The 72089-nt window shown below is 40.3% G+C and overlaps 3 protein-coding genes and 1 long non-coding RNA gene across 19 annotated transcripts; 2 read left to right on the forward strand and 2 right to left on the reverse strand.

Annotated features, from left to right (window-relative positions):
• Positions 1-6385: 6385 nt before the first annotated feature.
• On the reverse strand, positions 6386-29159 carry LOC111266710 (uncharacterized). Of its 9 annotated transcripts, XM_086971027.1 has the most exons (8): positions 28904-29154; positions 28420-28666; positions 27980-28111; positions 25452-25578; positions 13261-13521; positions 11147-11300; positions 10298-10449; positions 6386-6871 (listed from the first exon to the last, which is right to left on the reverse strand). In XM_086971027.1, exons 5-7 carry the CDS (start codon positions 13473-13475, stop codon positions 10318-10320), a joined length of 501 nt encoding a protein of 166 aa, XP_086827153.1. In that variant the 5' UTR covers positions 13476-13521; positions 25452-25578; positions 27980-28111; positions 28420-28666; positions 28904-29154; the 3' UTR covers positions 6386-6871; positions 10298-10317. The 9 variants fall into 9 exon arrangements, 8 of the variants coding, with proteins under 8 accessions (XP_086827153.1, XP_086827157.1, XP_086827152.1 ...); XR_015313538.1 differs by lacking the exon at positions 27980-28111 and having other exon boundaries at positions 10988-11300; positions 28904-29152; XM_086971031.1 differs by lacking the exon at positions 27980-28111 and having other exon boundaries at positions 28420-28578.
• Positions 21234-31586, forward strand: LOC111266712 (uncharacterized). 7 transcript variants are annotated; one of them, XR_002684230.2, is made up of 6 exons: positions 21234-21353; positions 24050-24291; positions 25077-25331; positions 27712-27780; positions 30623-30902; positions 31223-31586. It is a non-coding gene; the product is annotated as an uncharacterized LOC111266712 (long non-coding RNA). The 7 variants fall into 7 exon arrangements; XR_002684227.2 differs by having other exon boundaries at positions 24050-25331; XR_002684231.2 differs by lacking the exon at positions 24050-24291.
• Positions 31587-49351: 17765 nt separating this feature from the next.
• LOC111266718 (uncharacterized) lies at positions 49352-51007 on the reverse strand. 2 transcript variants are annotated; one of them, XR_015313541.1, is made up of 4 exons: positions 50993-51007; positions 50400-50548; positions 49779-50055; positions 49352-49632 (listed from the first exon to the last, which is right to left on the reverse strand). XR_015313541.1 is itself a non-coding variant. In XM_022844443.2 (2 exons), the coding sequence occupies exons 1-2, from the start codon at positions 49788-49790 to the stop codon at positions 49411-49413; spliced, it is 234 nt and encodes a 77-aa protein (XP_022700178.1). In that variant the 5' UTR covers positions 49791-49931; the 3' UTR covers positions 49352-49410. The 2 variants fall into 2 exon arrangements, 1 of the variants encoding a protein (XP_022700178.1); XM_022844443.2 differs by lacking the exons at positions 50400-50548; positions 50993-51007 and having other exon boundaries at positions 49779-49931.
• A 164-nt stretch (positions 51008-51171) lies between these two features.
• On the forward strand, positions 51172-53749 carry LOC111266717 (uncharacterized). The gene is made up of 4 exons (XM_022844441.1): positions 51172-51228; positions 52273-52332; positions 53185-53292; positions 53428-53749. Exons 1-4 carry the CDS (start codon positions 51187-51189, stop codon positions 53662-53664), a joined length of 447 nt encoding a protein of 148 aa, XP_022700176.1. The 5' UTR covers positions 51172-51186; the 3' UTR covers positions 53665-53749.
• The last annotated feature ends 18340 nt before the right edge of the window (positions 53750-72089 follow it).

Raw genomic sequence — 72089 nt, forward strand, 5'->3', positions numbered from 1 at the left:
TTTACCTCGTATTCAAAATGTATAAAACACTATCGCAAGCGGTTCAAAGCCATGAAGTAGCGTAGTAATTACAATGGCAACGTTTGTATTTCTGCCCAATGAATCATTGGTTATCAGCTCTGCACGCCTGCCAAGTGCACAACGATTGCTCCTGAACGGCCACAGACTACACGTAATGATCCGCAGCAACAAATGGCTAGTTTTGCAAAAGGCCTTTACGTCTAGTATATTTAGTTTTATGATATATGTAGCTATATTTCTAAATCGGAGTCGTCACAGGCCAGTGAATAGACTAAACCTGCTGGACAAACCTAATGTACGTGTTTAAGGTTCTAGGACTTTGCTCTCCTTCTCTCGGGATCCTTAGTTTATGAGTGTTTGGCACAGCGCTAACGTGTGATACAGGGACGGCAGATTTATGTTAGGTGTAGCTCTTTGAAGAGGTGTCCTATTTAGAACAAGACAGCCCGGATTACGGAGCAATGACCTCCTGCGTGCATCTCATTCAATTCAGTGGTCGTTTGCGTTCGCTGATCTTTTCGGCATAACTATTAGCCCGCTCGAAAAATCAACTGTTGCCTATCGTTTATCGCACGAAATGTAGGCCTGTGGGCTGGCAGGCAACAAAATGGTTTCTGCTCTTAATGGTCGATATATGAACATTATGAGCTGAGCAAGTCGTTTTCAAGCAGGAAGTTTTGTTTGTTTTCTATAGAACGATTAATGAAAAGTCTCCGATATACGAGAAAAGACTTAATATTGTATGTTCGATAACAAAGGAGAATATTGATCAATGCTATAGATACGCTGCCAGTTTACCAGTTTATTTAGCTCAGTTCTATTGAGCTACAAAAAAAAGTTCGTCTCAAATTAGAAGTTCTCAAATCTAGTCCGGCAACCTAGATAGGGAATACGGTTATTAATTATGTTGATGCTTACAATAATATGGACTATTATCATTTATCGTTCGGTTTGTATATCACAGTGAGCCGGTGTATTCAAGAAAAATAGATGCCTTACGTGATTCCACGGGAAATGTTTGGTCTTTTTTAACGGAAGAAAAAGACTCTTGGATAGTCTTCATAGCGTCTTCAAGTCATTATTATCATTATACAATGCTCATATTTATACGAGCATGTTACAGTGAGATTGATACAACATCAGTATTATCATAAGCGTAAAGTTTAATCTGATTATATATTACGTATTACTTACACAGTACACTGATGAGAACTAGCATATATCGCGAAAGATGGCGATTCAGCGAACAGAAAGCTCGAGAATGCGTACGTCGAATAACAAAGTTTGCTACCCGAATTATAATTCTCAGTTGACGGAAAGTCCTCCTGCCCTGCGTAAGGTGAACACTGATACCTACAAGCTGGCCTTATTGAACTTATAAAACACATACACGTGTGCATGTATTTACTTGTATATACAGCCATGTGAAGTAGCAGCTTTAGATTTGTGTTTAGATCGCTTTTTCAATCCATTCAATGATCCATCATTCCAATGATTGACTATATCTTACCAGTCTCGACTATAGACCGCACTGATGGTGTTCCCACCGTGTGCGGCTCAGCACACTCCCGGCGAGAGCAACGACGGTGTGTCGGCGATCAGAGAGAGACGCTGTTGTATCGAAAGGACAAGGGTGACAGAAAACAATAGTGGAACATTAGCAGAGCCGGCCTTTAGCAACATAGTCGGTCAGGGGCTCCGCCATCACAGCCGTAGCTGTGAAACAACGCGTGACTTCGGGATGTTTGCGCCTTATTGATGCTGCGTTGTACTGTAGGGTGCGATACTGTTCGTTGCTCCTACGGCGTAGCCACTGCTGGGGTTCTCCTTGTTTTTTGTAAGACGTTCTATTGGGCCCGGTTGAGCGGGCACGCCTTGTCTTGCAGGACATCCAGCAGGCCAAATGTGGTGACAACTATGCTTCTACTGAAAATGGCCGAACGGCAAAGTGTGTTATCGTCTGCCATGATAAAGTTAACTGTATGTCGTAGCTTAATGTTGTACTCCCGTCGTCTCTTCATCGCCGCAAACTCCATTAGTTGGGGAGAGGAAAATAAGGTTTAGACTTTTTTTCATCGCTGCAGAGAACGCAAAAAGAGGCGAATCCGTTCGAAAAAACAGTTAGGACGGATGAAGCGCGCGCCTGTTGCTGGAGCTGACTGTAGCTATCTCGATAGAAATACAACAAAACTGTTATAGCATAAGTACACGAAAAATCTACTTTGTATGACCTACCTAGGAAAAAACTATTTTCAGTCGGACAGTATGAATCTCATACCGGATGCAGAAAATCGTAGAGGTCCAAATTCGAGGGAATTTGCGAATGGAAGAAGTTACTCGCCGGTCGCATACGGGTCTTCTACTCTGTCGTTGGTTCGTTTTAGGGAGGTCATTGCTAAATGATTATCTCAATGCTTAGTACAAATAGAGGCAGTCCAGTTTTGTTTCTGACCAAATACTATTAAGTATTATTTTTTTCCCTTAGCCATGTCCTTCGCAGCGCATAGCCTTACGGCCACTACTCCGCGCGATATAGCAAGTATGCTCTTCCTATATTATGTATATAACGCGAATTTGGAAGCAAATTTACCAATTATTAAGACATACTGATAGATGCCCTGTAGTTTCTTGCAGCCTTATAGTGACTTCGAAGTATGTGGCCAGAACCTATCACTAATCTTCGTACTAGCTCAATATCTAAAACCACTATTATGTCTGATGTTCTATTGTTGTTTAGGGACAGATCTGCTTCGAACTGCTGGGTGTAAGTCGGCAGGTTTGTTGTGAAAAGATATGTAGTATTGTAAAATGTCTCCCTAGATTCAATATGTATATTAGGATGTATGTGCCGCTAGTAAACGAAATTTCACTGTCGAATCACCTCATTAATGTTACTATTTTTAATAAATTAGTATATTTTAATATATGACGCATCTTTACATTATTATGATATCATTAAGCATTGTTCTAAGCATCTAAGCATCTTCTAGGAACATGTGAGTGAAAACTGGTTGAGTCTACTCTATGAGTAATTAATTAATACGAAAAAACAGTTTCAAAAATCAAGGCCCAATAGCCATGTTCCTGTTACTCAAAAGTTATGCCGCTGTGAAAATTTATCAAAGATTGGAGTAGTGGAGACCAGCGAAAAGGTAACCAGATGTCGGTACCTGAAGGACAATGATGAATTGCCATCATCAAACAGTAGAGGCTAGGGCGTAAAAGCTTTGTAGTCTAGAACTGGGATTTCTCATGTGACATGTTACAGAGTTATCACCCGAATATTGAAAATGCGGAAAGTGGGTAAAAAATGGGAATTGACGTGGGAATTATAGCTTAATGTCAGAAAAAGTTTTGGAAATACCTTGGTGGTATATTGCACATGCAACCTGTGGGATTTTAATCAGCAAAACAACCGTCTAGAGGAAACGATCGTTGTAGACGAAGCATAATTTAATCTCTGCGGCTAACCGGAAAGGAACCAGGCAAGGAAGTGTCGTTGCCTTGAAGATAAACCGAGTTCGCTAATAGTGTCGTAGGTTCGGACGCAACGCGATGATAGTAATGAAATCAGAGGCACCTGGCAGTATGAGGTACTCGTCGAAAACGTAGCACCGGATTCGTTTGTAACAGCTCAAAATAACATAAACGTATATGAATGAAACAAAGCTTAGCAAGCTATGCGGAAGGGTACAGGTACATTCACACATAAAAACGTTCTCGCTGTGAACGCGGTAGCTGAACTAAACGTACGTACCATAGTTTCTACTCGATGATAGTAATCAATAGAGAACCGTTTTTAGATTTGCTGTATATGCAAAAGTTAGCCTCGGCTAGTGGGGAGCTAATGGATCACAACGACCCTCAGCTTCACGAACGGCAAAAAGCTGACGCACCGTAGTGCATTGCTTGGAAAGGGACATTAAACTAATATCGCTTCATTAGCACGTAGGAAGAACGGTGATGGCGTAGTGGGTGGCGTGTTTGTCAGCCAAGCTAAGACACACGTGAGGGGATCGAATCCAAGCTGTTGGGAAACAGCTGTCTAATGGAATATCGGCGATGTTGGACGTAAAACCCAAAACATTTACCTTAGGAAGAACAGCAAAGAATATGATTGAAGACGTCAGCACTAAGCAACGAATGAGCAAGACAATGAAAACACATTAACAGGAATAACGTCATTATTGACTATTCAGTTTGAAAAGCTTCTTTCGACACATTTCAGTACTTAATAGACCTTTGTTTTCTCTTAGGATAAGGATATATAAAATTGACAGAGATATAGTGCCAACTCCTGGCGTTCAGTGATAGTTATTAAGCCACTGTGTGAAGCTCGTATACCGATCAGTCTAGTAAATGTACAGGGCGTGTCAACACGAGCAACAACCTTATTAATGCTCACTGTAGATATAAAGTGAACTTTTCTTCGTCGTTAAAATATTACAGTGTCTCCACCCACGATTCTATCGAGAGTTCTGATACGGCTTTATCACTGTCATCTTTATCAATAATACATTTTGCCCCAAAGGTAACCTGTTGAATTCGAGCTATTGCAACATTGTTTATGTCGAAGAATGAACAAGCCGAATCATTTTAGATCAATTGTAATAACACTAAAGGTGCCGCGGGGTTCCACGACTGTTATGTGCACGGTAGGGGCTGTGATATAGCAAACAACGATAAGCTTCGACGTAATAGTTGGAAGGGTCAACGTAAAGGACGTCTACTCATCACTATTATCAGAATACTAAATAGCAATGAAATTATTCGTTTAACTAGTCCGTTACTGGTTTAACTAGTTAAAGGGATTTTTCGAACAAAATAAGAGATATCAAGTGAACTGAGTTTAGACGAAGCCTGTTAACCTTTCTGGCCTCGACGCTAAAAGCCTACTTTAAGCTCAAGGGCGCGACGGTCACCTGTCGTTCACACATAATCAGGACAACAAGCGTGTTCAAGCAAAATCCGGCGCCAATAAACTTTCGACACCTCGTTGGGTATATGCTGCTTACACGCAGGGAGAGTGGGACTACGGTTTTCTTTAAGACCACGTCTACAAATCGGCTGCAGCCGCAAATTGGACCAGCCTCAGGACGGCAGGCCACAAGCAATCAAGATGAAGTCATCAACGGCTAACGAGTACAAAAAAGGCAAATGAGCAGTGGCAGGTGTGCAAAGGCCAAACAGCAGACTGCAAAATCTATCGAAAAGGTTCGGATCTTGGAAGTGGTGAGGCAGCAGGGCTCATTAATTCTTTGATACCTGCACTCGGTAATGCTGGCAAGTATAATGTTGAACAAATAAAGGTACACAATACGGAAACGCTCTCTTCCAGTACAATTAAAGCGAACTGCAATTGTGACGCTTTTACGCCGTGCCGTTATACAGGCAACGATGTTATTTAACTAGCCATCATTTTTGTCTTCGATATTTACGATCATGCTCTAGTCATTATTAGTAGACGGTTAACGGAAACAAGGTTAGCGATGGAGAACAAGAACATCCGTCAAGAGCGACCGGCCTTAGCGCGCCTTTAACGCCAACCAAAGGGAAATGTATATATAAGAGGACATTCAAGCTGAAAGCGCTCAATGGTAAACTGCAACATACGACGCGACCAGGAACAAAGCAATGTTATTTATATTAGTTTCTGTATATATCTATGTAGATCTCGTTTTTGATAACCTCATCGTGGGGCGTCAATCTTCAGGGGTACTCTCGCAAGTACGCGGGACATTACCGTAAAAGCGGCCGCATCCCCTTACATGTCCTTCTTCGTTCCCCATATTTATAGATTCTTCTCTATCCATTAACTCGTAGACCCGTGCCACTGATTCGTCTGGCGGCTCTACCGTTCCACGAATATTTTATTAATCTAGTATAAGCAAGAGTATTCTCAGCCTAGTGATATCTACTGCCCCGTAAAGAGCGTGATCAAAAACTCCTAAAAAACATTAGATTTTAGGCCCTACCTGTCATTGTGTCAAAGTGCATCCTCGAAAATTCGCTTATTAGTCGTATCATGACACTCATTTTCCCAAGTTTTTTCCGTCACGCATTGGAAGAAACTCCATGGGACTTCGTGGTCAGTCATCACTGAATAATGACACTACGATGAGGCAAATGATTATTTTGAAGATCGTGTAGCTCAGAATGACCGATATCAACTTTTTGCTGATGTATCGACTCCTGCTTTAAATCTATCCATAGCCTTTAAAGCAAAATAGGCTAAATGTGCAAATATATAATACAATTAGGCTACCAGATCCGCGCGACTGTTAAAGTAGTTTAGGCAAATGTTAAAGCAGTTTCAGCGGCAATTCAGAAACTTACCAAACATGCAAAAACATACACTTCCCGATTATCTGCGAAGAAGTTCCAGAGAAACTCCTCTGATCACATTTATTTGGCAATAAAAGTTACGTCTTAGCGTTCCGACACCGAACGTATATCATCTAATATTACTATTATGGCCACGTTCACTTTGGCGTCGCGTGACTTCTAGCGTCTATTGTCTGGCCACGATTTCGGACACTAATTAATTCTAACTCACTTTGTAACCGTTTGTATGTTCGCTTATTTTTATATGAAGGTCCATAATGGTATTAAATCTTCCTCGAAATCCGGTTCAAGTGTGTTACGTCGCATTTGTCCAGCTTTTGGCTAAGTCGATGCTTCTGGGTCCGATAGAAGGGTTCACTATGAATTCTGTTGGAGCAATTAGCGTCAGGTCAGACGCCCTCACTGCACGTACACACAGTAGAGAGAAGTGTGCCTTGTACGTCAGAAAATAATTGATGTAACCGGGATCATCTTAATCTTCACCGCCGTCCACGCTCGTCGCCTCCTGTTCACATAACCGAACAGAATATAACGACCGCAATCACGACATGTAGTTTTTTCCCGAAGTTAATAGGATCAATATAATTAAATAAAATTAAACTTGTTAGCTGCAAACGTTCGCGTGGGATATGTGCCCACTTCTGTATAAGAGTCCTTTCGCTCGACGGAGTACGTATTAGATACGTTCAAGCTCATTTATAATGGAAGGATGGTTTGTGTTGAGGGTCAACATTTGAGCAAAGAGCGCTATTTTTCTGAAACATATACGAAGTTACGTCACACTCTTCTGTCAAGCTCCTTAGAGCTACCTAACGATGCGTGAACTAATAACGCGCATAACACTCCAATAGTGGATGGTACTGTGTGTGATTAACGACGTCCTGTAGCTAAGGTTTAGGAATAATTTGGTTTAAAAAAAAAAATAATAGGAACTATATGAATGGCGATCACAAAAAATATTGATTGCAGTACTGCCTTCACGACATGGGCCAATTCGAATGAGATACCTGAGTTCGATTTTCGTCTAAGGGCGTTGCTTTTCTGCTTATTGAAAAACGTGGACAGAGACGAAATACGGTGTCCGCAAGGTCGCCAAATTTTAGGAGGATCGAGTTCGTGGGAAACTGTGGTCCCTAATATTACGTTTTGCCGTTCTGCCTAACATGCGTCTGTGGATGCCCTACTTTTAAGGCTAGAGCCTGCAAAAAATCATATTGTAAATTTGCAAGCATAAATATATACCGTTTACATGGGTACTTATTCAATAAAAAATGGTAATATAATAGTAGAAATACACGAAATCAACATGTTTGCTTTTGACTGATAATATACGCTGTCAGATTATACAGATCATTTCGAATTGTACAAATTTGTATCCACGTGGAAAAGTTAATAACAAGATCAAAACTAGAATTTTCACAACATAATACATCATTATACAAGAAGACCACATGCGAATCGCTCCGTCGATAAGCCGTAGCTTTTACGGCTTAATAGAAATATAAAAAAAAAAAAGCAAAAATAGGAAAGTTAACTCCACAGTGAACCATAAGGGTTAACTCTTTCCGTTTAGTTTGTGACACTCCTTTGAATTGTTCGAAAATCGCGTCTTTCTTAAAAAAAGCTTCTCTGCCTCACGTGAATCCCTAACGGAAAAGAACGAAGTCAGAAACGCTTTTCATGACAGATGTGTATAGGTCTGGGATTTGACCTGCAGCTGTTGGTGTTGTGCAATAGGTTACTGCTTACGCATTTACAGCCGTTCCTGTGGTAGCGTAGCGAGTAACGTATGTGCCAGCTAAACTTAGGGGTAGGTTGTGGTCTAGGTTGGAACCCGAGTGCAGACAGACTAGCGGAGGGCTAGCCGTCTGACTAAACGTTATACCGGGCGTAAATTCCAAACACAGACGGCATTAGGAGCTATTGTGTCGGTATATACAGTCACAGGAAGTCATAGTGAACAAATAAAGCATTCTATTGATAACCGAGTTATCTATCGCCGTTTTGATAAAAGGCTACTTTAATGGGCTTGCCCCACAGAATAAGGTGATGTACTGTAGAAATCTGTGAATAAAATGTGTAGGACACTATGAATAGAAAATTTCAACGCATTCCTAAACTTTTCTATAGAGCCAACTTGATTAAGAGCTCTTTGTTGAACCGCAGAGTTCCTTTTAGAAACCGTCATCGGGTCGTCTTTACTTCAGTGCAGGCGCAATGAGTGCACTGTGTAGAGGGTCTATGTGTAGATGTCTGAATGAAATTGCAAACGTCGATCAGGCGTGTCGATCATGCGCGTCGTTCGGAATTTTACTATAATTTCGAGCATAGTTCAGCCAGAAGTGGTAATTGAAGCGCTGTTCGGCGCTTCAATTACCACTTCTTCACGCAAGTGAGCCCTCTTGAGGCCTTACTACTCACGGAAATAGCAAGTACGTTTCGCTCAGCGCTGGTACGATTCGGCACATGGGGATACAGTATCCATTTTCGAAATTGTCAATTACAAGGCAACACCAATTTGTATTCATATTGTTTTTGTCATGATTTATATTATTGTTATTATCGAATAAGTATATGAATGCCACTTGACAAACAACTACTCCGACTACCAAGTTGCTCTCAATTCCAGCGGTTGTTAGAAGGAACATGGCCATATTGCGGCGGTGGAGAATCATAGCATATTATTCCCATTGAGACTAGCTGTTGTGAAAGGCGGCCAGTATGGCAGGGTCAACCAGCTCCGTTCGGTAAGACCAGTTCTACGAGAACCGGAGTTGTTAGTCCAAACTACCCCTGAAACAGATACAAGGCCAAACTTCGTTCAGCAGCCGTAGCGATCAAAACGACATGAACTGTCATTCGGCAGCGCGTAACGGTATGATCCAGCTGGTGCCTTGCTAGACCGATCCGTGGGGAGTTGTCTGGCGACAGAGCAAAACTATTTAAACATTAGAAAAATCACCGGGGGTTATAGGGAATGCGGTTGGGAGACCGTGTGTAACAACCACCAGGCAACACGCCGGAGGCGATAGTAAAAATCGCTCCTCTTTTCACTAGAATAATGCACACAGACAGAAGCGTGTGCGATACACCGAGACGTCAAATAACATTTTTCTAACTGTACAGCCACGTGTTCCCCACCGATAGCCTACTATTAGCTTAGTCTGTACATATGTATATGGAAACTTTGGCTTTGCCGATGTAGGCTGGGTAAAAAGATATCAGCAAGTACAAAATACATTTGACAGTACTTTTTTTTTTAGCTTTTATAAGTACGAGAGAACCTCTACGCATATCATAATGCTGAGCGTTAGCTAGCACGAGCTTTGCTTGGCCTGTGTTAAATGAATTGCAAAAAAGTCTACGCACGTCTTGGCCCTGCCGGGCCAGGACTAGAGCACTTCTTCTAGAGCACAATGTTAAACTGAAGGTGAGCTTAGGTTTTAGCTGTGTTCATATAGCAAACATAACGTCGTCGTCTGGCCTGCAACATTATGTAATAATAATTACAAATAGTAATTTTACTAAAATAAAAAAAAAAGGATACATAGTCTGTACTATATACTGCTAAATTTGATTTACCCGTAACGACGGATTGCATGTAAACAGGCCTCCTTTTTTATTATAATATTTATATTGTTGTGTCTTCAAATTATTATCACATTTTTCGAAAGTATGATATGATAGATGTGTCCGAAGGAAATCATTTCTTGATATCGCGCTTAGAATCCTCAACAATCGTATCTGGACGTCGCTGCAATATATTCGAATTTTTCCGTGTAGATTTGCTGATTACTAAACTGTTACACAAGAGTCATTGCTTGCACTCCTATCAATAATATGTACTCGTCTGCTTTTTGATACCTATCCTCAGCCTTGTACGTGCTGGTCCTTCTATTATTGGCGCTAGGGGGCGCCATCTGCAGCGTACCTTTGCTCGATGTGTCGAACTTAATGTGGTCGACCTTTTCGTGCATTGTGCTCACTTTGAGCTCCATCTACTGCAGTCAAGCAGGGCCCCACAGCTGTTGCAGCAGGTGCTTTTGTATGGCGGAACTCACGTCCGAACAGGGCGACAGGTCGCTGCCAGTTGTGGATAGGACGGCGGTAGGTAAATGCAATAGAGATACGAGAACAGTTAATAAGGAACGCATTCGGCACTTCGTGCATGATCATAACATACACATGCGGTAGAGACAGATGTATTTTAAGCGGCCATAATTAACAAATCCAACAATAATAGTTGTTACATAGGTTGGCGCAGTCAATGACTCCCTGGTCTGTCCATTATTATGATCACAGAACCGCAACTGCGCCAAAAAAGTTATGGGAAAAAAGCAAATGATTGGTACTCGAATAGCTACTGTTTGTGATGACAACTCGTCATTACTAGATACGGATCTTCAATAATGAGCGCTTTTTCGATGCGTTTTTGCTAGGAACATTCGATTTGCACGCGTTGCCGGGATTAATGCCATGTCTTCTAATTATATATATATATATATACGTAATCAATCCATTACGTTAGCAACGGTAAATGTATCAAAGTATTATAACGGACAATAAAAGGTGGTAGCGCAATATATCTGAGGTGATCACGATTACATTACAGGATACAAACCATTGTTGCTTCACTGTTGGATGCACGGATAAGTGGCTGTATGGCGTAGAGGATTGAGTGTGCCGCTCCGTTAGTGGTGACACTCGCTGGTGATCCCGACGATCGAGGTAATTAAAAATCTGAACATACACAACTTCTATCGACGATGCTGCCACTTACCGTGCTTTTCGAACAACCGCCACCGCCTGACCCTTGTTCTTGGAGGGCGCTGTGTAAAGTTCCTGACATTAATGAGCGGCTGGCGCTTGGAGTCGCCAGGGGGGGCAAAGCTGCCGTGAGATCCGCGAGGCTTCCCCCACTACATGTGGATCCACTGAAATGGTAATCCAACGGGTATCAGCGAGCAACGACTATACCAAGAACTATGATATTGATAAAGAACCTACGCAGCTTGTCAGTACTATATCGAAACTAGCTTGTCTGTTACGCTATTGCGAAGACGTCAAACGAGATCGAGATGTTGATAATATGTCGAATGCGAGGTCAGTAAAAAAAGTTGATGAAATTTCTTGTTGTTAAACATAAGTAAACTTGAAGTGAATAGAAAATCACTTCAAGCTTAACGTACCTTGTCACTGATATTTCCTTTGGCTGTTTTCACTATAAATATCCCTACACTTTTTACTCGTCAGTGGTAAGTGGACACTTCAAAATTACACCAGACCAAGCGGCTAGATTCCTCGAGTCAGACGAGAGAACCTCGTGTGCTTATATATTGTATGCCACAGTGCTAGATACATTTCCCGAGGCTCTGAGGGCGCCAAACGGCTCTCTGCCAGTTTCAGCGACTAATCGCTTGTTTTGAATAGTTCGTGAATGGTTTTTCGCTTATACTGATTTTCACAGTTTCGGGACCGCGGAGGGGAAATGGGCGCAGGCTCCCATAGTCGATGACCAGTTCGAATAGTTGCACTACACCCCTAATAAAACGTTACCGACATTTGACATAAATGTTGAATCATCATAAGTAGACTTTGTATATATGTGTGTGTTTTAAAATGATGTAGCCTTTTTTGTAGAGCGCACTAGCTCTTTTACAATACTGCGATATTGCTACGTTTATCTGATGTCCACCTATATACTTATTTATTAAAGAAGAAGAATGATAGTTCGATTTCAACACGAAGTGTTCGTTGGTGAGCATAATGTCACACTGATCCGGGCACTGTTTTGGAGGCTCAGTTCTTCAAGGGACGATTTTGTACTTGGGTGCCAGCCTAACTTACTACTAGAAGTTCAGTTTGGACCATCTTGATGGATCGTGTACCCTTATGTGACATCTGCCATACACTAGTATTCAACCGCAGTAGTATTTTTCGTGACCTTTGAATGATTTTCTCATTCGAGAATTTCACATATAAGCATGTTGGGCCTGCCATTCATAGGTCCGTTCTATAGCGTATTCTATGAGTCAAAGTTTTCTGGTTGTGCCATAAGTGCTAATTTTGGTAACTTTCTTTGCCTACACCTTAGAACAATGTCTTAAACACTCGTTGTCCGACTATTCGTAAGAAAATACAGACGACGACAAAATATCGACATGTACATTGCGTTGACATATCGTTCATCTCGAACTGTAGTGGCACCGTGGCGGCGAAGGGCCCCTCTATCTAATATTGAGCTGCTAGTAAAATTAGAGTCTTTTTTTGCATGAAAATTCATTTTTAGATGTGAGGCATATACAATTAATACCCTGGTGAGTTTTGGCTGCTATTAGATAATGATGTGACAGAACAAGGTAAAAATTAAGTAAGTTAATTCATTCATACGCCACTGTATGCTTTGAAGCGAAATGAAGGAAAATTTCCTGGCCATGTTTTTTCCCGCTCCAGATTATGGTAATTCGCTAAAATGGCTGGTAAGTTGCTGAGTTAGACGGGAGAATGAAAACCGAACATATTAGAGTTTACGTCGGCACCAGCTTGAAAAAGTTGATAATGTATGTATACACGAACGTGCCATATGTTTCCAGCTTGCCTTAACGTACCCTTATCAAATCGGTTGCCTAGCTGTGTGTATTACAAATTCAAGCTTTTTTTCGTTCATCGTATTCATCGTCTTCAAATTTATATACACTGCTCCAGGAGACTCTCATCCATGACACCAGCGTTGTACTTTACCCAACTGGATGCTCTTGCTGTTAGTAGCCTGTACATTATCTTGTACCAACAGCTGGATAGCTGTTTTCCTTGCTATCATTAGGCTTCAAGGTGGTACTAGCTATAAGTAGCTCGTCCTGTTTTGTGGCTGTATGTCTATATGTGGTTGAATACCTGTGATATCGTTGACGATTACACAACTTAACAACGGTAGCTTCCTCACAGGCCAGGGAGTCGAGTCGATTCCTTTCGAACCAATTGAGGCGAAACCTCCGTGAATGAGCAACGTACATGAGTGTGGCCCCCAGAAACAGACAGGCCATCGAGACGCATATCAGAAGGACTGGGTAATTCCCGCTCAAGTCCCAGAAGCCCCACGCACTTTCCATCGTCTTTGGGAAACACACTCTTTCGATCAGATCGTCAATAGATTATCTGGAAATCATCAGAAAGCATACGGTATTGTTAGTAAAGAGATGTTAACGAAAACTTAGCAAAACGAATAAGGAACTGTATTTGTTTATTTGATCATATCAGAGATATACTATTGAGTGATAGCCATCGTCACGACTAGATACAAAACCCTTTTTTAAGAAATATTTTTACAGAGAGAATGCTAATAACTTATAATCATGAGGCAGTGGTGCGGCTTTTCGAACTGGCAAAATGGCCCGGCCATTTTGTGTCGCACTGAACAAACCCGGGCCACTGATAATTTGCCCAGTTGAACTTAGCAGCCCAAGGTTGGTAAATTCCAGATAGAACTCCTAGAGGTTTAGTTGAAGCGTGAAAATTCACAACCTACCGAAGCGGCTCCCATTAGTAAACATAAATGACTTTTACACTGGACCTTGTTGGCGGTGCTTATAGATCTGCATGACTTAAGCTTCTTATTTTTGGGTGTAGCCACCAAGTTTCAAGGTCCGCGAGCCATTGGGCCAAACCATCCCGAGAAAAGGACAGAATATGGTTGTTGTATAAGGGTATCACTGCTTTTGTGATGTAGACACTAAAGTCATATGGTTTTAGAACTACTTGATGCTACTTCAAATTAAAGTTAATGATACAACGGTATGAAAACACTGACGAAGATAAGTTCGTTGAATGGTACACAACGGTATGAGATATTTTCATAATTGAAGTAACAGTCCGTGACAATATCAAGGTTTTCAAGTTTCTACGTTACACGTACACGAAGCTACGTACTACATCTCGCCATAGTCTAGGCTGTTCCGTTTGGCTAATTCGTTCAAGCCAAAGAGGTTGAAAAACGATCGAAGCCCAAAATCTAGCAATTGCGCACAATAGGTAATTTAACCTATAGCAATGAACTTATTAATACCAATAGAAATACATTAGTATGTAAAGCTGGCAACGAAAGGCTCGTAAAGAAACTTCGAGCATGATGCAGTTACTTGTAGAAACATAACTATCTATTTCCATTATGTTTGACATAGTTCATGGGTTAACGGGTGCGTCGCGTTATAATCGACTAAGTTAGTAATTGATTAACACGATTTATCAGACCAGGTGACGCCAACAATATATCTGTCTAAATGTTGCCCAGTTGAAGATCTGGCACAGCGCCACTATTACAGTATGTTTAAAAATATCTTCTTTTTTATATCATTACCTATATTGGAGTGCTTACTTCACGAGGGAACGCTAGATCACCAGCTCTATACGACTGTGCCGAATTGCAGAGATTAAATCATCGTTAAAATTATATTGTTCTCAGTGAGGACTCATCGTCTCAGAAGACGGCTGTGACGTATACTCTGTAGCCTGTGATTATTTGGGAGCGACAGGCAAATGAGTCATTCAAGTAACGTTAAGTTTCACTCTGTTTTATGTTGAATTGATCTTACTGGGCTAAGTTATATCTGCTTGCTCAACATCGGGCGTATTTAACCGTACACATTTATAAATGGGTCTGTAAATATCCCACTTGTTATTGATTAACCAAAGCTATCACTGCTCCGTGTAGTTAATCAATGCTACGAACATCGCTTATCCGGTGGGGTTCGTTAGCTCTTGGCTCGGGCCTTGGAGTAATTCTCAACCAGTATTGTATTGTTTTTTCTAAAAATTTCTTAACCGTATATCTGTATAAATATGCTACTACACAAAAAGGGCATACATTCTCTTCTGAATAATGGGAAATGAAGCGTTCGGTGTCCTCATATGTTCACAGTGATATTGGCTTCGCTTGAGAACTTGCGTAAAGGTAAGTCAACTTCTTTCAAACCCTTCCATAAATTAGCTCTATATATATAGATATATATACATATAATAAACATTGGTTAAAACAGACGTCGGACTCTCAACAACGAACACGTAATTGTGCTGCCAATAAGTTGTTGTCGTTTTATGCTACCTTTAAGGAAGTTCTTAAATAGTTCAAGCGGTATTTAAAAAAATTGAGAATCATTCGGAGTAACACGTAGATGTGCCGAGCTTTAATTCTCTCGTTACCTAACAGATCCCCCAATTGCTATTGCTCTACTTCGTTAATTAGCTGAGATTAACTTCCATAGTTTTATAAGGGTGCACGTGAGAGCTTAGTGCAGATAGTATCTCGGAAAGAATCTTATCGGAATACTATACGGATAGTACTTCGGAAAGATTATATATCTGACTTCTCATGGTAGATGCAGTTCGTTACGCAGGAGGCACTCGGAGCTAGAAATTGTGCCCGCTGAAAACTTAGTCCTTCAAGGAACAGTACGAGGATCTGAGAAACCGTTACAGAGGCTTGAAAATACAATGATAATGCTGATAGAAGGGGACTACGTGTTCTTCGGTTAACAGGTGCGAATTCGCTGATCGAACAGCTCGGATATTTTTAGCCTTGCTATGCGAATCACGAGGCGTGGAGACATAAAACTGAAAATTTATGCGATAGTAACTGTTCAGTTTTACTCAGGTCAACAATTTTACTACACAGACAAAGCCATTTGGTTGGTGCCTACCTCAAAATGATGCTGCATGACCCTCTATTGTAAATTGTATGCATTAAAAATTTTACTTAGATACAACAGCAACAAGACAGGCTCGTTCGACTTTTTCATAAGAGTCATCCGGTTCACCTAGTCTTTGGCTGTTTTTACGCACACATACGGCCCTATCGCTATACGTACGCTGGCGGTACGGATGTTTCCTGAAAGTTATTCGACCGTCTCGTGGGTCATTGTAGATCGAGAATCCTTCGGCTGTCGACGAAAGGGATTTACGTCCTAAAGCAACCGCTGCCTACTGCAACATGTAGGACAGAGGCATCCTTTCTTCTTTGAATGAAACTGTAAACTCGTCCTGCTGCCAAGAGATGATTCCAGAGTATTCTGCACTTCAACAAGAAAGCTGCGAAATACGTGCTTTCAGAATGATAATAATAACAACGCCATCTCGTTATTACGGAATCATTTCGGTGTGAGGCTGATTTCGAAGCTGTGTAATGTCGAATAATCCATGGACGATAGGCAAACTTCCTGAAAGATCCCCACCGCCACTTTAGAGATGCCGCCAGATATATTTGCGAAGGAATGACCTAAAACTGGGTAAAGTGATTAACTGCTGTAAAGGTAGTCTAATGAGGCCACCTTATTGGTGTTGTGCGTAAGTAAAACATTATACGTAAAAAGTTTGTATTATGTAAAGTATGTAAATACATTCAGTCGTTTTTGTTAATGTCACTTTAAAGTAGCACCCGATTAGATAGCCTTCCCTTTAAATAGATGTTTGTAGCGAATCTTGCATGTAGATCATCACCATTAGTACTCGTACAAGATGAAGCTCAACAGGCAACCAACAACAAAGCTGGTAAATAATCAGGGTCGAAGTATCATCGACACTTGTGCACTTGGCTCCGCTTTCAGCACCAGAGAATTGAAGACAGCCGTTTATCTGAGAACAGTCTTTTCAAAAAAGGAAGAAATTTAACTAAGGTAAGAGCAAATAACAATGAAACCAGCTCAATCTATTGACCTTCTTCACTTCTATTTCTAGAGGACAGTGTAGTTTTTTTACGGAGGAGCCGTATTCTTTTTTACCGTATTATTGTAGAAACGAAAGTTTACGTAGACCGCCGCTATATCAAGAAGATAGCTAGGAGTAAACAATAACCGTTGCTCTCAAAAGCTGTCTTTTTTCATAGTCAGTAAAACACTAATCACTGACTATTAAGTAGAGTTTACATCGCAACTCAGTAATTTCGCCCATAAATAGTAAATATTGATGATTTACATAAACAAATAATCTATATATTTACTTATCATTGGCCCTAGGTTGACATACGCAGCTGATTAGCGTACTGGGCGGTTGTGCTGGGTTCGTCATTGCTAGAAAACATGTGCGACAGAATTAGATGCTTAACATCTTCGCAGAAGGGCAAAACATTCAAGAACAGGCCCCAGATGTCGAACACACATTGAACAAAAACTTGTGCAATAATAATTTGATAGGACAATTGAACCGTCAATAGGAGCGGCGATAGCTTTCGACATGCAGGTTCGACACAACGATATAAACACGCTTGTCTTTATAGGATTGCAATTTTACTAACATATATATATACCAGTAAACGGTAGGCTGATAAAAGCTTTTATTATTCACGTATTTAGTTAGTAAAAAAAAAAATGCACTTCCGTTGAAATCAGCTATGAATTAATTGTCATTATTTAGCTAGATGCTGGTGCGTAGGATTTTATGATGACGACAAGTCCTGTAAGATCGAACTTCGTGAGGCTTTCATATTTCGAGACTTCGCCATTGCATTCCAACATGGCTTTATGATTTAAATTGAATGTTAGAAGGTTATTCTTCCGTGTCCTGTCAGCTCCTGCCATTTTCCGTATGAAGTAGCTTTCGTATGAGTACGAGTAATCACTTCTACGGGTCCATAGCACGCAATGACATTACGTAGCGTCGCTACAATGTCTTTTTTCTAGCTCCACCCGATTTGACGGATATCTTGCTTATGGGCCCTTCTATAAAACGGAATAACAATTTAAAATTTCCTACTTAAGCCGCGCTGCAAGTGTCTTTTCCGTTGTCGTAAGCACCGCGAGACAGGATCGCGTGCCTACCCAGCATACAGTCTAAAACGTAGATGCATGCACATACATTCATGCAATGCCACCGTCGCTCAGTTTCACTGCAGAGCGAATCTTTGTCGGGACTAGAAGTGCAAATACCATTTTGAAAATTCCATCTCGAAATCGCAAATAGCGTAAGGCTGACAAGCTATGTGATATCATAAAATCACTGGAGCCTTATTTTAGATCCCATCGGCTGCCTGTTTGTTGTAGAACGTCGTTAACATTCGCGTTTTGAAACCATTAGGCCACCATTCTGGACTCGAAAGCGTCGCATTCGGCGGTGGTTATGGCTGAAACGTTTGCCAATTTAGTCCTAAAATATTCAAGCAGATTATCCCCGTGGCCCTTCTTCGAATGTCTGCAAAACACGACTGTATTCATCCATATCAATATCTCGGTAAGTTTCCTTTTTGGTCAATTCGCAATTACAACGATTGCCTTTGACGTGCACGGACGTAGTAGGCGTTCGTGCACGTCAAAGTACGTAAGGTAACGGGTAAGTGTTGTTACTCATTGATGACTTTTCCGCTTCGAACCGAGACCAGGCTCAATATTGGTTAACTATATATATACACGATTTGTTAGCATTGAAGTTTACACACGTTGTTAACTACAGATAATAGTCATGAGCACTGAAATTCGCCTGCAAGGAAGAATTTCTTTCGCTTCAAACAGCTTTCTCATAAAATAATAATAAAAAAAATCAGTCCACATGCTAGCAAAATATTTTCCTGTGTTGATTTTAATTCCCAAAAATTATTCTTATATATTTCGTACGACGATTCTGTCTTACGAATTTCGGATATAAGGTTGCCATATACATAGGAAAGAACAAAACCCATTTATTCCAGAAAGCCGGTCGCCATAAGCTAAACGGGAACGTAGGAAGGTAAACAGCAGCGTATCAGGACGTATTTTTTGTCACAGAACACAAAGGAAATCTGGGGTTATTCATATAAACAATTTTGCTGGCAAATCCCCAATTCGTCTTCACCTGCATAGTTAGCGTAGGTGCCAATGATCTGGCAGTTGGTTGAGACTAACTGAAGCTAAAACGTCGTCTTCTGATCCTCAGTGGATTCGCTGTTGTATGAACATGCGAATCCACCGTTTCCAATAGCAAAGACAAAGATGTTCACTAAACTTTTTAACCAAAATAGAAATATGAGCAAACAATAGACTCTTTCTCAATTTTGTCGGAAGCCATGAAACCTAGTGTAGCTAGAATTGATGCTGTGTCTGCGGCCCAGTCATATGGGTTAAGGCGAACGTAAAAGATCTACGATAACATTATTTTATATTTGAAGTTTAAGAAATATCAACATTAATGGCCTTGTTTACCTCAGCCTCACATGTTATCCTAATTGTCGAATAAATTTGGTATAAGACAAAGCATAAAGTCCTCCAGACTAAATTCGATTTAAAAATCACGCAAAGTTGTTTCCGCTCGAGGTTTAGCCTCTGAGGATAATTGATGCTTTTCAAGTTGAAGAGAATAGACCGCAATTAATGTACGCCAACACTGAAACTAGACCGTGATCTATACCATCCATTGCTTAAGGTATTTGCCGACTTGGCCTGGGCAGCGAATAACGATAGGAATTATCGTAAAGGTAAGGAACTCGATTTCTTCGAATTGTTTGCTTTACGGCAATCGTAATGCTGGGCTTTATAGATGCTTCGATGGCACTAACGGAAGTGGGTCATACTGGTGGACAATCATGTCGTCTGATAAAACTTCACAAACATTTGGAATAAAAGTGTAGCCAATGCTATATAAATACCTATATAAGTAAAATAATTATATGTACAAATAGTTAACCTACAATTTTTTTAGTATAAAATTCCTCCCTTTGAGTGTTTTTTGTTTACAATGGAATTTGACAAACGTGTTCTCCGATTTTTTTTATTTATAAGCCTCTCCACTGACGATCGGTTTCATTCGTCTACGAGTCTAATATAATTTCATCCAAGCGAATCGTATCTCGGGTCCTAAGCAAAAGCAGTGCAATTTCGACGTCCCTTCAGATTGCCCGAACAAATAGGCCTTAAAATTTTATTAAAAATGATAAAAATTACCCTAGCGAAACGCGTTACAGAACATGGCTTTTTATCGCCCTCCAGCATCTCGCTACTGGAAACACGCAGCCATAATGGCAGATTGTTAGGAATGGGCTTTTTTCACGAACCTGGAAAGATCTATACTTGTTTAGGTGTCCTTGAACAAGAAGATACTTAAATCCTAAGAGTGCTTGCTTCAGTGTGGAAGTAAATTACAGTATGTTATAGGTATACGTTTCTTCGTTCATATTTTATGAAATCGACATTAATTCCACTCACTTTATTCGAATAACTTCTGTATTATTAACAGTGACATGAAACCCCGTTTGCGACATCACAAACAAGCCCTCTCAACTACTGCCATAAAATCGGAATATGTGTAGTTCTACTGGCCTCCATTGATACGGTATTCTTAACTCGGGTAACTTTATAGAGATGAAAGTCGAATTGAAACAAAGTTTTTTTCTACGCATCTCATTGGAACAAAACAAAAAGTTATCGCAACCCGAACAGTTTTCAAGTCGCTCCTGTTGACAGCAGAAAGACGACTAAGGCTAACTAGATTCTCCTAGCTGGCGCATTAATCTTTACTCTTAAGAAACACCTTATGAGCAGAAGGCTTTAGACCTGCCAGCATTAGCTAGCTAAATTAGAATTAGATATGTACAATACTAGCGTGTCCGTAGTGAAGTATCAAAACGATTACTCTCTATCCTATTCTACCGTGCTTCAGATAGAAAAGCCATCTATGATAACAGGCGTGTTTCGAAGATATTTTCCGAATGAGATCTACAAAAATATTACCGGTTGAGTAGATATTCGATTAAACTGCTTTTGTTATATATAGTAGTATTAGACAGACCTGAATATCTCGTGCGTAAGGTCTTGCCAGATTTAAAAAGTTGGTAATTATCGACCTCAGAAGTAAATGCCGACCTAGCACGTTAACGGTAATTACCAGCCCATGGTGGCAATATACGCTAAAGTAAGCTAGGCGACATCTTTGCGTGACTCGGACTTTCCATTCCGCGCTTATCACTCTGTGCAGCATCGCAACACACAAAGCTCGCTCACACATATACAACTACTGCTATAACCATCTAATGTTGGGTACAGTAGAAAGAATTTTCTGAAATTTGTTTCCAATAGATTTTTAGATCGAACAATAGTCTTGGAGCACTTGCCATGAGGAACTCCAATTTGTCTAATTGTAGGTCGAGCTAATACGCCTATAATAAGCTAATAACAAGTTAACAGCAGATCGTACGTTGCCGCATAGGCTTTAGCTATCGAGAACAAACACAGAAGCGAAGGCTGACTTCTATAAGGCAACAATTATGTTCTACTGTTCTGCGCGGAGATATTGAAAAGTTTATGAAATAGGATAGGTGACTTCTGAGTAGAAACTCACGTTCTCAATATTACTACGTTGCTAGGTGTATTTACGCTAAAAATTTCGAACGATATTTAAGCCACCTGTATCGGCTGTATCACGCGATAGTTCGCTTCAATGCCCTGCAAATACATGAGACTCAGTTCAATGCAATTTCAAAACAAGCAAGAAAGACGTTGTGCTAATGCAGTTTCTGTGTCACGGTATCATGTCGGCCGTCATATTTACCAACTGTTTGCTGTTCCAAGGGCAAGCCTTCGAGAACTAAAGTGTTCCGGAGGTTGCTAGATAAATTCATGGTGATCCGTGTATATTTAGTTGTTTGGTCTTAAGTATGTCGGAACAAGAAACGCCCACTTCGTGAGAGCTGGAACGCAAATTATCGTTTAAATATAAAAGTCATAATTTTACTAACATAACTACAGAACAATTGCGACAATAATAAGTATCTTTATAAGCAGGCAAGGGTGATTATTTCTCGTATTCCGATGCGAACCATCGTGTAACGGTTAATTGCGATCGATCATTAAAGTTATACGTTCTATTAACGTTGTAGATACGGCAGCAACTGACACAGGCCCCATTTAATTGTCGCTATGGAGAGCCATCTACAATTGATATTCTAGACGAGTATTGATTGCTGCTTAGACCTTAGTCCAGTAAAGCCTGCCATGTTAACGCGGGGGGCCTTTTTCTGCATGATAATTACACTTTGAATCACCACACGTTTGTCTGATTAAGCCTGTCATCAGCAGATCGGGTTTTGTCGGCTAATTACTAACGGACACGTATGACGTTAGTTCCGATAGGCCCGGCTCATAGAAGTCTGCCTTGAACTCCCAATTAACGTAATTAGAGAAGATGCAGCTTTGCGTACGGTTTCTTATAACTATTATGAAATGGCACTTTAAGACTATCCTGTAGCATCTTAGTTAATTGATTTGCACTACAAAAAAAAGTATTGAAAGATTCCCAAGCGTGCAATTACTTCGTGATATTCTGCGATTGGTAATACCTTATCTCTATGCATGCAGCATTTAATTTAACAGTGAAAGGTTAAGTTACAAAACTCATTTAACTTTCCAGATTCCATAACAATGTGTGCGTGTGGTTAAATTTAAGTTATAAACAAGTTTTTTAATATGTGCATTAAGAGCTAGCCAACGAGCTAGTAGTAGTTTCCCGCATGTTACTTACAATGTGGCAGCAACTGTTCACGCACACGTACATTCATTCATTCATTCAGCTATCGTTTAGTGCCTATTACTAGGCCGTCATATCCTACTATGTCATCAGATTCGATCGAATCAGCTCATCAGATCGAAAAAAGCATGTTTACCTCTCCATAAGAATTAACGCTGTTTCATCGTGTATTCGAGACGGGCTACGCTCCAAACCCTTGAGAATCGTCCTTTTCCACAACCAAGTACAATGAACTACCGAAGTTTATTGAAATTGTCGTTATATTTTTGGTACGGTGAATGGATGTCTCAACAGCTAGATAAGATGGCATGGCGCCCGACATTAATGGGACGTAACTATGTTCCAACGACAAAAACCCTCGTAACAACAACGATCGAGATATTACGCGTTCGTTTCTCGATTACTTTTAGATGATTCGCACGTTTACCGTTGGTCTTTTAATGGCACTCATCATTGTTTGTGGCTCACGAGATGCTTCAAAGCTTTATATTTCATAAGTTTCACACATTTCATCAATTTTCCGTTTTACTTTTGCTGAAACGCAATGCATCTTACGGCAAAAAACGATTGGCTACAACAGCGTCCATATTTCTATGAGACACAGCTTCTTTTTTCGTGCCATCGTTTTTTCCATTAGCTTGCCAGGGTAAACGTAAGCGAAGATAGTATTCGGCCAGGAATTGTAGGCGAAAAAAAAAAATGGAAGATTTGATACTGCCAATTTGATTCGTTTCCGTAGCTTTGAAGCACTTCGTTATTTTCACCGTTTCGAACTACTCACGTCAAAACCGATCGTTGAAAGGACCGCGCCAATGGTAAACGAAGTAAAGAACCAACAAAAAGCAACCGACCTATTTAGAACTGCGCAATCTCTGCCGGTCCGCCTCTTCGTGTAATTCGAAATTATGATTTGAAGTAGTTTGTAGAAATTAAGCGATCGCAAGTGCCTTGTAGAGATATCGAATACCATTGAAAAAAATTATAGTTCGACCAATCTGACAGCGGAACCAAGAAATGCTAGTCAAGGCTGTAATATTTCATCGTTTCGCCCATGCATATCGATAAAAATGTTACAAATGTAAACATAATTATAGGGTTCGTATATGCTTACCAGTACATATTGCCGAGATAGTCATTTGGATCATCTAACGACTACACTTAAGCTGAAATTAACATAGTGAAATGTTCTCGATAAATTCTGGCTGTTAAGGCACTAGCGGGTGCGCGAAGTAAGAACGACTAGTCTGATACTGTAGTATGTGGAAGTTCAGCGATGGGGCTAGAAATTACGCGTTAAAACCAGGGAGTGGCTTTATTTACGTGTCCGTGCGGATTTAACACAAGTAAACGTTTAGAACGGAGCTTATGACCCCCCCCCCCCCTGGCTGGAGCAATATCCGTCATAATGACAATAACAGTATTGACAATGACTAGCCGATCTGGTTTAGACAGGTAGGTGGCGTATTTCCGCACATATACATTTTATATAAAATGAAGATTATAATAAAGTATAGAAATACCTCTGAGATTCCACAATTTAGATTTGCTTTCACGCGAAAAAATACGCTTTTCTAACTCGAGCCTTGTTGTGTCTATCAAGTGGTCGTTTACAGAGAGGCCTGAATAGCTAGCTTCTGGAAAATAACAAAAAAATTCGCTCTTAGTTTGTTCATAGAGTATTTGGGCCTTTGCATGAAGGTCGCTTACCACAAAAGGCCAGTGACGGGCTGACGGATTTGATTTAAAATATGGGATGGCTGCCTCTACTAATTAAGTTCCTTAAGTTGTCACTGTTATATCATGTCACTGCGTAGAATTGTATAGAACCTCTTCTAGAATAGCAATGGCTTTTCCTAACTCAATGAAGTATGATATAGCATATTGACTCAAATAATAGCACATTTTTTAGACGCTATCTGTCCTAATAGCATGGACTGATCGTAGCTCTTCGCTGAATCTCAAGGCTTATAATGTGATACCGAAACAGGTTACACGATACAGTAAAGCTTTATTTCGGGAATAATATATTGGCTTGATTAATCATTTCAATAGCCGGTACGTGCGAGTCGTCCATTCTTCCTTTCAATACAAAATCAGACGCTATCGAGCAGTTATTACGTGCGACAACAGTGAAACTTACAGAAAACATCTTATGCAGCTATTTCTCCTTTTTGTAATGAAGTTGACACTTCTATAGTAGAACGCTGTCGTTCCTTTATTTTGTCTGTTCCTTTCAGACGATTCATAATTAAAGGTTCTTAGAGATCTTCATCATGCATATTAAAAAAAAATCCTGTCGTTATAATGCTACCAGCAGAAGTTAGCAGCTGAGGAAGGCGAGTAAGGCCGAAATCGAAAACTTCAGAGTGCTGTTCAGATGCAATGAAACTGAGTATTATATGCGAGCGTCGCGAAGATGCGTCGAGTGCTGGTTACCGTTGGAATTTGAAATAATCTTCTGGGTCGAGGCATCTCGCACGTGTCTAATTCAGGTAGTAACTTTCTGCCCTTTACCGCAATCGTGCACTTAAATAGAAGAAAACTGTAAAATAATCATATTTTACTCACAGATAGGTTTTTAAGTCGACTTGTTATGTACCTTATTTGCTTACCAATGCTCTCCTGTTAGCTCTCACAATTAATCTTCCGTCGAAGGATAAAAATAGATTACATCTAGATGAAGAGTAGTTCGCAGTTTTGTGCTTTCATAAGTAATGAACTGGATCGACCCATCGACCCCTGAAAAAACATAATGAACCCATTAATTGACAGATTGTTCTCTTCATAAAACAACCTTTAAGTAAATTAATTATATCACTGTGAAGTGAAGCTGTGCCAGCGCAAGCTGCTCATTGTTTGTCCTTTACTCCTTCTCAAAAGCAGGTTGAGTAGCCATATACGTACGTATGATCAGGGACGAAAGGCTTGTTCCTAGCAGTGTGTTAATAGCAGGATTTTTGAGAATTTCAGGAAAGGCCCTGGCGAGGCTCTCTAATAAAGTGTTATCGACCGCACATTCCTATTGGGGCTATGAAAATTACCCGATACGTATAAAGACAGATTTCGAAAAATACTTCGATTGGTTATCCCGAGCGAGGATATTCCCCGTGAACGGGCCAAGACAGCTGAACGCCCTTATCAACATGTTCGTTTCAGTTATTTTCAATATGGCGGAATCTTCAATTGTACTTCATGTCGTGCCTTGGTACGAGGACTCTGGAAGCAGACGTACATTTTATTCCTTCTCTGATCAGTTGAAATAAAGAGGTGAAGTATTGTTGTGTTTGTGCGACTGAAATGCCAGATAGCCCTCGAATGGGGGGTATTGTGGTACCATATTTTTTGGACCTTGCCCGGACGTGACGTAATTATGTGTCGTTTTTTCTCTGCAGGAAAAAAGAGCGGCAACTTCCATTCTAATCTAATATGTTTAACCTGATATAACTAATGGCAGGTTACAATTACTGGACCCCCATCAAGGTATCGTTGTGACTCGTCTGCGTCTAAGGCTCACCGCTTCCTTCCTTCACAACCATCTAGCTCAGCTATGAAAAGAGGAATGTACTTTGAGTGCCAATAGTTTTAATGCCTGCATAAGTTAGTGCAAGTGACATTCGATCGTGGTTTAAGTTGTCGGAGATAAGCATTTTTAGTAGCCCATAATCCCTCCATTAGGGTCTCATGTTTGCGTGGTGCCTGACAGTGTTAACTGCGCCAACATTCCCGTTGTCATCTGTTTCAAAACGATATGGTTGGACACCGGTTGGATAGGAAGTTCACGCCGTACTAGACTTTACGGTAGCTAGAACAGTCCAAGTGTTTTGTTGTATCGGATGAGTTTTTGTAACCTTCTGAGTAGTCTTTATAGCTGCTTTTCTGCAAAATATTACAAATTGGGATTCCGTTTCTGAATATGTACTAAGGTCTTGTAGAAATAAACGTCGGCACACGGATTGTTAGTAGGTCATAGAAGCCCCCATTGTATATTCATTAGTTTAACGTATGCGCTAAAAATGAAACGTAACTCATGCTAGTGGGACATCCAAGTGAAGTACTGCTTCTGAAATAAATATAATTCTGCTGGCTTGAATCGATTATCAAGCGACGCCTTCTTTCAGATATATCCCCACAAGTAAAGCTTCTTTCAGCATAACAGATAGTTACCACCTAACGCAAACTATGGATCATCAAATATTCTTTGTGCACCAATCCCTTCTTGACCGTTGGCGGGTGATGTAAATCTAGCACCTCAAAGATTTATGTTTCATTCTCTGTTGTCGTCTGATCGTACAGATTTCTGTAAAAGACTCTACGAAACAGAAAATCATTCTAGGCTAAATCGGAAATATATCTAACAATTATATATAACGTACACGATTGGATTAGCAGTTCTCATGCAGTGTTGTTTTGTGGTTAAGTAAAATCGTCTTGTGGCAATACATTTACATCGCTAATAACCTTATTGTAACTTTGTCAGGCCGTGATAATCCTGTACCACTTTTCCCCTGACCGTTCTTCATGTTTATTGGTACGCTACTGAATTAGTTTCGCCAGTATTAAGCAGACACACCAGCAGTGTTGAGCTTTAAGATAACAGCTTATGTTATACGCACAAAAGCACAATTAACGCTTAGAACAGTCTTATGAACCTGCTACCGGAAATTATGTGTGTCAGGTGCAGCCTGATGTCCTCAGACCTCTACTCCTGATCAGATTCGATGGAATCATTTTATAGAGCGTGAATGACTTTTGAACCAAATTAGAGTTCTCGAGAGCGCTAATTTTCTCTTTTGAAAATGGCTACGTTGAATGACTACGGAAGTTACTGCGTAACTGACAACAATATTTTCGAATTTTGAATTGAAATTTCAGAGTGTTCATAATCTCCCGCCAAACGCATTCAGTGAAAGGATGGCATGCACGAGCTGAAGTTTAATCTGTGTAATTCTACTTGGCTCAACCTCTCCAACGAAACTTATATATACTCTATGGCTGGCATCATAACAGAAAAGCGGCTGCCATGATACTAAATGGAGACCGCTGTAAAAAAAAAACATGCTAAATGCATGCCACTGGAGATGTTTCAGCATTATATATTCTAGTTATTATATACCAATTGTATTAAACTGATATATTCTACCGCAATGTAATGTTGTTACTGAAGCGAGGTGCTTTATGATACGCTTCGGTCATTAGGTGACATGTCCGACGAGACAACAATATGCAATCCTTGTTTCATCATTGTCTCGCCAGAATACGTTAAGGCATATACCTGCAAACATTTAGGTAAAATAACAGGAGAATACCTGTTAATGGACGTGTCGAAATAGCATGGCTTCAACGGATTGTGCACATTTGTTGTTGTTTTTGTCATCTGTGTTCAATGATGTAATGGTGACTGTTTTTTTATAAAACGGTTTTTTTTCATCGTTATTAGATTTAAACTCCGTACTATTTTACGACACGTTTTCACACCATCTCGCTTTTATATCGCCTGTACATAGTTGCCGTGTTTGGGAGAAATGACGCAAAATAGATTTGTGGCGGGAAAAAAATCACATCTAGGTTGATCTTGCTTACCAGTAACTGCATGTCAAGCGTAGGCGACATGGAGCAGGGCAAGTTTCAACGACAGAGGTCTCTTGACGAACACAAGCACAGATCTCACAATAGTTCCTGTTTCTGATTGATAAGTGATGAAGGCTGTCTATTCCAGGGACGTCGAGCGATAACAATCCACTGAATAGGTGGACACCCAAAAAATGTATATGAAAATTAGTTTATACAAGAGGTCCGTTCTTAACACGAATTCAGGTCAATTGTAAAACTGAAAATAAGCGCACGATCATTAGCTTTGTTCTAGTACAGCTTCCACTTTTAACAATAGTCTTACTTAACTAGCGAATGTGTTTTTCATTTGGTATATAACAGTACTACTCCTGATACAATGTGGTTCCAGTCGATCGATTTCACAATCAACTCGTTTCTAGTTGTTTATCATAGTAGAAATATGCTTGTGCTTTACTTGCTAACACAATTCAAATTTGATAAAGTGCTTGCTCACATGATTGTTTGTGTCAAGCAGGACGATTTTCATCACTACTCTCTTTCTCCAACTTGCGCTCCGACGCGCTAAACTCCACCACAGTGGCCTCGTCGTTTGCATTTGTGTCCGCACTGCCTCACTTCCAGGCCTGTTTCAGCTCTAGCCGCTCCGCCTTGCTGACGGGTGTTGGTGCTCGCGGTCAGCGGGAGAGGGAACCAATCCGGTACTGAAGGTAGAGAAACGAAAGCCGAGCTAGGTTGGTCGAGTCTTGTTGACCTAAGGCTAGACCGTCAGAGAACCGGATAGATTAGGCGCAACAAGTGGAGAGAGAAGTCTAGGAGGCTGAAAAAGCGGAAAAGGAGGAGGGAGTTTTTCCCTCTTGCTCGTTTCACTCCCTCATCATTCAGTTCATATACAGCGGCGACGGAGACGGCAAAAGCGCTAGCAGTGGCTTTGACGCTATTCCCTGGAATCCCACAAGATCTCCCTCAATGGACTATAGCTAAGGGGACTCGAACAGCCCACATAGGGCGTGCTACTAGGGATTATCTGATCTCGGTCGAGATCCGGTCGCCCGCCAGCCCAGTTGCTCCTCAGCGTAACTAGATCCACACTACCCGGGCTATCGCCTCCACTGCTGCAGCCGGTACGCCCGTCTTTTTGCGGTCGGGTCAAATTGGGCCCAAAGGCCTTGACGGCGTTTCGGAGTTTGTTGGCTACTATTATCACTAAGCTGCTACTACTACTGTTTTCATATATGCGCCTCCCACGTTCCTTGGTTTCCGCAACGTTTCGAAAAGGAAATGGGGGTGAGGTACTGCAAGACTAGCTTCAATTTCAGCTTCCGTGGTCTAGCTAAGTCAATAAGTGGCCTGTTGCACGGCCTCCATATGGAATCGATCCCTATTTTCATCCCCTTTCCAAGTAGAGATATTCACACAACCATGCCCGTCTATGCTCGCCTCAGCGTGAAACGTCTACCAACTCAGCTGGAGTCTAGCAAGCAATAGCAGCGGGTCGGAAGAAAGTATGGTCCACAGTTGCAATTATCGCATTTAGAACGAGCCACATATGGCTCGTTGGCTGAGAACGATAGACGAACAGGCGGCGCACTGGCACTGACACTGGCGCGACACGGTCGGGTCCTAACGGGATTCTAGTTGGGTTTGCCTACAACAGAGGCGCCACAGCAGCGGCAGCGACGTCTCGCGAGGTCGAGCAAACTGACTGGAGGCACTAGTGTCCTCGCTTATTGCAGGAAGTGGCGTGGCATAGGTTGGCCTTGCCGCAAGCCATTGGGGCGTACTTTCATATCAAAAGATATCGACCCTTTTAAGTAAAATGAAAGAACCAAAAAAAGCAGCAGAAATGATGACGCCGGAGAGCTTAGCTGCCGGGTTAGGCGTTAAAAACGCATGTGTTTTTGATTGAGGTCGGTCAATTAGAGATCAGCTAAGCTAGCCGACTGTACACAAGTCGGTGGAATGGTCTTGCAGCTTCCAGGAACTATTGTCGTCACGATAAAGTTCTCAGACCCAGCTCAGACCTTTTTCAGACTCAGCGCCTTGTAACGTTTCCATAATAATCTCATCGGCTGGGGATTGGCAAGGTACGTTTGATGGCATGTACGTGTAATGCTCAGTATGAAAGAGACTGAATGCATGAAAGAAGTATGTGAGATGCGACAGTACAATCAAACCCCTGTGCTATACATTGTTTTGTCTTTTGCATTCTAAGGTAAACAATATCGAAACGAAGCAAGCAGCACCTGCGTACAATAAAGTCGACTACCACGCAGAACAGACATCAACGATGGCGCATATCAAAATTGACAGCCACGTCGATGTCCTCGTAAACGTCACTGAGGCTGTTCAGGCGTTCTCATACGCTTCGGAGTGCGTTTTACCGAAGAAATTTTAAAAACAAGGAATCGACAATCTAACCTAGAAACTCAACCATTACAGCACTTTCGGCACGCCTGATTTAATTCGGGAACGATGTTCGTAACTTGAAAATGGTAAGATTCCCGTTCTTCTTATATATCTTGCTAGAACTGAATGCGATACAATCTAATGTATAAGAACGCTTGAAAAAGACAAAATCTTTAAAATACCTATTGGTATGAGTGAAGACAAGGGAAGCAACAAGAGGCATAATATTCGATGGATACCGTTGCTATAGGATACGTTTCGTGGTCGGTCGTAAAAGCTGTTTAATAGAATAGTCGTCTATTGTATGTTATGTCGTTATGTTAAATGCATCCATAGTTGTGCTATAAGTGTGAAGACTAAGCAATTTATAAGCAGCTATTTATGTGCAATTTATTGGAACGTAAAGCTTATTTACAGACGATTACCCGCAGATTTAAAGCGGCACAAGAAGTCCTGTGCACAAAAAAACATTGGAAGGAGTGTTCGTCACGTGACAACAACAACAACAACAATTATAGACGTGTCACAATGCCGTGGTGGCGTGGCAAAGATGTGGACGCGTTCATACGCACCATCTACCAATTTCACGCAAGGATCGTGATCCTCTTTCTACAGATACATTCGAAAACTTTTGAAGGAAGTTATTCCATTTTGTCGCTAAAAGATAACTTGTCGATATGCAGAGATATGTATATTTGAGTGTACTTTTTTATAGCACCTAGATATTAAACAATAAAGATTTAGGGTCCGCTTTTAACAAGAGTAACGAATACTGCTAGAGTAATTGAAATACCAACTCTAACCATCATACGAATCACATGTGTTTTGCCTATAATCACTCAGTAAATGTTCACTTACTATAGTTGGATCCGGTATCCCGATGTAAGCACCGCTGGGTCACGCATATGGCAGTTAATTAATTCGCTGTAAAGAATTAGAAGAGCTAACTATCGAGTATAACAATTTAGGTAACAATTTCTCCAAGGATATTACATCATAATTGTTTTAAGAAAGCGCGCTAAGTATGCCGGATATTTAGCATCAGGAAAGCGGGCGCATCAGAAGATCCACACTAATATCTATGACATTTGGAATGAATAGGAACTTGTAATGAGCAATTAACAGGCTCGACCAACACCATGATTCGACATTGCCTTCTTGTAGAATCTCTTCTCCAAAATATCATTCATATACAGATTTTCTAGAATACCGTCCCATAAGGGTAGTAGCTTCCTTGGGCTAAGCGCAGTAAACACCCTAAATATCATTATCAATGTGATCACGACAGACCATTTCGGCTACGAAGCGATTTGAAGAAAACGCTGACCACGAATCCCAGCTAGGACTCTGGTACGATGTCAGCTGACCTTTGCGCAACAAGGTTCCCTTTGGTCATTCACCAAGAACGCCACAAAATGGCTCGCAAACAGCGTCTCGATGCAGAGTGCTACAATAGTCTTTAGAAATAAGACGCTACGTTATTGAGTGAACTTACACTATCATTAGGTTGGACCTCGTCCGCGTAATAACTTCGGGGATAACATGTTCTCCGCTTAATATTTAAGACAAGTTGCGGTGTATGTTCGAGCTCGGGCCTAGATGTATTTCTTTTCGTTTCATAATGTTTGGGAGCCAGCCAGTCAATGATGGAATGGCTAATGGCGATTCCGGACGTAAATCTCGAAATATATAGGTGCGACTGGAAGCCGCGTAAAGTAAATACATCTGTTGTGTATTGGAAGTATGTTTGTTTTGCCTTAGGAAATGTCCTAGAGACTAAGGTCTTCGAGAGCTTGCCGGCGACATGCGTCCCATGCAATGAGCTTTATTTCTTATGTGAGGCTGAATGGGAAGTATCGGGTTATGAGCAAATTTATTCAAAGTATTTGTAAAACATTTACACCTTTTTCTAAATCAGTGCCGACATTGTATAGAACGGCGAGTAGGTGTTCAATTGGTAGTGCATGATTATTGTTAATTTTAAACCGAGTTCGCCAGCGAATCAGCTATGCTCTTTCAAAATAATGTCTGCCTTTCAACAAGGGGCCATCCATGTCGTTGATAAACAAAACGGACGACCGTATTAAATCTAACTGACTATGTCTGCTTTTAGATATTATCAACCAGAATATTTCTTATAATATATTACTATGATTTGTTTCCTATTAGCCTAGCGACAAAGGTATACCTGGGCATTTGGGCAGAATCTGTTGTTCGGAATAACAATTATACTGATGAACGTATTTCTAGTCCTGCTTTGTGATATTTTGCTGATTACAGCAGTGATGTTCGAAGCGTAGCGAACGCCAAACTACTTTCGAATTAGAGCAACTTTGTTCATGGATTTTTTAGAATGAAACTTAGGGATTCATAATGTCCTATCTAGTAACATCAAATATTTCAAAGTTTGCAGACAGTTCACAGACTATTGCACACACTTTGCAATTACGGTATTATCTGCATTATGAAAATACTGCGTTCGACCTGGAAGTCAGTATCGAAGTTTTTCCAGCACGATCCGAAGGTTGTGCCTAACCACTAGTCTAGCGGTACCTCTATTCCGAACCTAGGTGAAAGCAATCAGCAGCTGTAAATCGATCCACTATCGTATGGAAAATCTTTGCAAAATCTAGACTCCGATAGGGCGTTGCTTCCTATCCCGGACATTCATGTGCTGGTGAGACTTTCACCGCCTTCCGCTGTACGAACTTTAATTCCGGAGTTTTAAATACAACTGACTTCGGATAGCAGTTTTACTTCAGGTTTCTGCCTGACTGACTGGGAGTGTCATCTATAAACGCTTGTATGTTCCTCGTCTGGCTATGGAAATAGCCAGAATCTAGAAAAAAAAAAAAAACACTAGTTATGCTTGCTTAGTGGACTGAGCAATATTTTTTGATATCCCCATAGTTTTTGTGTTTATTTTGTATATTATATACACGTATGAATCATTAACATCTGTCTGAAATACTTGCGTGTGTGGCCTGTACGGAAACAAAGTGGATCATTTTCGCTTAACACGCAATTGAAGCACGATTGTAAATCTCGTAGTTAAACACGATCTCGTAAACAAAAAATTAACCTCAATTGCTTATAGGTGTCCCTTATACTGATAATTACGCCTCAACGATACTTGGCCGTAGATTATTTCCTTGACAATGATAATAGAAATAAGGCAATTCGATTACGACGTAGGCAAGTTATTTCATTTTTCAGACAAAAAGCGGGCCCAAAGGTTGAAAATTGTCTTCTCTACAGTGAACAGTCGTAGTAGGACTGAAATGCTTTATCTCAATAGATAGCTTTGTTTTTTCGATCCGACCCCTTCATCCAAAATGCACTTACAGAACACGAATCTAACAAGCTGATCTAAACTAATTGGTAAAATGTACTTGTATCGGATAGAATTGTCATGCAGGCAGATCGGATACCTCATTAAATTTTACGGTACAAACATCGTAGGCGTCATACACACAAGGCGAGCAATTTCATCCCGTCACGTTTTGCACACCGCTAGACGCGTCCATTTCAGGATGCTGCGGCGTTACAGAACACATAGGCTTCCGTATAACACTGTCGACGCTGACGCAAATGCTTGGCGCACATCTGAGGTCGCCATGTGCTGTTAAGCTATATTCGATAGCAGGCTGCACATGCATGTGTGGGTATATGTGTAACAGCAATTCACGTTGCCCTCTGAGTAGCGCCGGGCTTGGTCTGATATACCGTTTTACCGGCTGCGTAAAGTCGGCTTCTGTCTAAATACTTATCGGGAAGCATCGCCGGTTGGCATCAAAAATCAAGCAGAAGTCTAGAAAAAGGGTCGATCACCTGAATTAGTCTCGTTAATTATCATTATTAATTTTAAGCATTTTAATTTTTATTAATTTATCAATTAATTATTAAGTTATTTTATCTGTTATTAAAAACATTTCTAACTTGATAGGATTCGAAAGTATTAGAACGAAATATCTGCGCGACAATGATGTGGTAGAGTATTTGGCATCGTGAGTTTGAACGTCAATAGTTCGTCAAAGAGAACCGAACATGTTAGACCTTGATGGGGATTATGTACCATTGCTTAATTAGAAAACCGATGGAAGTTGTTAGTTAGTGAAATAGATAAACGGAACAAAAAAGAGCTTCTGTTAATTTTATTGTGTCAGATATGATAGATAACTGATCAAGGGAGTGCTAGATAAAGAAGATAAATTTGATATGAATGAATTTGTGACACATGTAATGGATGTACGTCGTAAACAAAATTAAGTCCACAAGTAGCTTAGACACCAACCGTGTGTTACATGAACCGTATATACAATTTGTGTGTGTTATAAGCCAGGTAAAATTGTTATTAATTAAGGAGCTTGGTATTGCCTGTCAGTAACCTGTCAATCGTAGTCGATCTTTAAAGCGAGTTTTCTTCGATCCTGGCGTCCAATAGAAGCGTGAATAAATGACGAAAACCCTGGGAATAGTAATTTCATCTAGCAAGCAATGTCATATTGGTTGGCAAGCACGCAAAAATGGACGACTTGTGTCTCTATGGTAAACCATATCTATGGCTAGGACTCGCATAATTGGTCCGGTTGAAGTAAATCTATATGTTTAAGACAAGGCCAATACACCATCAACTAGACGGAATATTCTAATGTTTAATATGACGAAATGTCTAATGACGAAAAGGTCCAATTTAGCAGTAGCAGTAAGGCTGAGCAAAACAAACCAATTTGGTAGCTTTTCCGTACCCCATAAAAATACAGGTAGACGCTTGACAACGATGTCTCGGTGTTGTGCCGGATTGCTTCTATATGATGAACCAACACGTATGAACAGATTTATCTGTAGTCTTTAATACATCGTAGATATCAGACGCAACAAGCTTCACTATAATGAAGATGTCGAAATCGAACAATAATGATATGCACAAATCTCGTTAGTTGAAATGTTTTTCTCATAGCCTTGTAGAAATACCTTAACTAAGCGTGATCGAACTCCTACAGCTGCTTTCCGTTTTCACACAGATTCAAAATTGGAAAGTTCACTCTGGCGAAAAAATTCAAACAACCTCCAACTTAATTCTTAAATGTGAAGTATCGTGTCCGACGGATAAACGTGGTTACCTGGTATTCAGGTGAACGTCCAGGGCTTAATAGCATTTCGACCTCGATATACCGACTGCCGAGCGTACTTAAATTTGCGTTCGGAGTCAGGCAGAATCTTCAAAAAAACCTATATAATAACTATATAGTTTATTTTCCCATTATTTGAATCGGTGAATGAAGTCAAGCCTTCTCCTCTTGAAGTCTATGCGAAGTCGGTGTAGAAATTCATAATGATTCAAAGTTTAAAAAAACAGTAGTGAAAATAATATAAAATATATATATATATATATACGTGTTTTTATATTTGGTATCGCGTTTGCATAATCACAAAAGAACATAGTCGGGATCGAGAAATCGGTTGAAAATCGCTTACGGATTATAAAAACGTCTGTTTGAATACACTCGACAAACGACATTACGGTTGGATATTATGGATGAGAGTTATATTCGAACTGAATTTGATTATGGAGTGTTACTTCCAAAGTGGGTAGATGTTTACCGTGGAATAGACATTGTTCTGATGTAGTTAACCCTGTATCCTATGGGAACGAGTTTGGAAGAAGACGCAGCTAAACCAGCAAGAGAACGTATGCGTTGTTTAATACTGTTGTAAGATAGCTATTGTTGATTTGAGATGATAACACACTGTACACCGGTGAGCGGTTGAAGATCAATACTATTCCCGCGCCTGGTGAAGGGAAGCAATGCACGGATTGACAAGCATGCGCTTATCGGGGCCGATGAGTGCCGCATTAAATAGTCAGTCCTATGTTTGCCCTCGTTGCTGTTGCAGCAAAGCTTAGACACACACGTTGAAGTTCTAGTAATGACATCATAAACAGGTAAAATGATATTCATTAGAACGGGGCTAAATATAAAAGTCCTAACTGATTTATTACCAATCTTCCACAATTGTGGCATAGACTTTGCTACTACGTATATACCAGTGTGACCCGTTGCTACATGCAAAATATCATACACGAGCTAAATACAGTTTACAGGTTACGCTTGTATAAGTTATACGCGTTTTCTTAATTCAATAACATCGACGTATACACGCCTGCGCACTAATATATTACTGCTATTTTTAATAAGGCAGACTCTGTAGGGTTATACGGTTTTTAGGGCCAGTGCTATAAAATGATCTGGCCTTGAAGGACTATTGAAGACCAATCACAACAGAGTTGTTTAACAACTAATTAGCAGAACAGGTCTAGAATTATTTCTGAGGCAGTTTTACCACCATTGGCCAATACAGATTTTAAGGACGTTATTGACAGTCGACTCCGCAGCTCTTTCGATGAGATAACCCCAACGAATCACGGAATGATGAATAGGCGTAAAAGTAACGTTAGAATTTGAGTTCTTATATATGAGTGAGACCAGCTCCTTTTACTCTCTTCGAATAGATCTAGGCGAGACCGCGACGTCGAGTCTGTATTTCCTCTTGCCATTTAGGAACGAACGGATGACGCTGAATATCCGCTTGAATTTTTCGAGGCCGTAAAAAAGGTAAAAGGCGAACGTGGCGTTTTACACTGGAAAGCCTGATTTCGGCCTTTCATGTTTGACGTTTTGAGCGTCTTGAGAAACAACGCGACAGGCCACCTGCCTATTGAGCCGTTTGGCTACTCAAGGGATGCTCTGAGAAAGGGCAGGAGGGGGGGCAGTAGGCCAACCTATGACAGCGAGCTGTCAATGTCTCTGATGCAGACTAAATCAGACAAAAGCGCTTGTCATGGTCAAAGGTATGTCGTAAAGCAGGAAATTGCCCTACAGGAAATTGCCACTTTATTCGTGTCCTTGGTAAAGCTGAGCGAAACCCGGGCTTCACGCAGAAGGTGGCAAATGGTGAAGTTGTTGAGTGGACGGAAATGGAATCGTGTTGTCGATATTTTTCAAAAGTTTTTGTATTAACATCATCGACAGGTACATTGAAGCACAAGGAAGAGATTGAAAAATTTAAATGCCCTACAAACCTTCCAACGTAGAATGCTTTATCGAAAGGTAATATTTAGTATTCATAAAAAAAACAACGTTACTTTGGGAAAGACTGCTACTAGTGGTAGTACCGAATCTAAGTTCGAGATTTTGCTCTCTCTCTCTCTCTCTCTCTCTCTCTCTCTCTCTCTCCCCTCTCTCCCTCTCTCTCTCCCTCTCATATATATATATATATATATATATATATATATTTGCAACATAGTTTTTGTTATTAGTATCCTAATAACAAATAATAATTACTGCGCATCTTGTTTGTTTGTTTGTTTTAGGCACCAAGAGTGCAATTACAAATTAAGTATGGGGGAGTGTATAGGACGAATTGAACATCTGTGGCTGTAGCTGTCATAAGGCCAGATTGTCCTAATAATGGACTAGACGAAGTCTGTAAAGTTTCCTTACAGAATAACCACAGTAGAATATTCGATAACCAATTTACCAATCTTTCTATTCAACAAAGTCCGGCAAACTGTGACGAGCGATTGGCTAACAGCATTAATAGTAGAACTTAACTAAGGGCTATTTTAGAACCACCTGAACTTGCAAGTTGGACAATATCGGATTCATTTAATTCAGCGATACGTATTGCGGGTGCTCGCTTACGTCCGAGTCTTGCTGCTGCATTTGCTAAGGCTGTTTGACGGGTCAGTTATCCTCGTTACTTGCGACATAGCAACAATTTACACATTCTAGGCCGTTATGGTGCACCTAGATGATTGACAACTGTACACTGGGCAGTAGCCGGTTCTGGACCACACGATGCCAATACGCTCTCTTAAGCTAGTCAAAAAAACTACAAAGCTTCATTGATCCTCTTTATAAAAGAGAACAAAAAAGAAGAAGAAGAAGAGAAATAGGCTCATTCGAATAGGCCGTACAGAATTCCAGACCACTGTCAAATAATTAGAAACTATTTTTCTGGTATGAAACAGAAAACGCTAATTGTCTGAAGGATGATTAAGTTCAGTGACGAGTGGTATGTGTTTTGTCGGTGTGATCCCCGATTTAACTGGGATCCGTCAACTGCGTGCTTCCGAACCAGAAATTGCAGCAGATTAAACCCGTTACGCTAGACCCAACAAATTTTGGATACCTTTGAGAAGTTGACACTTAATAAGCCGCCTAATCGAGAACTAGATTTGATCAATTTTCTCTCATTCACCGTTTAGCTTGAACGAAAATCTTTGACGGCTAAGATATTGGCCATGTTTAGCATAATTTCGAATTTACCTCAAAGTTCGCCGTTCATAAAGGGAATGGCCACTAGACGGAAAATTCGCTAAACACAAACACTTCAATACTTAAAAATCGGTTTATTAAGTAAACGGATCTAATGCAATCTGCAATTTACTGCACGAATCATTCGCTCCATAGAGTATCACCTACGGACTGCCCCCTTATTAACTAAACACGTCCTACAATCTAAAAAAGAAACCCCAGCCAACAGGCGCTTGATTGTTTCGAATGCATAATGTAAGCTTTACGTAACCATAACACTGTGCCCCAGCTTCGTTAGACGCGCATCGCATTAAGGGCGCTCATAGAAGTTCTATGCATGAGTCCCTGCTTCCATAAGCACTGTTTGTTCATCCTGCATAGGTTGTGGTCGGAATACGGGATATTTATAGCGTAACAAGGTCATGCTTGCGGCCTCCAAATCAACGTATTTGTAGCAATGCTTGTTAGGTATTCTGCATTATTAGAACGAAAAGTCCGGATATCGTTTTTATTTAGTTAGAGGATATTTATACTTACAACGGCAACAGTACTTACTATGGGCTATATTGAAGCCAATATGATTAATGACGACAATCTAGGTTCGCTCATACTCATCTAACTCTGCAAACGCGTATTACGTCATCTGATGATTTTTCTGCTTTTTTTTGTTAGTTTTTGTAAGGTTTTGTAGTTTTCTAGCTCGAATCTAAGCGCTACAGGCACGAAGTAGATCAACGGGATTCGGAAATTACTAAACACTATTGATGGTGAATATTTTCTAAATAATAATTAACTGTTTCGTTTTCTTGCAACTTCTAGGCCCACGTGACCTGAAACGCAACGTAGTTGTGCTGCAGTCGTAAATCGATATTATCGTTAAGCTTGAACGCACAATAAATTTCATCCGTTCATAATCAATAGTGTGTTATGACGAACGGAGTCACCGTTTCTGCCAAATTTAGTGCGTCATCAGCATTATTCTCCCTACGTGCCTTTTTTCCAGCTTAACAAGTTTCAAATGACGTAAAGGACTTGATAGGACTACTTACAACGAATAAACACCAACAAAAGATAGTATGGCGCAGGCCAAAAAATCTATTATGGCGTATGGCATTTAGTGATAATTTTTTGTTTATGAACAGTTTGCGATTAATTCCAAACAAAATGACGGAATGCCTTTGGCAAGTTTCCGTAAGCTGAATACGAAAAGGGCAAATTCTATCGTTGAGATGGGCCATTGTACATTAAGGATCTACTTGTGTATGTACGCTCGCATGACTGTCGGTCGAGTGCATCTTCATTTTGAGCTTTTCAATCGAATACTAGTGATTTAAACCTAGCCGCAAAACATTTATACAGCACACTTTTCTTAATCGCCAAAGGACGTTTGCCAGTCGAACGATATATGGCATCGCCTGGAAGCGTCAGTACGGTGATTTTTGCAGACGAATTAACCATTGTATGGACAACCTGCTCAATTTACACAGGGTCCTTATATATCAATGTGTACAAATATATTTTGTGTCCTCTTCTTCTGTCTACGTATGAGGTTTTCTTGGAGCCATGTCTTCACAGGCAATTTTTCTAAATATATATATCATTAGATAAAGAGAAAGCTCCACGTCTTTTGCACAGATGGGAAGAACAAGCTGTTTTTGAAAGGCTATGTTGCTAGAGTTGCTTTGTCAGCGACTCTACGCCAATCAGAAATAGGAAACATCAATATGTATTGATCCTAATCGAGAACGTTATTGCGTTTCAGTGTGTGCGTTCGTCGAACATAGCTAGAACAATATTTATTTACAATTCATTCGATAAACAAATCAATAAGCAAAGCCAGCCCCATTTTTCTTGACATTATCAACACGACGTTGTTGTGTTACTATGTACAAGCCAATCGCGAAAGCAAAATGACGAGAAAAGGCCTTTCGATATAATCGATGGACATTGTTCACTGACGGTGCTCCGTTGTCACTGCCATGCGTTCGAAACGAATCGGGCGCCTAGCGACTCTCGGTCTAAACTTTTGATAGAAACGATGGTGCAATTTAATTCAACTGAAGTGAGATTCCGAAGCACAAAACTGCTTTGGCAAAAGAACACCATATAGGATAGGCAAAAAAGCTTACCACTTTTTGGTACAGAAAGTACTGAAACTCTTACATCCCGAGGTTCACATTAGCTCGACCCAGATAGGGGTCGACAGTTCAAATAAGGGAGTTGTCCTTCTATTTTTCATCGTATCTATGACATGAGTAGACAACGCCTTGATAGAACGCTGTGATCCTTCGTTTTTACCCTGACTTGTTCACTATTTTGTAAAAACATCCTTTTTGGTTTGTGGCTTCTATAAGTCGAATAACTTAGCAGACGGTATACCTCGTACGCGATTCTGATGAGGGTTCAGATGAAATTACATTGCACCTTCGACGTAATACCATTTCATATGGCACATATTACTCGAGGAGACCACGTTTTTTATAGTTGCCATGTTCATTCATCTATAGCGCTAAATTAAATGTGCTACATACAAGCAGTTCGACTGCAGACGAACCCGTAGTCTGATAACACAAGAAACCGAACCCCCTTTCATCTTGTGCTTTATTGTACTAACAAGTTAAGGAGTTTTGTATTTTCGATGCAAAATTTATCTTGTATAATTGATAGGGCTCCCGTCAACCTAGTCAGATATAGTCAGTAATTTTCTGGAGAAAACAGGAAGACAAACATCGGATAAAATTACCAACAAGCGGGTGTGAAAACCTTCAAATCAAAGTACTTATATATTGAATCATACGTGGAACGGCCATGACGCTTTTTTGCATACGTACGGCTGTTTAAAACGTTATACTCACTGGGATCCTCTTGCCTAGATTTAGATGCGATTAGACTAATCAAAATATATTGGCAGTGTTTTTAACTGGAAAAAAAAACACAGTATTTTTCGTGAGTTTCGCGAACGCATCTGTTTATTATTTATTACCTATTTATTTGTTCACCGTTTTTATCTACGACTTTCTTGTATATCCTCAGCCAACGTATACATTCTACTTCGTTCGAATTCTTCTAGGTTCTACTTCCAACTGTTGAAACACTATTTATTATCAAATGTACCTCTACCAATTTAACTTGCCAGTGGTCGCGAACAATATTTTTACGTCAGAACATGATGCTTTTCTTCTACTTTCTGTATTCTACAGACCCTAGACCTTCCCATCCAAATATATACATATATATATATATATAGATATATACGGGAGTTTTTAGCTACAGCACGCAATGCTCGATAAATTCAGCATTTTCTCGTGAATTGGAGAAAATAACCGAAATTCGTATAATTATCAGTACACTTTCCCATATGCTTCATTTCAAATATTATCTTTTTCACCTCACTGAGTGCAATAAGGGAAAAGATTAATCTTTTCCCTTATGGCACTCTGCTCACGCAAAACATGCCAGTAAAAGTTTAAAGATCCAAGTCTAATAGATGCTTCTAAGTTACTTTTACTTGTATACATACGTCTATATGGTCCATGTTTCACGTCCGTCATTGCCGTTAGGTATTCCATCAGACAAACGGCTGGCTGGCTGGCTGGCTGGCTGACTTCCAGCATGAAACGAGATCATTCTATGCCCGGGTTCGAATCTAGGCCACAACGTGTACCTAAGCCGAGCAGGCAAATACTCACTAAGATTTCACGGGGACATGTTTATTTAATCCACAGTAACTTTGCTCTATGGGCTGTATCTGGTGGCCGTTGAAAACTCTCTTCAGCTTTTGGAATGTTTTCTATTAGGTTTTTATTGTTATTTCCTACGAATCGTGTCAATGGACAGCCGGAAAGATAGCAGAACATAGTCTATCTAGAGGGCCCTTTTTAGTTAGTACCTGTAAGAGCCTTATTGAATAACATGTAGTAATATGTGAAATACCGCAGGGACGAACCCGTATGGATAATAACTTCAGAGATAATCAATTATGAGTCCACTAGAATACATCTTTAACTGGCTCTAAGCAGACTGGATGAGAATGAAAAATGCCTCATATAATAGCTTTTGAGATTGTCTTCTTTTCGAGACGCGTTTTTATGGCCCTCAAATATCGCAAGCGTCTCAAGAGATCGCCGATTTAAGCTTCGTCATGTGTGTTGTATAGAAGAATTAGAAATAGCGACTTTTAGACTCACAAAAAGTAAACACCCTCTGACTCTATGTTTAAATACCTATGGGCTTTTTGTTTGAATAGGAATACTTTGCAAATCCGGCTAACGATAAGTCATCTTATCTCTACTTGGTAATTGTATGCCAAATATATCGTCTAATTAGAAATTGCTAAAGTAAAAACACATTGAAATTCGCAGAAGTGATGGTCTTCACAGTGGTTAAACTTCACAATCAACAAATTTGATTTTCGAAATTATGAAAGATATTTTCGTCGAAACGTACAAGTTATAATTTTGTCTTGTTACTCATAGACGAGACCTGGACAACAACTGGCTGAGCCAGGTATTTACCTACTAGGGATTTCTTATTTGCGAATTATAGTTGCTTAATGAAGAACGAAATTACAATTTATATATGAATAGCAAACATGAAGCAATCATCATGGAGTGAGTGCCTCGCAAAGGCAACTTCAAACACTTCAGCAGGCAGGTTCTTATATGTGTACACGCATCGCTCGGTTAGATATCTGCAGGGGTACTTTGTCAACCACAAGTGACAGCGAGCATAAATAGATCGTCCCCGTCGCAGTACGACCTCTTTCTACCTGCAGTGACATCCCACAGGGTCGTGACGAAGGCGACGGGGCTGGTCGAATTGTGCCAGCTCCTGTTTACCCTGCTCTAAGAAAGGCCAATATAAGTTAGGCCTGCTTTACGAATGACTGCTTGTGACAGCGTAGAAATTTGTGTTGACCTATCACGACTGTGCATGGCATATAGGACACGCGTCGAGCAGGTCCAACTGTACGGCTGGACCATTAAGATTTGTGATGCAATGCGTTCGCCTCATGTAAAGCTTAAAAGCAATTAGGCTTATACAGATTAACAACTGATTATGCTATAACACCTCATATACGACATTATCTACTACACAACTGGTGCTAAAGCGGGCACTGCTTTAAATCGGCAGGGGCTCGTAATCGATATTCTCCACAAGAAGGTATTGACTGCTCAGCTGCCCCGCAGCAACTGATCGCAAGATATGGAATCACATATTCTACTATACTACTGATGAAGGAAGTTATTTGTCACGAGAAAATAAGATTCTCGAAAAGGTATCGTACCAGGTTTGAACCACGAAACTATTTATCGGCTGTATTGTTCTTGTCGGCCGTATGGCAAAGTAGTATGAGATTATTTGAAAGTTATTCTGGTTGCAGATGCGGACACGAGTCCGTTTTTGTGTACCCGAATTATGAAAATGTAGAAACACGTTGAATCGTTTTAATTTTGTGCCAAAAACTAACATATTCCGCACGTCTCTGGGGAAGACATTGCTACCAGGTCATATTGGCGTCAGGCCGAAGTTGGTTGCTACCCAACAAAAGAATACTGAAACACAATAGCCCGCGTGATTGTGTATCTGTATCTTTACGAGACAATTAAGTCATACAGTAGTGCAGTAAAAAGGATTAAAACTTTTTGCTTAACAAATGTGGCTGAATATGCAGCAATAAGTCCTGTTATTACTTCTTGGGTGATTATAATAAATAAATGAGTAAAATAAAAAAAAAATTCAGTCGCCATGGGTCAAAAATATGATGTAACCTTTCTCAATAGTAATAATAAAAAAAAAAAACAAGAAAACTCCTCGAGGGTGTGGACCTATGTAACTTCGGCTGAAAATACGCATTTGACTACAATTAGGTTCCTATCCACCGCAGAAGTTGACATGGAGCAAACAATGAGCAACTTAGCCGCGGCCATTCCAAGTTTAGAATTGCAAAAGTAGAAGTCGAAAGCGCTCCACTGCTACGAACTCGAACATCCTCTAAAAGGAGTCACTAGTTACTGAAAAGTTAGCCGAAGCTTTACAACGTCTCAGTAGAGCCGGTAACTTTGTGGTAAGCCCTGGGGAGCCAATTTGGTTAATCAGAAACAGACCGGTTTAAGCAGCCGACCAAGGAATGCCCGACTGGGCGGAACCACTCTGAATGTGATACGTGCCACTTACAGTGGTAAATGACAGGAAACCTGTACGATCGCCCAGATAGCAAAGAAACGCTCCTCTGCGAGACGTAACGCAAGTATAAGGAAAAAAAACAAAGCACTCGCTCCTGGCACTTGACCTATGGCCATAAAGAATAGAAAACAATCTCACACACTTGTTGACGTTGACCCTGTCCACAGGATCTTACAGCCTGCTACAGGCATGAACGGATGGAACTACGCACGTCCTGCAACGAGGAGATGCATAGTTGGTCCTCGATGTCATACGCGACGGTTGACGAAGCTATCTCCTAGAATGCATACAAGAAGCTGTCGGAACGAGAGCTAGCCAACCGGTTTCTACAACCCCGCTGTACACGTGTGATGCCAATATGGACCCTATCTATAGCTTTTCTCTATGAGATTAACTTAACTATTGTTATAGGAGGAAATAGAAGGAAGCAGTGTAATACGAGGGAGATAGCCAACATGCTCTACTCAGACCATATTAAAGAGCCAAAATTAAACTGCTCAGTTATGAATGTACGAAAGAACCATTATAAACAACAATGAAACTGCACGGGAACGTTCAGCTGGCTCATAGCATCTCTGTCCTATGACAAAGCATCTCGATCAGTGGCCGCAACGCCTTCGATTTTTTAAATCGGTTTTTAAATAAAAATAAAAACAAATATTAGAGGTACGATTCACATAAAAGTTTGTATACCTTCACTGTCCCTCTAGTCGTATATACGTCAAGGACTTGACGAAAGCACTAAACTTTCTGGCTTCTAACTTGCGAAAAAAACCTATTTATTGGTTTACTAACACTTATATAGCTCTATGTTAGACAGTTGCAACGCAAACAATATCTCGTATACGAGACGACCGGTTCCGTAAAGTGCTATCCAGTCAAAGGCCCATATGCGTTAATCGACAGCGGGTTCAGTATTACTCATAGTGTGTCTCTCGCAGGTTTGTTATACGGCCGGAACTGTATTAAGAATAGTAAACAGGATAAGGGAATTTATGCTGCTCAAATGTGACTGCCCAGTTAGTTGGCACTGAAAGCTCAAATCGTTTGATAACTGGTTAAGGCTCGAACCCAATACCTCGTTTTTGCTACACGCTGTAGAACAGGTGAAGGCCACATCTAAAATAGTAGTTAATCGATCCTAAACATGGCTTTTGGCAATACCAAACTATGTGTTTGTTAAAACTACATATAACCCAATGATATACATAATACCCAACCTGTGTAAGTATAGAGCTGCCTGTATTCAGTACATGTAACATTCTATGAACACACTGGACAAACGTTCGAACAACTAAGGTAAAAGCAATTTTACGTTCGTTTACGAATAAGGTTTACATTACCATTTACAAATGCCTCGACACGTTGGACAGCGAGAAAGTAATTCAATATTGGGCCAATCAATACCAGTAAACTGTCTCGTACATCAAGCAAATCATTGTAGACACCGAACGCAGCGCTACCTATAGAGTAAACACGAACGAAGAAACATGGACGCGAGCGTTCTTATATTTGACCTTAACGATTTGCCACGTGATTTATGACAATATTGTAAGGTTTTTTTTTTAGATATTGGGATTATTCTATGGATTTCCTATTCATAGCATTGTTCCGAGTTTCGATGAAACCAATTTATGAGCTTAACTACTCCCGTACGTTTTATGTCAGTTTGAAAAATTGAGGCCAACCGAAAACGATTTTGCTCGCGATGAACGTTCCTTTCTGTTATAAATTTGCACGACAGGTTCGTCGTGCAACCCACGATGTGAAGCAGAATGATGACGGCATCAGTACTAACGTTTGCCAAACGCCGTGCAGAACATGCTTTTTGCCTAATGGGAATTCGGGTCCTGGACATACAGCAGAAGAGTATTGGAAAATGTCTTTTTTCAGTAACCACTTGAGAAGAATACGCTTCCCCTAGAAGAATCTGCTTTGCACAGGCTGAACGTGTCCTTAATGCTAACAGCGTCTCGAAAGGTTGTCGGGAAGTACGATGCCCTTAGCTCATTCATAGTCGTGTTTTCGGCCTCAAGTCGGCCGTCTCCCTAACAAATTCTAGCCGATTTGAAAATAGATTAGACAATAATGATACATTTCAGCACGTGTAGGTTTTTTACATTACTTTAACAACACACATATTTTCTTCTGTCCTATAAGCTATTTTAGTCGGAAAGGGCTATATATATATATATATATATTAATCGTAATGGTTCGGGGAACCGCCCCATATAATTTGAAACTGTAGAGCATAAGTTATAGTCTGTGTCTGTCAACTAGAGCTGGCCTCTATTTATTCAGTTCTAAAAGAATCTCTACTGGAGAAAGCTATCATCCTATGTTTCCTCTGTATGCCGGTATTGATAAACTCATAGGAATTTGTATTTGGCTATCTTACACTCGTGTATTTGAAAAGGCCTGCTCTGATAGAATGGCTCATGGTCCGACATGACATGTCCGGCAGACTATCCACACGTATGCAACACTTTGGGAGGACCCTGGATACTGGACAACGTGATCTTGCTTGATATCCCCTTTCTAGAAACCTGCGCTTTAGTTTTCAGCTTCAAACCATGCGGCAATACCATACCAAAATTCATAGTGCATCCAGATGTATTTGTCCACAGCGGCAGCCCCTTTAATATGTCCTATCTGTTTGCTTGTCTTTGCAATATCCTTAAAAAAAACATACCCTAATCCAGTTAGGCATTCGAATAATATTCTTGAAATGACAAATAAAAACTATGAAAATGTGCTTATAAACATTCATGACGGCCCTTAAATAAAATTTGTAAAAAGCCGGCGGGTGGATAATTTGCATGCTGATTGCAAACAAAACAAAAAAAAAAGAAGGCCAAGTCGAATTAACCTACTAACGAATCTGTATTGCGTTGGTTACAGTAATTCCATAATTCTCGTCTCAAACTGAATTTCGTCACAAAACAGGATGGTTCATTATACACATCAATATGCATTTGCAAACCATACAGCTTGGCTCGCACACGACGTAAGTGACTGTTAAAAAAAACAACTTGTTTCTTCGATTCCGATCATTAACGCGGTTGACATAGTTAGGGCGTTAATGGGCACAAATCTGACGCTCGGACTGAGGTAAAGTGCCGTGATGAAGCATAAAAAGCAGTCTCGCCTGCTTTCTAAATCGACCCTCGACAGAAAAAATACTCAAGCGTTCCAGACAGCATTAATAACCATTAAAACAGATTTTATTTGTAACCGATACACTTTGAGCCGATTTTTTGTTAATTGTTTTCCGGAGCCTGATGAATAGCGACCGTAAAACACGGTCCTCGATACCGTCTCCGGAATATACTAATTTATCCAACGCTATTCGTGCCTTTCTCTTTAGGACTAATGACTTGATGATAAACTATCGCTTTATAAATCTTATAGGGCCCACGTGAACTGACAATTATTGCTTTTAACTTATTATCTATGATAAAACGTATAAAAAGGATAGTTATTTATAACTCGTAGCATTGTATTCTGGATATGAGGAGTTTGCCTCAAGGATTACTTTGTGCCTTTATCTGTCGAAGTACTGCTTTGCACCAAAATCAGTAGTCGTATTTATATAGATATTATTGGTTGTAAATTGAACAGTACATTGTGATAGTTAACGTGAGCAAATATAATTATATTATCAAGTGTAGCCTTGTTGAAGGAAAAATACTACACTCTGCAGGTGAAGTTGTTTCTTAAACACCTAACTATGTTATCTTCTGGGTGTACGATAGCTTTCGTGATGTTTGCGACACCCTAAACTCAGACTTATTAAAAGAAGCCAATTAGATTTTCCATCTGTCTATAATAAACCTTGCGCACGTACCTCGACCTGCTCATGGAGGTTAGTGACACAAGTACCCTAACTGATTTATTGTTCGAGATCTGTGGGTTCGCATATATCTTCTAGCTTTGTCTTGATCGAATAGTTTCCTAAGACGACAGCTACAGGCGAAACAAGTGGATAACCTCTTTTTGATTCCTAGATAGAAGGAAGACAAGTCGAATAGACGCTGACACCTAATTTATTTCGTATGGTAATTTATTTCTTGTTCAATGATTTTCTCTACCATTTCTTGCCGTAGCCGAGACCAATTCCTCCATATCCAATACCGTGCCCGTAACCGCCTCCGTAGCCGTAACCGCCTCCGTAGCCGTAACCACCTCCGTGGCCGTAACCACCTCCGTAGCCAAGGCCTCCGTAACCGCGGTGCAAGCCATAGCCACCGCCTCCGAGGTATCCGGCGAAGGTCACAGCCACGAGGGCGGCGAGAACGATCAGAGCAGCCTACATAACAGATAACAGTAGAAGACCGACAAGAGAACAACAGCTAAATTAGTGAGTTTGCGCCATATCTTTTGAGCGTTTACAGACACTAACGATTACTCTTCAGTGAAGATTTCTAATTGGAGGAAGTCCTCATAGTTGCTTACCGTGAAGTTCATGTTGTAGATTCCTGAAATTTTTCGTTGACTAACTATTGCCTACGTCACCCTTTTATACGTTTAGTGAGACGGCGATCGCCGCAGCCCTGCTGATAGTATTTCAGAGGCGAGTCGCTTTAGAGCTTCTGCCACCGTTCACTGCCCACTGCGGCCGCTACTCAGGAGCAAGCATACGCTCCGCCGAACCCGCAGTGCTGTCAAGGTCGGGGCAGTCGTTCGGCACGATTGCCATCTTGCCCCTTGCTGTACGAAGAAACGTAGGTAACTATGGTGACAACAAACAAAGAGGGAGGGCGTTAACTATATGTAATCTGTACGGTGAAGGCCTGATAGTCGTCCGTTAGAAGTTGTGCAGTCGCTGCTGTAGGGGCAGACTGCACAGTTAGAATGTCGGCTTAACACTATTCTGTAAGCGAGAGTACAATGTACTAGAACTGCTATACAAGACAAAGCCACTTAATAAATAGTCGTTTGTCAGCCATAGAAGCGATCGAAGCAGGTACATCGCTTAATTATTAACTCTGTCAGCGAGAAAGCTAGCTAGTGGCAACGGGGGTACGGCAGGGTGCGCATTTGACATGGATGTCTTGTCATACATTGGGTACTTGCCAAACGTTTCGCTACGCTGCATAACAAGCCCGTTAACCTTGCATCAACAGAGTGATCTGCTTTCTTCCGTCGGTGCGCAGACATCGCCTTGCCGCCACAAGTAAAAGCATCCGCCGCTATGACGCTAATTGACGATAACAGCGCTATCACTACCGTAGACAACGATAGAAGAAGTTACCAGTCTTAATGGTAATTTTTTTAAATACTACTATTTCCATTTCTCATTGTACCATCGTACGTAATTCGCTTGCTTACCAATAACTGTATCTATGGATCTATATTGCCAGCTTGTCGTTTCTCTACCCTTTATGATTCGATACATTGCGTTCCCTCGTTTTTCTTTGTGAAATACTTTACATCAGTTATCAACCTAATTTAACAGTACGTACGTAACGCTGGTCTGCAATCCTTTAGTCAACGATCTAATTTTTGTCTGGATGATATCTCGACTTCGTCAGCTTTACCTAGCCATTTGTGCAGTAAAGAATGCCCAGTACTCGTGTATAGCAGCATGCGCCGCTGGGTGATCTTACGTGAGCGTAACTCCTCTCAAACCGGAAATTTTGTCAAAAATAAAATTCAATATGGCGTACGCATCAAACGCATAACAAAAGCCAGTCTTCCGCTTGGTCCACAATTCATCTTCCAGCTGCAGTGCCTGTGTATGATCCTAATAATAATGTTCTGCGCTATTTTTATACATATTAGATTAGCAGACATTTTCGCCTACACGTTTCGTGCCGCAATACGGTCGGCGCACCACCTATCTTAGGGTTTGTCTAACGCGATGCAGATTGTCACAATGAGATCTAACGGAGATAACGTAGAGGTACAAGGTCTATATATATATATATATATAGTATTTATCCACTTGAACAATTAGAGCCGTTTTTCGTGGCTTTTTGGAAAGGTTTCAATGTAGTTGAGGCTGAAGTTCATTTAATGCATACAAACAAAAAAGAATTGCAGGCAGGCAACTAAGTCCCTATTAAATTTTCGCCTTTATCTTCTTCAATAGCTTTTCGCTAGCTTGGATATCTTTATATTAGCTCGTTTCAATAAATTGTAGATTAAGCCATAAAAAAATAGAAAAATTACTTCAGCGGATGATGGCTTTGTTTGTTTGTATATGCACACGCACACACACACACTATTTATATATATAGGTGCAATATTGCGATGAATAGTGTTTGAGTATTCGTGGATTAGCGTGCAACAGCCTTACCCGACAGAAGAACTAAACGTTAGAGGATAAACAGGATTTGATAGAAGTCATACAATGTGAAACGAAGGGAGCCGTTAGCCTTAAGTTCAATGCTAGCAAACCGAAAAAGTAGGTCTAGAAGACAAAATCGCGTTGGATAAACTGCGGACAATACGTGACAGAGTCAAACAGAAGCCGACGGATCGCTTTCTAAAGGAAAGGTTTACGTTCCATCCAGAAGAAACATTAACTTAAAGTTGTTCGAGTAAGCATGCGTTTTTTTTTTTTGCTAATTTCGTCACGCCAGTACGGGTTAATTTGTTAATCCGTAATTGAAGCTCGATAGAGCCAGTGTTGTCCGACCAAAGACAAAAGCACGACAGGTGCGTGGTACGTGATAGACAGTATCTTGTACGATGCAGATGAGTTGTTTGAACTTAAACCATGATCATATGGCTCACAGATCTCTTTCTGCCAGTTGCAAATCACAAGATAAATGTTTCATCTTCCCACGAAACTTTTGCAGTTAGCTGGTTATGATCTAGGCTAAAAGATGTCCTATTGTACATAAGTGCCGTGTGTGACAAATTTAGTGCAAAATTGCGAGTCTGAAATAATTTTGTGCTGATTACGGCGTATTATATTAAGCACTCTTCTATTTACTTGCAGAACTTCCTTCATGATGGTTTGCGCCCGGCAACCTATCAGAACGGCTGCATCTTGCGACAGGTTAACTTTCACCAGACTTAATGCATTGATCAACTATAACTTGGCGTATTTACGGACTTCCTGATATATGCGTTGATTGGAATCGAATCACCGAACGGAAGCTCCAAACCTGTACTGGACTTCAACAGCAGCTTGAAGGCAAATCCAGACAAACAAATACTAACGGAGTAAATGGTCACTAATATATGCTCGATCATATTTTAACGAGGATGCATATAGGCCTGTTTACAGTCTATTCTTACTCTTTGCGAAATGGAACTATTTACGATTGCCAGAAAAATCTCTAATTTTCTAGTCAAGCAAAGCTCGAGCGTACCTTCACTCTGCTTGGCACATAACTGTAATTGGCGTGAAGTACTTGCCCACATACTTAAGATCACATCGATAACTGGTTGAAACGTGTGAAATATATTGAAAGCTGATAACGTTTCTGTCGGGTTAAATATCGCATTATTTCGATAGGTATATACAAATATATACCCAAATAAATGTTTCATCCACATATTTACTTCTACCTTCAAAAATTTCATCAAACAACCGGGAAAGGTTAAATTCCTCGTGTCTTATATGAAGCATTTTTCCAAAATTTACGAGACAAGTTGTGAGTTTGTTACATTTCATGTTACGTACGTATTTGTATCGTATGCAGATAGACTGGCTAAACGGGGCAGACTATAGTTGGTTAAAATATCATCATAAATAATTACTTCATTTCCAGCGGTATGAATCATTATCTTATGCCGTGTTTCGTCAAGACCAGTTGATGTACGCTATAGCTATCAATTTTAACAGAAAATACGACATTTCTTTACAATCTAACTTGATATTCCTACATGTGCATTCAATGTTTAGGAGAGGATACCCGTTTCTGGAAGGGACACTCCCACTTTGTGTATAAAAGGGATATACTCGATCAGATTCCAATCACAACTCCTCGTTGACTTCAACATGCACTTCAGCGTGAGTATTGCACGCAATTTTTTTTACTATACCACGTTCACAAACAGAGAAGCCCCATTAGCGGTGACGCATCGTTCTGTAATTAGCTGTTTTATTTTCAGGTTCATGATCTAATACGTATTTCATATATTTTAGGCTGCCTTGATTGTTCTCGCCGCCCTCGTGGCTGTTAGCTTCGCCGGATACCTCGGAAGCGGCGGCTATGGCCTGTACCGCGGTTACGGAGGCCTCGGCTACGGCGGCTACGGAGGCGGTTACGGCTACGGTGCGGGTTACGGCTACGGAGCGGGCTACGGCTACGGCGCAGGTCACGGGCTCGGTCTTAGCCATGGATACGGGGGATATGGCTTCGGTTACGGCAAGCTATGGTAATCGGGTTAACGAAGCTAGCCCGGCCTAATACAGCCAGTATGCTCAAGCATTTGTAATAAAATCGCTGACCCAATTAGCACATTGATGTCACCTGTGTATTTACTATTGTACCTTTACAATGAACATCGGGTCCGCCATACCTGCATAAGTTCGTGTTGAGTAACTTCAATGTCAAGGCTCGGATAACAACTTAGTTCGCGACGGTCGGCGATCAAAGCCTCTTATTGCTGACACTTCTGCTAGACGTCTACTGCATCGTCCTGCGTTAGTATTGATTCATAACTTTATCGATTTTCAAAGAAAACACTCAGAGTAAGAAATGTCTCAAACTTGTCAGATATGGTCTATTATTATTCCTACATTATCACTGTCTAGATAAAGACCGTCATGTATAGATAGTGTCTGAGAGGCGTCTAGCGTGGATTATTGAGGTCAACGTATTTTTTACCACTATGCTAGTTAGAATTACATGCTATAAAGGTGTAAAGAGACAGATACCTTAGATTAAGGTACGAAAGGGATTCATTGTGGACAGAAGTTGAGAAGAATTAGCGCGTACCTCCAGTATCTGTTCGAGAGGTATTTCCTCATTGGCAGCAGCAGCAGCACGTTAATTGCGTATCAGTCGTAACTTCAACTTGATCTGAAAATTGAAGGGCCTCAATTCACAACGAAACACCTGAAGAACTTGTGATTATCGCTAATGGATTATAAGGCAACTTTATAACTGTTGGTCGCGGTTGAATATATCTAAAAGGAACGAATAAACACAGACGCTATTATCCATTAGTTCAGACCTTCAGTCATGAGAAGCGTACATATGACGACGAAAAGGTAGGCTAAAAAAAGACAATTAACAACTAGGATATTCCGCGTGCAAAGAACGTATGTTTACATACGTTCAGATTTAGACTGTTTCTAATATAAGTTGTTTTTCGTTTGCACCTCTTCAGAAAAAATATTGTGTGAGAATGTTTTACATTAATAAGTTAAAATCTAGCACCTCTATGAAAAAAGTCTACTAAAGTTGCCAAAGCTATCCAAAATTAATGCAAGAAGGAATGGAATCATATATTTTTATTATGCTACGATTAAATTCTGGTTTATACAGAATACCTTTGTAATAAGCAGTTACTAAGTAAAGAGCTGGACGTCTTAGTTGGACCCAACTTGCGAAGCGTGATTTTTCAAATTAAAGTAAGTTCCATAAAACACTCTTTTCCGACGCAAAACCCAAAAACTCCGAACTAGTTTATCCTAATATAACAAATGTTAACAAAATTATTGTTCATTTTCCGGTCTATATGTGCCGTTTGAAGCAGATACCATCTGTAGAGCAGATAGAGCTTCCGTGCTGATAGTGTTAATAAGTAAAGTTATTCCGAAACATGCTAAATCAATTTCAATCATTTAATGATCGGCGGTAAATGAGAGATAATTTTTCAAAAAGCAGAGCCCTAGCTCTAATTATCCACAATTGAAGACATATAAATGAAGATGAACGTAATGAAGACATACGAATCATCGACTCAAGCTTGCATACACCGTTTAGTTTTGAATCTATCTTGTATGATTTTTAGCTGCCAAACTAGAGACAGTTTATTCGGACGTATATTTGCGGCCACAATACAGAGTAAGTTCATTACAAAATAAGTTTGATTATTAAGCTGGATCCGTTTTTCAGCTTTGTACCGACTTAATGTCAGCTTATTCTCCGTTTCAAGCCCTTCCTACTATTTCTGTCGTCTCAGTGAATGTGGTCTCTGCCTGATACCGTGGCGACGGTCATGGGGAGATCGACCTGTCCCGACAAAATCTTTGCACACGGCGGTTACGATTTTAGTGAAGGTTTCGTCCGAGGAGAATGACATCGCAGCGAAAACGATATCTCTTGTGGTGTTGTACTTAAATAAGGTCGTGGTATTTGTCTTACGTATGGGAAGAGATGGTAATTTAATTAATTCCCCATAAAAGGTTTAGGCGAAACTATTATTCCCATATTTTATAATAAATAATACAATATAACGTGCGTTGTTAGCCCCAATAAGTATCATGTAAGAATTTGGGGTTGAAAGGTGACTTACTTCACACGAAATATGTGGGAAACCATGTACGATTACTCTCCTTAATGCACATACTTGACGACTATAATTGGTAAAGCCAAGTAACCTAAGTTAAATTCCACTACGCTCCAAGTCACTAAACATCATATCGCTAAAATGACCGTCAAGCTTGTCTCAAGCTGTGTATATATAACATTCTATCCATACATAAGGCTATCCATAAAAGTGATCAAAAAGTTCGGTGGGATATTGGGTAAGAAGTCGCTGACCGAACAATCGCTTAGCCTATCTTATGACATTTGCCCTGATTAGAGCCGCGTACTGAAGCCTTCCCTCCAACGTGAGGCGAGCATCGGTTGTGTTAGTGTGTTTTGCCCCTCGCCCATATAGACCCATTGCTATTTGATGTTGGAGACTTCGACATGAATTGAACTAACTCTTCAAGGAACTATTATGAAAAGTCGTGACGACAAGAAGCTCTTAGCTGCTAATCTAGATGCTCAAATGTAACAATCGCAGCCTATGTTATTGGTTAGACTTGGACTGTTCATCGGCTCTCCATACGTTATATATATGTATATATGAATTTGAGGTTTCATCTGGGTAGTGAAATCAAAATAGGGTTTGTTAAGGCTTCGTGAATATTTCGCAGCACCTTTTGGTCACAGTATTGAAAGCATCGTTTGCCGAACAGAAGCAGCTAGACGATTGCGTGGGGAAAGAAGCTACGTGGTGAAGTCGGATGGCAGCACAACAACAGAAGTTCAATAACAATAGCAAGTAGAGTACCCTGTGCTAGCTATGTCGCTAAAAAACACAAACTCAATCAACTGAATTTTCGATCGTTTCCCTCTGGAAATAATCGAGGGCAACGTTAACACGATCGCAAAATTCCAATTGAACCATACAACGGGGAAATAAATAGACTTCAGTTAAAACTAAGTCTTCCTGGTTGAAATGTTGTATCGCTTTTATTAAGGACAGGGATGTAGCTGATGACCGTATATTGCGTCTGTCAATGAATTTGTTGGCAATTCACTCCCGACCGCCTATTTAATAAATAAACACAAAGCCAAACCCGACGTCGTGCGATTTATGTAGCTAACAATTACACGACGGACAATATAGTGGGTAAACTGGCACTAAATAGAGAACGCTTTCATCCAGTAAATAGAAGTCTAAAAGCAAATAATTACTAAGCCTTACTCTGTCCACGCTCGCCGGATGTTCCTTTGTAACGGAAGGCGGGTATCATAACTTCAATAACTTAATATGAGATACTAAAATTAAAGCAAAATTCTTACTAATGTAGCAGAAAACCCGTTATTTGCTAAATGTTAGTAAAATTCTGATTCATTGACATCTGCTGAGATTTTCTTTTTTCTGATCGTGGGGACATGTGCGGGGTGGCCCTATTCCGTTTGAACAGTGTATTGATTGCTTGCAAAGAATTAACCACTGTCGTGTTCTTCTGGACCACCATCTCGTTTCGGCTCAACTAGTAGAAAAGAGAATATCTGATTTATTGATTTGTCTGAACGGTACAACAACTTACAGCTACGTTAAGACACAGCGGAGTATATATTATACGGTTTGTTTTCTGACAGGGTAGGTCCTGTATTTCCGTTTGAGCCAGCACATTGAGCCTATGTTTCTAGTCACTGGCCTGCTAAAAAAGCAATAATTACTTGAAAGCTAAATTATAAAGGGTAATGACTAAACCTAAATACGCACGGAGCCACGCGATGTCTGACATGCTTTTACTTTCCTGAGATCGCTTAAACAGTTGCTTCAGACAATTGACTTGTGGGTGGATTTATTCGCTTAAATAGGTCCAAACGAATATTCGTAACGAAGCTTGAGAGGTTCCGAGCAGGACGCGCCTACGTCGACTTAGTGTCCGTTGAATAAACATAGGTCTGAATAAGATTCAATGCGCTCTGAATCGTCCGAAACTCGATTCCGTGCGATGCCAACTGAGAACTAAGCTTCTGACAGCTGCGTAGGATCTTCTGCGTACAAATACATCTAACGTTTTTTCCTAAAGCGTTTTTCCACACCAGCGTCGACTTAATTCGGTAAGTAAATAGAGAGACGAATCTACTCTGAACATCATTAGTTGCTCACGTCTTAAAAGTGTTTACGGGTTATTGACAAATAGACATTAGGGATAAGGATTTTATTTCACGTTTCTAAGGGCCGTAATTTATGCCGACCTCGATAGTAATTATACTGCCTCCTTAGTATTATATGTTAAGTCATTTCCATATAGTTGTAAAAAGGGTGGTCCTTTTAAGAAACTAATAAAACTTTACGCCCTTCTACGATCAGAAGATGATCAACTAGCAAACCATTGGCAACAAAAACTATGTAGATATAAAACAATTGACTGTGAACATTTAGAAGTATAGCCAAAGCTTTCCAGAAGAGCACCTTCTTTTAATTCTAAATTTTAGCTTATAATTTCATTGAAAGCCACATACATACATTCTGCTTCTACTAACAGCTTACCGAAGGTTAGGTAGGAAGTATGATTCTCTTTCGTCTTCATTACTTTGAGGTCAGACAAGCCTACATGTGAAAGAGCTTTGTTGACCTGTTTACCTCCTGTTTCAGAAGGATCTATATAAATGACATTTGTATGTTCGTACATACCGTATCAGCCAGCTAACGTTCTAACTTGTGATAATGCACTGTTCTGTTTACACTGGGCTTTTGGCGCTTAGCCGATGCTCAGCCTGGAAAGCCTCATAGGTCTCTGCTCTGGAACCTTTTAGGCACGGCTGTAGACGCCGTGGAGTCTGCGCTTGGCCTCCTAGCCAGCCAGCCAGCTTCTATGAGTCTCTTTGACATTGTTGGCATATGGTGATATTTCTCTATTCATAGGAAACACCTCTTTCAAATGTCCAAGGTCATGGGCACCATACTATGTACATAATATTTTTTAGTCAAGATAATCTTAAAAAAAGTGTATAGAGTACCTACTTTGTGCCAAGTTTTTTTTAGGTAGGAGGTGGTAGTCTCTCCTAGGTAGTTCCGATGTGCAGACAAATGGCTTCCATTATGTTTTCTACTATTATTATTATTATTCCGTAACACGATAAAAAGATGAACACAGTTTGCAAGTCTTTATATAACAATGCACAGCTATGGCTATTTTTATCAATTTCAGATGTCCACTTTACATAATGGTTTTTGAATGACTCAGATGGTAGGTGGGACGAAAAAACGTTTATGTCTATCCTGCATTCGGTCGCAGTGAGCGAATTAATGTTTACTAACAATAATTCAAAACCCAGGACCTTTTTTATGAACAGATTTCTTTGCCAAAATATGATATTGTGGTTTCATTATTTATGTTAAACAGAATTAGTACGTTCAAAGGTTGCTATGTAGACTCGATTAATAACGCAATGATTATTATACATATTAGGATCAGGTACTGGCATGCTTTTAACTTACATGAGCCTGCCAAAAAGGCTGGATACTAAAACTTAGTCTTCATTACTTACGACCTTAAACACAATATTTCTTTTCACGAAAACATCTCACACATGGCGCATGCTCTAGACAGGCACGCAGTTAAGCAATGTCTGGCAAGCTGTCATGCATGGGTCATTAACGTGTAACCTTTAGAACTTACACTTGAAAGTTAGGAAATTGCTATACTTCATGACAGTGTGACTATGGAAGGTTGTAATAAAGCCAATGCATTTATTAAGCTACTTTTAAAGTGTATACATCCAACTGAGCAGGACGGTACTCCTAAAATTGTCGCTCCAAAGCTCCGCAAATGGAGCTTTACCCCTGCTGCTAATGGAACCGCTTGTCTCCCAGAGTACCTCAATTCATTCATTTCCACCCTTAATTTTGAGAATGGACAACCTTTTCTGCTGTTATTGTTAGCAGCTATTCCACCGATGTATTTTTAGCTTATATTCACCCAGGCTAAACGTTGCCATCAGTTTTTGAATAATTTAATCCTCATAACTCAGTTATGCTGCTAGTGTTGAAACAATTCGTTTATACCTTACAGAAAAATAGGAAATACTAGCTGGAAAAAATGTTTCCTTTATTTTACTCTATTTATTCCCTTTACTTTTCCACACACATTGCCTTTTATTTTATTTCGTAGAAAATCACGATGAATATATGAGCAATGTGTGAAGCATAAATTGAAAAAAATCAAGGCCGACCCTGCTGGGGCGTCACGTGGAAGTTTTCAAATGTTATGTCAAATATGTCTATGCTCCGAACGCACTTTTTATGAAAGTTTAAGCATTTGTAATAGACAAGCGTATCTGATGCACACAAATGCTCGCGGAGCAATCAACGGATGCCCCCCATACACGTATTCAACGTTGCATAAGCGAAGTTGTCTCCAGATTGATCAGCCCTATCCAAATAGGCTAAGAGTTTTGGATGCGAATTTTGAAATACGAACGCTTGGTGCGTTCAGTTGCCCGTATCTTACAACCTAACGACGTAATAGGTATTGTAAGTGTAAACATCCACGTTAAACGCTGGAGTAGCTTCTCTAGCGAACAATTGCTTTATACTGGATATATATATATGGTTGGTAGAATCAATTGTTATAATGGTCTATAGGCGAGCGCCCTACTGAAGGAATAGATTATCTATTTTGCAAGTATAGGCTCAGCTGCCGCCGCCGGTAATTACTATTTTGGAAGCTCTTTCGCCATTAGCAGCACTCCTAGAGGTAAATGGACAACGTCCCTGATAGATAGAATCGATGTTTATTAGCAGTAAATCAGTCACCGGCAACCGCAAGCTGCTCCATGTTTGTATGTGATTTTCGTTTTGCCGCAAAGGCCAGAATCTCGGATCGCTATACATATAAGTCCCGAAGAAAACAATAAAAGTGCCTGGCAGTCCTGCCGCTACCACAGACTAACGCTTGTAATAATTATAATGATAGTTCGCTTGAAAACGCCGTTTCAGGCTCACATGCGCTATTAGGATTATTAATTAGAGCATCGCCATTAGCTTCACGCCCAGCGCTGACAGATTATATAGTAAAGTGACATTCGCTTTAATTTTTTAATGTCCTGCCTGTAACTAAAAGGACAGTATTTTTGATCGCAATCCAAGCTGACCGAGATCCATTGATTTGTCCACCACGTCAAACTCATACTTCAGTTTTACTGACGACTGCTGCTTATATCGGATCTTTTGTCGCTTGATCGCTTGTGTACATCTTCTTCCTTCTGCTTCTTTGTCTTGCCGTAAACTTGAGTTTGATATAAGCACGACCTGCCTATGGCTTATGATAGTTACAATCTGATCGTGGAAACACAACGCACCAGCAGTTCCCTTTTGGGTTTTGTGCATCTTAATCTTGTCTAGTAGGTCGCCTGTGCTATCAGTGAAAAACAGGTCAGTGCAGACTTTTCGATGAAATTCCAAGACAACACACGCTTGTCACATGTTTACTTTGTTATTATTATTTTTATTATTAGTGAACTATTATTTTTCTAACTGTACAAGCGGCTTTTTCATACCTTTTTGCGTTAGAGTAAATTGAGTGAACACCGAAAGCTGAGTGATCTTCTACGTAATGCCACCATCTCTGCGTGATCGGCACTTACACTTGCTTGTAAGGCATATACAGGTGATCCTTAGAACATCCTTACATAATGGTGTTCATCAATTACGCTCAATTTGCGCCAATTCTGACTAGAAATGTTGGTTCGAAGATATACTTAAGCAAGTTAAGTAATGTATAGTCTAACTGGGCGAAGTAATAGAATTAAAATTATTTGACTAATCACACTTCTAGCCGTGATAACTTAATATTACGGTCTAATGGATAGCATGGCGAGTTGTCTGTAAGCGTCTATGGTGTCGATTTTTTTGAATTTATCATCATACACGTAACAAATAGAACAGATGTGCTATAGACCGTTAAGATTCCACTTCTAGTTGGTAAAGCTGTTAATTTGATTACTAGTAAGCAGCCCTTCATTAAGCTTAATGTCATCGTGAAGTCGCCGCTAGCAAAAAACAACAGCGTCTAGACTCTCTTGATTGGCTGCCAGCAAGTTTTTTAACGAAATTTCAACACGTACGCCCGTTCATGATCATATCCGTGACACGTCGAACTTCACCATGCCGAGTACGTAGCCTGTGATTTGCTTGATACCGAATACAATTTTCGATATTACGTCAACTAACGTTTGACGAATACTCTCGTTTGCCTAGACAATCATCAGCAGTAGCTCGAACAGATTGACAAGGAGAGTCAAACACTCAATATGCATAAGAAACGATAAGAGACGCGTCTTTAATGATAGCCGTCATCAGCGGTACTTGCCGCCCGCCCTTGAGCACAAAATCAGGAGAGCGAATAATACGTTTTCAGTAAGCGTCCTATGTAAAACAGTGCATAGCTGTTTGCCACCTAGTCTAAATAAGTCATTGCCCTCGGATAACCACAAGACAACAAGCATAATTAACAACGATTATTTCGTTATTGTCATAATAGTGGAGTGGGCCTGTTCTAATAGTGATCCTCCTTTTCTTTTCCCACCCTTAACCGCTGGAAACCCGTTCGCTGTCCATCGCGCTAGTAATGGAGGATTCCCATGAAAAGGCAGCTGGTTCATCCTGTCGATTCTGACTGCCTGACAGATGGCCTCGCGAATTCGTGTTCATCTCGATCGGCCGGGGCTAGCTGGCACATGGTCGCACAAGTGACCACTTCCAGTTTTCATTCACATCTAGATTAATTTCAAACACAGAGTCGAGATACTGCAATCAATAATCCGAGGTCTAATGGCGGCACTAGTTGTACCGGCTCTTTGATATAATAGTTTAGGGAGCTGCTTGAATATGCATCAGGTCCGTGCAAACGGATTCGCTATCTCTGACGTACGACTTTGCGTCAGTCACAGGGCCAACGATTCAAATCAAAGCTAATCCGTGCCACTGTAATGTCTAGCTAAATTTTTAGAATGACCGAGGTATCATACGATCATATGTGTAAAAAGTATTTCCCGGAACCGAGGAAAGGGGCGGAGAAAGCTCAGGACAAAAAAGGATAAAGGGCAAAATTCGAAACTAGTTCTATACAGGCAAAAGCAAAGAGTATCAATATGCACCGCCGGCACGGATCTAACTTCCCAGTATCGTTGTGTGACAAATGGCGTGGGTACAAAGGCTAATGTTTAGTGGCAGCCGTATTTGAGGATAAATGGATTCCTTGTTATAGTGAAGTACTGTTTGAAGTTATGTATTCTTTGTGCCGGCAGAAATTGTTGCATTCTGTCGGCACCGCTGATTTGATAGTAAAAGACTGCGTGATCGTGCTATTTTTCGATTTTGGATTAGTACCCGCACTACTTTGCTCGGAAGCCACAGAATTTAGTTCAAATCAAGTACGGCAAATAGAGGTAGATTTGTACGCATGGGACGCAGCTAGGCGCTCTATAGAAAAACTAAAATGGCCATCGGGCATTACAGAAAGCCAAACAAGTGGCAGAGAAAGCGTGAGCAGGAGAGAGTGAGGTGCATCTTGATGGGGTGACCCGTTTGAAAGCCAATAGGCTAACTATCATACGGGTACTACAACCATAGCCGTTCTTCACACGTCGACACGAACACACAGAAGACAATCCAAATTACGGACGGCTTTCGATAGAAATCCTTCCAGTGAGTGAACAAATGTGCCTACGAAAAGCCATTCACAGATCACTCGTTAGCTATAATAGTTGAAAAAGTTAACGTACTCAAAGTTTCTGCAAGAGACTAGCATGAAAATTTAACCCAAAAAGCAACCCCTAGAGTTTAGCGTCGGCTTGGCGAGCAGACTTTCGGAATATTTACAAATTATAATAATAGTCATAAATCATTGTTAACAATGCAGCTGCCCCGATGGATGTACGGCACCGCATCCCGACATGCTCGTCCGTAACCTAAAATCAAGTTAAAATATTTGCGGTGCCAATATACGTTTGCCACCAATTTGAGTTATAATGGTAGACGTGAAGCATTTGTAATCATTGTCATGGCACAGTTTACCGCTCCAGGTTAACCAGCAAATTCTGCTGGTTTAGGCCGCGTTTGTGACGCGGCCCATATTGACAGGAGTCGTCGTTCGGACCGAAGATTTTAAAAGAGCATAGCAGACCCCAATGCATATCCAAGTGTGATGCACCTGCGTGCATAATACAGTCATTTTTCTCTTCAATCTTATCCACAATTTTATTCTGTTTAACAGGGTTGTTATAATCCTGGCAGGAATAAGGAAATAGCCCGAATAGCAGTTTTTCGGTCAGATGAAAAACCTGCCGAAAAACCCCGAAGCGAAACGGAAGTTTTGCATCATAGGCCTCTCACGCAGGTCCTAGCAGGTACACGAAATGCAGGCCTAGAAAACGAAAAAAATATATATAAATTGTTCTCATTTGACAGAGTAATATAGAATATCGCCCGGAGGGTGCCAAGTCAGACAGTCAGGCAGTCAATCTACCCGTCATAGTATCACACATACAATTAAGAGCTGGCAACGGTAGAGCCGTCCGTACAAACTAAGCAACAGCATCTTCACCGCTTCACCGATGTAACGACGCGTTATTTAAGGAGAGAGATTCCAAGTCAATAATAAAAATAATTCTTATAGAAAATACATTGACATATATCGACAGGTGAATTACAAAAAAAAAAGAGTAGCTGTAACACACAAATATACAAATACAGATAAGCCACAAGGCCATATGCTAGTCTGACTGATAGTCAAAATAATATTTTCGGGTTACGTTTTTTCGGTGTGGTTATTGCTTGTTATTAAGAGCTTCTTGGCCAGCAGGTAAACAGCAAAGTAGACGTGCACGTATCGTATTTTCAAGATATTTTTTAGATATTTTAGCGATGAGGAAAAATGGACAAGCATATTATATATTAGTCGCTTTGGGAACCTCCGGCGCTTTTAAGGTTCTTTTACTAGCCACGACGAAGAGCTGGACGCTATAGCTTCAAAACTATGTCTTGCAATTAATTTTACTACCCATGAAGAAAAACTGTACAAGTTACAGGAAGTGTTGCCAATCTGCCTCGACATTACTGACACAGATATCTGTATCAGACAGTATAGGCTGGATATTTTGAATCGGCAATGTACCGAAGGACATCAGGAAACTGGTAACTACGGTTCCGTGCAATAAAAGCGTTCGATTTTTTGTAGATTTAAATTTTAGAACGTAGCCGTATTACGAGTTTAGCTGCAATGCATAAATCGGTCATTTAGGTGCAGTGTTTTTTTATATGCATTTCTAGTTTATTATTGGGACATCGGAGAGAAGTATCAGTGTCGAAGTATGAGTTCAGGGCTGCACGTTAACCGCATGGAAGCCTCTATTTCGACCGAGACGACTTGCATGACGCACGATTGACGGTGTGAGAAGACGAATTACCGATGTTATGGACCCTTTTATGTTTCTGTGACAGCTTCAGTTGGCTGCGAAAACGTCTTTAGAGTTGGATTTACCTATGTCCTTTATGCAGCTTTTATGGTAAAGAGCAATCGTTTTGCAGCTTTTATGATCGCAGATAGATTTTGATCATGAATTTTATTTACTACACCGAGTCCCTACGTTTTCGAAGTGAACTTGTAAACGCACAGGGAATGCCCTGATGAATATACGAAGACGATGCTCGGCCAAATAAAAAAAAGTGTCTTTTAGCTGAATTGAACGTTTAGTTTGCTATTAACTTATTATCTGTATTAAGCTAACAATCACTCTAACGCTACGATCGGTACCTTTTTCATTCGAATATGAAAGGTCAACGAATTGGATAACGACGTGAATTTCTGTTTCATATCGACGTGACTCACGCATAACAGTCAGTAGTATAAAACAGTAAATAAAGCATTGTAAATCTAAACTGAAGAAAACTGTGCGTTCATCGAAACAGTGGCCAGTGCGTCTGTGGGTTACAGAAAATGCCCACCTATACGTACGATCAATATAGTTTTTTTTATCTATGTTAATTGTTAGAAAATTTACTGCCAGGCCCACCAAACAGTGTAGATAAAATCGAAAATGATGGCCTTGAAGAATAATCATACTTTTTCTGTATACAGATCTGTGTGTTACAGATAAAGTGTGTAGTATATGATTTAAATTCCGAATTTAATCGGGACAAATTTCTAGTTCAATTAGAATGTATTTACCCTACATAGGGGATGTTGTCAACGTATTCTGTGGCATAATGAAGAGTGGTATCGTTCAACGTTCACTCGTTCTCTGGATATTGCGTTGTTGCTGTGTAAGTTTATGAGACGCTCTTCCATCATTATTCACCGGAATTTGAAGAGAAATTTGGTAGCTTTCTGTTATGTAAATTCATAACTTAAGCTTACAATGAATTACCTAACCTGCCGTTGCTTGACAACTTAGCCATTAGGTTGTTAGTGTTCCTCCTGACAGGCGCTATGTTCGTTTGAATGCTGTTGCCCGTGATTTATGCCCCATGATCTTACCATTTATGATCGGGTAGGCACCACACGATATGGTAAATGCCATTTGTTTAAATCTTTGTTATCATATAGAGCATTACGAATTTGTCTAAAATTTGAGTAAACCCTAATAGAGATCATATTTTTGAATAAAGAGAAGCTACAGTATTGCAGCCTGGTCATGTTAAGCTATATACTTTTTCAAATAATCTTTTCTCCACTACGATTACGCGAGTTCACACAACCAGATCTAGCTGGCTGCATCTTTCTGTTGCAAGACGTCTCTTAGATTTGGATGGAACAGAGCGAGCTTTCGAATGCCTTTGTCGGAAGATACATTTTGCCATTTGAATTCTCCCTTCCGATAGAGTAGCCACACTTCGCGAGAACCTCTGTAATGACAGTTACTATAATATAACAATAAAAAAAGAGCCGTTTCATCCATTATACAACTCACGTGATGCTAGGCGCCTACGCAACGCTTTCCCTAGGGCTTTTTTTTGGGGAACATTTCCGAGCTCTTACAGATACGCTGAGGCATCAAATAGATGCGGATTTGTCTATGTAATGGAGAAGTGGATTAGAAATGCGCTTGGCTAAAGCGCACGTTTCATAGGCTAATTCAATCTGTCAAGAAATCCACTACTTATACTTAGTTCGCAACAAACAATGGCCTATCGCCAAGTATTGAAACTAACCACTGTACAGTTTCATACGACCTGCAGATCTGGGTATTAACGGAGCTCAATGTATGGGATTGGAAACTGCATGGAAGTAAAGTTTATGAATATTATGCCTCTATCTAAAAAGCCGGTCACTAGGGGTAGCTTCCTCTACGAGCACTCTGGGTTGTTAGTTTGCTTCAACCCTACTCACCCACTCTGTAACCCCAACCGGATAGAGCGGTTTGTGCCTTGCTTTCTGTCATTGCAGCATACGCCGGTCAGAATGGTTTGGTCAAATCTGTTTATCCCGTCATACGCTTGGCACCTTCCAGCGCGGAATGAACCGTGCCCGGATTCGAACCTAGACCATCACGTGTGCCCTAGATTAACACCAAGAAACATTTCCCACTAAGCTGTAACATGTACTGGCTATTTCAGTTGGTAAGGGTTAAGTAGAGCTTGCAAGACCACGCGGTACGCACATCATCTTAACGAGAATCATTTAAGGATGTGTTTTCCTGTTAACCCCACGTTTTCAAGCCCTTCCATTGTTTGGCTGTTTAGGCGATTCATTTCAATTCCGCCACTGACCATCCAAACTCGCCGTGAACACTTTCGGTCGACACCCGTATTAAGATGTGGCACTTTCTGGTTGTTGTTCCTTGTCGCGCTACCGTGCATCTGCTTCATCTATTATGCATCTACGGGAGAGAAGTCATCTCATACGGATGAGAGGGAATAAACGCCCTTTAATTTTTTATTACTACTTCTAACGAATGGCATACGATATGATGATAACGTATCATCAGAGGGATTCTTAACAACCCTAGTATATGAAGCTCGTGCCGGAACGTGGCAGTTAAAATTAAAGCAAACTTTTGACGGACTTGCATTTGAAACCGAACTTGCCAAGCGGTGGGTTTGCCCAACATTGAACCTCGAGCGAGTTTGAATAGACGAGTAAATTGAACATGAACCCCTCTGAACCCAACAGAACTTCTAAACAAGAATACAGTGTTTCGACTGAGATAACATGTCTCGTTTATTACCTTCAACTCACATATATTCTTCACTGTGCTACTGACCATGTTCATGTTTATCTGCTGGCACCCATACAGGGCTTACGTGTCGGATTACTACCAAGCCTTGGTGTGGCGTATCAAGATTGTGCTCAGCTACTGCGTATCACCAACTCACCACCTTCACAAAAACCCTGCATTAAAACAAGTCATTCCGCATGCTAGATCGTGACAGCCGCTTGCCGTATTCTTATCGTTGTTGCAGCGATACTTCATTCTATAAATTCGTGTGCACCTATGCATTATAATGTCTTAGCAGCACAGCACTACGCTGGGTTAGCACGCTTAATGACCAACACGCTCTGGGGATAGTTTTTTGGCCACACATAAAGATCATTAGGCTGGAGGCGATTGTCTTTTTTATCCGTCAATAGAATCAATACACCCCTAATTCGAATGGCTGCCCCAACATCTTCGAAAACGAAAGGAATTCACGGATTTCTAGTAGATTGCCTAAAGGCGAAGTTGCTTGAACTGTACATCGCCCTGACCTCCGGACCCGGTGTCTTGCGAAAGATGCGACTGCCTTCGACACTCAGACCGTTGCTAGTTAAATTCTGCAATGGCCATATAGCCAAAGTAATTGGCTACTCTAGGTACAATATAGGTGTGTTCCTGTTTAGGAATACGCCACCTGGTGATTGATTGATGGTGGTACCGTATTAGTTATGTTAATTTGGCGCTCTTAAGGTCTACATTACGTCGGTCTGACCAAGCTTTTTCTCGACTTTTATCTCGTACGCTTTTGTACTGTTATTGATTTGGACAATTGTTTTTAATACAATAAATATAATATTAATTTATATAATAAGAGACGAAAAGTCAGTAAGGATGAAGCATTCAACAATTGCTACTTAAAGCGTTAATGTGCTTTGCTTCGTGCTGAAAACCAGTCACAAGAAGCGGTCCTCAACGCCAATACGCCGCACAAAATTTTAAGCGTTTATTAATATTGTCAGGTAGAAACGACAACTATACAAATATATAAGTGTTGTGTGTATAGCGTGATATTTATATGCTATTACTGTAATAATAGGTAGCAAAGCATTTTAATGGCAAACTTCTTTTTAGAATAATGTGGTAGCGTACTGCATCTAGGGAAAAAGGGTCGATTTGAAACAAAGTACATTAAGCGGTATTTTTAAGCCCCAAGAGTTGTGCTTTGAATTCTCTAGATTATTTCGTCTAAAAATACATAAGCTGCCCAAACTGACAGAAATACGTGCTACCTTTCTGTAGATACATACACTTTTTTATTCTAATTATTTATTTTATATATAAATTACGGGGTAATGTTCTTCCGATGTGTCAACTCGCATTTATATTTTGCTATTTGTAGGCGTTTTGAATACTATGCATATGTACATTAATTTCCGCCGACGTAATCAAATCTTTTAATTTTTTATTATTAAATTTTTTGGCTGTCAGCTGTATTTTGAACATATATTTAAATTCCAATTGTTTCGCTGAATCCAGCAAGATCGGTCGGATCCAACAATGATCGTGACTCAAGAGCTCGGAATATAACGCGGGAATGAAACTCTTCTCCCTATAAAGGACCCCCGTTACACTACAAGGATAGACTTCCAGCAGTTTTACCAATCGTCGAACGTAAAAGACATTCCACATCGCGATCAGCTATAGTTAATGCGGAGCGCTCTTGTTTTAAAAACTCAAGATCTTTATATCACATAAAAGTGAATTAAACATTTATTTCAATTTCATGCCAACTTACTCTTTTTTTGTCTATTAGTTTTGTAATCAAGCAGTCTAAGAAATAAGGTTATATCATTGACGCGTGTCCTTATTTATGTCCTTATTATGGGATTTCTCAAAAAGAAGCCCGAAAATATCGAGCCGATACGAGTGTCTAGGAAAATTGCGCATCCAAAATAGATTTGGCAATGAGAAGGTAAAATCGAAGGTATTTACAAGCCGTTTTTTTTAATCTTGTATTCCCATAACGACCTTATGAATTTATTCTGAAACTATTTGGGTCTATTGTATCTTTTACGTATTCAGTAGTTGGCGTCAACGCTTTTTGAACAGCAAGTACAGGCCTATTTGATAAAATTGTCCTTAATGCCTCTGCACATAGGCCATGTTGTCTTTCACTTATTCCATAAAATCTATTAGACTGCTATTTATTGTTATTCTCTTGGCCCTTATCTATGAAGCCGGCGGCTATAGGAGCTGTAGTTGTAATCGATTCAGATCGTTCAATAGGCAGAATACATAATTTCATGCAAGAGGCGCTTGTACCCCAAGGTAGGTGACACCCCCAAAAAGACAAATATAGAAGCTCATTTTACAAAGTTCTGTAGCGGAAATCATGGCATATTAACAAGTGAAAGTAAGACCGTCAAAACAAATCAAGTTGATAATAATAATCGATTAAGCGTAAATAAAGCGCTTGATTGAATTAAACTTTCTATATGAACCGAAATGGTGGGGTACAACACCGAAAACTGGATACATACGCCATGGATTGGCAGCTTTTTCAGCTGCCTGAGAATGGGTGGTTTGAGCTCAAATGCCCGATATACCAGGCGTACCTGCGGCCCATCTGGACAATTTTGTAAGGTGAACTTGTTCCACTTTAAAGCGGAGGTTAGTATGACGAGGAACGGCGAGACCATAAGCTAGAGGCGTATCAACAAAGAGACCATGGGCCTTTTCTGTCTTTATTTCATTAATATTAACGTGTTTATCTACCAAAGTTAGGAACAGGTCTAGGTTCAAAATCGGACGTTAACGTTTTGTTTCCTTGCTGACCGCGTGAAGAAAATGCTTGGTAGCACTTAATGCTCCTAATGTTTATTTAATTGGTAGTGCATATATTTTGAATTGCTATAACTGCGTCATAGTGACTTATCGTCCATGCTTGGCTGAGCCTCAAATCTGAATTTCCACCACAATGGTGTTCTTTCGCAAAAACACCTACTACGTCTAACTCACCCAACCCAACCTGACCACTATTTAAGCTGTTCCAGGTAAACTGCTTGATCTCTTCTTCACTATTGACATTTGGTGCCAGCTCTTCCATTACCTTCTGAAGTCACTCAAGCATGTCCAAGCTAACCTGGCCCTGCAGGGTACCTGATAATCCGTGCAGAGCTTGTAGACATAATATTTTTACCTTCTTAAGTATCATAGGAAACATATAGTTCATGTCGCTTGTGCTACTTCGGTTTTATTCATTTAAAAAATCCAGCGGGCCGTGTCTAGGCGCTGCATAGGTACCTAATGCCACATATGTCGCAAGATTAAGCCCATTTGTTTATGACAGCCCGGTATTTTTCTTGGCCCGCTGAGAATGCACTGAAGGGATCAGCTAGGACGACTAAGCGTACACATTTTTGCTTTCGAAGTCAAAATAAATGCTTGGCTATCCGAGTACTGCTCTTGTCGAACCCTAGAACACGCAAAATTGCCAGCCCAGTCGAGACGTGGGCAACCTTTAGGTGTTGACCAACGCTTACGAAACACGCTGACTAGATTGTAGTTTAACGGTCCTAGCAGTTGTGGCAGGACCATTCGTGTAGGCATTCTCAAATGCATATTCCAAATAATAATGCTTTCTAAACATTCTAAGAAATTACACGTACGAAATTACGTGTACATTAGCTTAAATTAGGATCAGGAACAATGCAATATTAACATACAGCCCATATGCATCAGGGAAATGTTACACTAATTGTCAAGGAAGCAGTTCCGAAGTAGTTGGACGTAAACCAAACAGTCCGTCTCTTTTGTTGCTGATTAAATATGTAAATGCAAAAAGTATTTGCCTGGAGATGTAGTATCTGTTGAGTATATAAGCTAGATTACGTTGTCTACAACTGGCTTCCAACATCAGGGAATTCAATGGTGGATTTACATGTGTCTCTAATAATATATCAAATGTTCACCGACACGAGGGTAAATATATTAAAAAATCTGTAAGATCTGAGAAGAATCTGTAAGAAAAAAAAATTAAAAATATAAAAGGGTAGCTTATGCTTTATAATGTAAAAGTCACCTAAAAATGTCGGTTTCATTGAATGCCCCCCCCCCCCCCCCCGGAAAATACATGTGAGTTCCTATACCGTAATCAGTGCCTAAATTTCTCACAGTACATTTAGATACGCACTAACCGTTC

Source organism: Varroa jacobsoni, unplaced genomic scaffold, assembly GCF_002532875.2.
Source record: "Varroa jacobsoni isolate VJ856 unplaced genomic scaffold, vjacob_1.0 scaffold_1109, whole genome shotgun sequence".
Taxonomy (NCBI): domain Eukaryota; kingdom Metazoa; phylum Arthropoda; class Arachnida; order Mesostigmata; family Varroidae; genus Varroa; species Varroa jacobsoni.

What these genes read in the sequence shown, in the direction of transcription:
- LOC111266710 (XM_086971031.1), bottom strand. Translation starts at nt 13,475, where the DNA reads ATGGAAAGTGCGTGGGGCTTCTGGGACTTGAGCGGGAATTACCCAGTC. An exon ending in AATCGTCAACGATATCACAG is followed by an intron (nt 11,301 to 13,260) that starts GTATTCAACCAC and finishes TTACCATTTCAG; the next exon opens with TGGATCCACATGTAGTGGGG. An exon ending in GCGGTTGTTCGAAAAGCACG is followed by an intron (nt 10,450 to 11,146) that starts GTAAGTGGCAGC and finishes CACAACTGGCAG; the next exon opens with CGACCTGTCGCCCTGTTCGG.
- LOC111266717 (XM_022844441.1), top strand. Translation starts at nt 51,187, where the DNA reads ATGCAGATTGTCACAATGAGATCTAACGGAGATAACGTAGAG. An exon ending in CTAACGGAGATAACGTAGAG is followed by an intron (nt 51,229 to 52,272) that starts GTACAAGGTCTA and finishes ATTTACTTGCAG; the next exon opens with AACTTCCTTCATGATGGTTT. An exon ending in ACTTCAACATGCACTTCAGC is followed by an intron (nt 53,293 to 53,427) that starts GTGAGTATTGCA and finishes CATATATTTTAG; the next exon opens with GCTGCCTTGATTGTTCTCGC.